The 68,573-nt window shown below is 41.3% G+C and overlaps 10 protein-coding genes and 1 long non-coding RNA gene across 13 annotated transcripts in view; 8 read left to right on the top strand and 3 right to left on the bottom strand.

Annotated features, from left to right (window-relative positions):
- Positions 1-29, bottom strand: part of LOC115673318 (GABA transporter 1-like) — a 2,808-nt gene extending 2,779 nt beyond the window's left edge. The window contains exon 1 of the mRNA XM_030595455.2: positions 1-29. This exon is cut by the window's left edge and continues 344 nt beyond it. The gene's annotated coding sequence lies outside the window, so the exon portion shown is untranslated.
- Positions 30-2,665: 2,636 nt separating this feature from the next.
- Positions 2,666-6,009, top strand: LOC115673286 (uncharacterized). The gene is given in 7 exon segments (XM_056308670.1): positions 2,666-2,906; positions 3,675-4,277; positions 4,569-4,657; positions 4,823-4,922; positions 5,235-5,493; positions 5,719-5,762; positions 5,764-6,009. Coding segments are annotated over 7 exon segments (1,362 nt in total). The 5' UTR covers positions 2,666-2,672; the 3' UTR covers positions 5,797-6,009.
- Positions 6,010-11,344: 5,335 nt separating this feature from the next.
- LOC115663465 (glucomannan 4-beta-mannosyltransferase 9-like) lies at positions 11,345-16,140 on the top strand. Its single transcript, XM_030585466.2, has 9 exons — positions 11,345-12,197; positions 12,466-12,564; positions 13,055-13,307; positions 13,789-13,899; positions 14,016-14,152; positions 14,791-14,904; positions 14,996-15,195; positions 15,408-15,599; positions 15,725-16,140. Exons 1-9 carry the CDS (start codon positions 11,883-11,885, stop codon positions 15,885-15,887), a joined length of 1,584 nt encoding a protein of 527 aa, XP_030441326.1. The 5' UTR covers positions 11,345-11,882; the 3' UTR covers positions 15,888-16,140.
- Positions 16,141-16,744: 604 nt separating this feature from the next.
- Positions 16,745-18,246, top strand: LOC130137335 (uncharacterized). The gene is made up of 4 exons (XM_056308123.1): positions 16,745-16,763; positions 16,929-17,011; positions 17,394-17,465; positions 17,587-18,246. The coding sequence occupies exons 1-4, from the start codon at positions 16,745-16,747 to the stop codon at positions 18,229-18,231; spliced, it is 819 nt and encodes a 272-aa protein (XP_056164098.1). The 3' UTR covers positions 18,232-18,246.
- An 828-nt stretch (positions 18,247-19,074) lies between these two features.
- On the top strand, positions 19,075-19,709 carry LOC130137353 (uncharacterized). Its single transcript, XR_008815803.1, has 2 exons — positions 19,075-19,141; positions 19,260-19,709. It is a non-coding gene; the product is annotated as an uncharacterized LOC130137353 (long non-coding RNA).
- A 22,814-nt stretch (positions 19,710-42,523) lies between these two features.
- Positions 42,524-47,112, top strand: LOC115663448 (glucomannan 4-beta-mannosyltransferase 9-like). Its single transcript, XM_030585449.2, has 9 exons — positions 42,524-43,342; positions 43,611-43,709; positions 44,194-44,446; positions 44,931-45,041; positions 45,158-45,294; positions 45,933-46,046; positions 46,138-46,337; positions 46,550-46,741; positions 46,867-47,112. The coding sequence occupies exons 1-9, from the start codon at positions 43,028-43,030 to the stop codon at positions 47,027-47,029; spliced, it is 1,584 nt and encodes a 527-aa protein (XP_030441309.1). The 5' UTR covers positions 42,524-43,027; the 3' UTR covers positions 47,030-47,112.
- A 972-nt stretch (positions 47,113-48,084) lies between these two features.
- LOC115663466 (uncharacterized) lies at positions 48,085-54,736 on the top strand. 3 transcript variants are annotated; one of them, XM_056308189.1, is made up of 10 exons: positions 48,085-48,253; positions 48,635-48,706; positions 48,828-49,433; positions 50,398-50,598; positions 50,674-50,841; positions 50,985-51,377; positions 52,411-52,490; positions 52,787-53,150; positions 53,579-53,791; positions 54,208-54,736. In XM_056308189.1, the coding sequence occupies exons 2-10, from the start codon at positions 48,662-48,664 to the stop codon at positions 54,535-54,537; spliced, it is 2,400 nt and encodes a 799-aa protein (XP_056164164.1). In that variant the 5' UTR covers positions 48,085-48,253; positions 48,635-48,661; the 3' UTR covers positions 54,538-54,736. The 3 variants fall into 3 exon arrangements, with proteins under 3 accessions (XP_056164164.1, XP_056164166.1, XP_056164167.1); XM_056308191.1 differs by having other exon boundaries at positions 48,625-48,706; XM_056308192.1 differs by lacking the exon at positions 48,085-48,253 and adding an exon at positions 48,267-48,408.
- A 1,874-nt stretch (positions 54,737-56,610) lies between these two features.
- On the top strand, positions 56,611-59,256 carry LOC115663449 (uncharacterized). Its single transcript, XM_056308899.1, has 2 exons — positions 56,611-58,394; positions 58,513-59,256. The coding sequence occupies exon 1, from the start codon at positions 56,626-56,628 to the stop codon at positions 58,030-58,032; it is 1,407 nt and encodes a 468-aa protein (XP_056164874.1). The 5' UTR covers positions 56,611-56,625; the 3' UTR covers positions 58,033-58,394; positions 58,513-59,256.
- A 1,126-nt stretch (positions 59,257-60,382) lies between these two features.
- LOC115672998 (uncharacterized RNA-binding protein C1827.05c) lies at positions 60,383-62,670 on the top strand. The gene is made up of 9 exons (XM_056308407.1): positions 60,383-60,551; positions 60,907-61,008; positions 61,117-61,231; positions 61,329-61,384; positions 61,663-61,710; positions 61,804-61,901; positions 62,084-62,153; positions 62,249-62,359; positions 62,517-62,670. Exons 2-9 carry the CDS (start codon positions 60,910-60,912, stop codon positions 62,565-62,567), a joined length of 648 nt encoding a protein of 215 aa, XP_056164382.1. The 5' UTR covers positions 60,383-60,551; positions 60,907-60,909; the 3' UTR covers positions 62,568-62,670.
- A 1,032-nt stretch (positions 62,671-63,702) lies between these two features.
- On the bottom strand, positions 63,703-64,484 carry LOC130137390 (uncharacterized). Its single transcript, XM_056308409.1, has 2 exons — positions 64,028-64,484; positions 63,703-63,904 (listed from the first exon to the last, which is right to left on the bottom strand). Exons 1-2 carry the CDS (start codon positions 64,421-64,423, stop codon positions 63,836-63,838), a joined length of 465 nt encoding a protein of 154 aa, XP_056164384.1. The 5' UTR covers positions 64,424-64,484; the 3' UTR covers positions 63,703-63,835.
- A 2,885-nt stretch (positions 64,485-67,369) lies between these two features.
- On the bottom strand, positions 67,370-68,136 carry LOC130137391 (uncharacterized). Its single transcript, XM_056308410.1, has 2 exons — positions 67,710-68,136; positions 67,370-67,586 (listed from the first exon to the last, which is right to left on the bottom strand). The coding sequence occupies exons 1-2, from the start codon at positions 68,103-68,105 to the stop codon at positions 67,521-67,523; spliced, it is 462 nt and encodes a 153-aa protein (XP_056164385.1). The 5' UTR covers positions 68,106-68,136; the 3' UTR covers positions 67,370-67,520.
- Between the last annotated feature and the right edge of the window lie 437 nt (positions 68,137-68,573).

Raw genomic sequence — 68,573 nt, 5'->3', positions numbered from 1 at the left:
ATGGTGGCATTATCATATGGGTGGCTCTGGTCAACCGGTCGCCACCGACTGCTCCAGATTCAAATAATTCAACACACTCACGGGTAATCCCAAATGTTAGAAACCATGGAAGAGCGACTCCACGACAAAGTTTCCACGGTGTTAAAAAGTGGATTCCACCGCTTTCCATGGGGGTCGGTCGTCGCCATCAACCGAAAACTTGTCGTCATCTCTTGCGTTGGAGATCATGGACCGGCTCGGTCCCTAGCTAAAAGTGCTGCGTGCGAGCCAGTAGAGGGAGGATAGTGAATTTCGAAATCGAACTTAGACTATTCTCGCTCGGATGCGGCAATCGCTCCGTCCCGTAAGAGTCGAAGGACCCTGATTTCGAGAGTGGCCACGAAAATGTGAAAGTACAATAATCTCATACTCGAGCCCCGAGCTCGACCAAGCCGCAAGTTAATTTGGGTCGGGTTTGCTTCAACTTAAAAAAAAAAAAAAGAAAAAAAAAATACCAGTTTTGCTGGTCGTACGAGAAAATCACGTGAATTCATATGCGACAAATATTTATATTTCGTGAAAGGTTCTTTTATTTTTACATTTATCCGGTGAAGGTTTTATGTGTTAAATAATCAAATACAAAAGGTGAAAGTCAAATGTCGTTGCCGTGGGACGTCTTCCACTTCCAGGCAGCAACGGATAGTGACTTCTATCAGATCGTGCTGAATTCAGCCTCGTGCTCTTCTAGAAAAAAAGATGAGATAGGTAATGATGGGGCGCTTGGTGCATCAAGCTTGTAACTCGGGGAGGCTGCTTTTGTTTCTCTTTTTTATTTCGAATTCGATGCCAATTTAGATCCTCCAAAGTGGGAGATGATTTTTTTATGTATTGGTCACGTTAGCAACATCAGTTGCCATGTTAGTCCATTTCGCCTTAAATATGATCGGTGGTCATAATTGTCCCTTAAGTAAGAGTTTGCTCTTTCTTCGAGACATTTGAAAAGTGAGGCTAATCTTGTTCCGGAGGCATTAATATGTGATTTTTATTGGGATCGGGCCACCGAGAATATAACATCATCAGATGATCCGATACTTGTGAATTCAGTTCACATCAACCATTTGATGAGATGTGCCCTAATTTGACGGTGCCCGGCACAAGCAGTGAAAAGCGGCGAGTGGCGAAGTGCGAACTCGTGATCCCCGAAAGAAAGGTGACGTTTCAAATCATTTGGCCAACTCCTTAGGTCGATATGTATTCACCGGTCCGACCCGAGCGGCAAGTGAGCCTCTGAAAGAAGATCGATCAGAATGTTTGGATTTTGGTCGAACCGTTCAACTACCCACCTGTCGTCCTGTATGCACGGTCAATGATGCTCCATAGATTTTCCCTTTCGTTTTCCATACATCCCACGTGATTTTGACCGGAAATGCATTGTTTATCCACGTCTGGTGCATACCAAACGCTTCGTTTATGCGACCGGTGGCTTGTGCTTTCTCATCCGCTTCGTATATTCCAATGTATTTTCTCAACGAGGATTCCTTTGACTATCTTCTTCTTTCTTTTCTGATGTCATTTGGGATTTTGACTTGAATTCTTCTTTGGTTTTGTCGATCTCGATACGAAATCATCCCTCTGTGCCGGCAGGTGAGTCTCGGATTTTATTTGTGGTTTTTTATGCATCTAGTTTGATTCTAGACAACGACGCCAAATTTGCTTCCTCCATCGATGCTTTCTTTGCATTGGTGAAAATTGCATCTTTGGGTTTGGCCGATTCCTCTATTAAATCTCCAAGACCAATGATACAGATCTGACTAGCCCGAGTGAGATATATTAGTTTTGGACGGATCCAGACGATTCTATTCTACCATATATAATGCCAGCATCGCATACCGCGTCGTCGATTAATACGCCGCGTGACTACCGATCACGATTTGCCATCTTCTGCTCGACTACCCGCTAGCTCCGTTCGGTTTTTTTATTTTTAGTTTTGAGTGTTGACTCCACTATTTGTTAAAACAAAAATTTGATCAGTATATTGCATCGGTAGACCATATAGTGAGGTTTAGAGGTGTGTAGAGCATGAACTTATGATAATTTAAACTTCGAATTACATAAAAAACTTTTTCAATTCTATCTCCTTATAAACTTAAGAGTCCACTTTTAATTTCCGAGCTCATGCATCTGTTTAATTTTTTATAAATAAATAACATAGCTTTTCTTAATAATAGACCTGTCAAACGGGTGGATTGGGTCGAAACTGGTCTAATCAAAATTGACTTATTTACACACAAGCTTCCCACATAGAAAATCTTGTCGGATTCGACAGGCCATTAAACTCCCGTTAATCGGATTTGGCATGGGAGGGGCTCGATTTTAGAGAAGTTATGCCGGTTTAAGGAATTTAGTTAGACAGATTAAAAGTGCGGGGACTTGATTGGAAAAAATCGCATAAGTTCATGGACCCAAAGTGGGAATTTTACCCACATTACAACTTGGACCGAATGGGCCTCCTCCGCCGTTCCATCCGTAGGCCCAATTAACCGAAAACAAAAATTCAACACAAAGCCCAGCCCAACTTCAATCGAGGGCTCGGGTAGCGAATTGACGGTATTGCCCTCGAGATCACGTGAAAATTCCCCAAACCGCCCAGCCTCCGCCCTCCTCGTTACGAAGGAGGCACCACCTATAAAAAAATGCCGCCGACTTCGCACGCAGCGGTCGCCAGCCCTTCTCCCTCTCGCTCGTCGCGAACTTGGAGGTCTGCGTTGCAAATGGCGAAAGGCGACGACGCGGTCAAGAGGAAGAAGAACAGGTCGAACAGGAAGAAGCTCCAGAAGAAGCAGGACTCCTCGACCGTCTCCGCCCGCGTCGCCGCCATCATCGCCGCCAAGAAGCGGCGCAAGTCCGGCAAGCGCCGCATCTGCCAGGTAAAGCTCGGTTTCCGGCGATCCCGCCGATGCTCGTCCCCGTGTTTATCTGCTCGGCGGAATGCTTCGGAAAACCGGGAGGACGCCCCCGGGGGGGAGCCTGGCTTTCCGAGCGCGTGAACTTGTTTCCTGGACATGTCGTTTCTCATTTTTTTTTTTATGGGAGCGAGCTTTGTTGCTTAAGGATTCGATGCGAGTGATGATATTGCGGCGAATGGATGACCGCGCTCGAGTTGGTTTCGCTGTGGAAATTGTGAATTTAGTAGTGTCCAGGAGAGAGCTAGTGAATGATTCTAAAGGGTGTTGATGAGTTCGATTCGATTCGGTTTTTCCGCGGGAAATTTGGAGAGTTACTCAAATGTCTAGATTTCTGAGGTGTCTGGGCTCTTCTAGCTGCAGTCGAGAAGGCAGTACGCGACATGTTGGGCGCTTTTACAAATTTTCAGTTTTGTTTCTACTGTCATGTGCTCAATTTGCTTTGAGGCTCGAGAAAAAATATCATCTTCCGATTGATGATTTGATCTCAGTTATCGAGCTCTTTCCCACCAATGCGTATTGACTTCGGAGTCATGTATCCTTTGTTTTAATAAAACTCAGTAAGCCACGAGGAATATGAAAAAAAATGTTAGCGCTTTTCGTTTAAATTCACACGACTGAGCGATTTTTTCTTTCATAATGTTGCAGTCGTATGTGCCTTTTGTTGTGCTGGTAATGTTAATTGATTCCTGAACTGGGAATTCGTTTTGCTGTGCCATCACGGTGAGACAGGGTATGTGTTTCAGTCTTCCTACTCCAGATGATCCATACAATGAGCGACATGGCAAGGACGCTTTGACTAAAAATATCAAAAATGGGAAGAGCGCTAAATCAAGGAAAGGAGCTTTGGAAAGGAATGATAATGGGTCTGATCCTGTACCGAATATAGGAAATAACGCAGAACGTCCCGAGAACGAGCAGGAGAAAGACCTAACTTCTAACGGTAAGCCTATGAAAAGATGTAACACAGCCAGTAAGGAGATTAAGAAGAGCGATTGTCAAGGTCAACAAGGTCATGCTTGGGAGAACTCATGTTCCTCTAAGTTTCTTACGTTGTGCCTGAAGACATTGGAGGATGCGTTGTGGCATGAAAATGCTCAGAATGGTGACATGACCAACCCTTTGTTTGTTAATGCCTGGGGAATCGAATTCTGGAAACTTTATGCCTCTGGCAAAGATATTCTAGAGGCAAGTGGTGTTTGTTCTTCAGCTGAACAAATTGCCTGGATTGTGTCCATTGCCGCTGATTCTTTTGCAAGGAAGGAGAAAGAAGGTCTATCCTTAACCAGCCCTTTCCTTTTATATCTTGTGCCAACAGCTGAGAAAGCTGCTGAGGTTAGTGTTTTTTCTTTCATTTACTTCTGCTCAAGTTTTATTTACTTTCTTTTCCTTGCTTGAAACGACAACAGACAAGCTAATGTTTTTAACTGTCTCTTCGCAATCTTTCATGAAATTAGGCTGGAATTGCAGCTATGTTTTTCTCGAATGGTCATATGAAATTAGGCTCGAATGGTGTAATCTTCTTATGTTCTGTGATTATACTTCACTGATTAATTGTCAGAAAATTAGAAGCTGCAGGTTACACCAATTCTCATTTCCTGATGTTGAATATTCCTTCATGGTTAGGTGCGTGCTATTTGCAAGCCCTTGAAGGCTCTTGGTATACATACCGTGAGTATACATTCCGGTGCCTCTATAGATCATCAAATTCACGGGTACTTTTTTCCCTTAACATAGTCTCGAAATTTCTAGGCCTATTTGAAAGTTATGCTGTATCACAAAATCCAATGTGATGTATGAAATTGAAGGTCAATATACATGTGTTGTGAAGAAGAGTTCTGTTCTTCCATTGCACTATTTAAAATTACTTTTTTTAACAGGTTGACAAGCTGTGAGCCTGAGTTTCTTGCGTCGACACCTGAGAGACTTTTGGAGCTTATTACCTTGAAGGCCATTGACGTATCTCAAACGTCCATGCTGGTACAAAGTCCACTTCTATCATTCCCTACCCCCAAACCAACCCCCAAATAAAAGAGGAACGAAATCTTGCTCTTGGTGGTTCCTCTCATAAAAGCTTTTCTGTTGCATGTTGTGAGGAACTTTCTGATCTTCTCGGTTATTATGCATACTTCACACAAGTTTTCGCTGCTTGATCTCTGGTATATGTGTATTTGTTGTTGCTTCCTCTTCACGGAAGTTGAATATATGCTTGTTGTCATTTAACCACAAGTTGCCTTAATTTTCTTGTTACTTTTTTTTTTTTTTTAAATTACTCTCTTCCCTCTTGAGCAGGTTGTTGACGGAGTCAGAACTCGTTCTGAAGGCGCTTATCTTGATATGATCAAATCTGTGAGACAATTTATTTCTGGAAATCCTCGTACAGTGGTTTTCAATGATTGCCTTAGTTGTCCGTGCACTGCAACTTTGCAAAATCTTCTGAATGGACCTATTGAAAGATTGTCTCTTAATGATTCCATCACCAGTCTTAGTTCATGCGCCGTCCAGTGTGCAAACGTCTGCACCTCGGAAGAAGAAAAGCTATTAAAGGTTTGTGCAGCTTAATGTTCTAACATCTTTTGCATGAGATGCTGCTTTTCTCTAGGACTGGTGAAGTGATTGTTTTAGGAAGTCATACTGATGTGTTGTGTACATTTGATATATGCCAATGATAATGGTGCATTTTACGGTATACCTTTTCAACTGCAGTTACTATTGTAGAAGAGTGCTACGCCTAAAGGTGGAGTGTTGAAAATAATGATAGCCTGTTTATGGGTAGTTCTCAAAGTTGGAGTTGATCACTTTACTAGGAAAAGGAAGACGGGAAGAAGAGAGGAATTTCAAGATCAAAGTTTGAGATCCTTTGAAACATTTTTGTACTGATTTATTTGCTCGAGTTTCCATATGATGGCAAAATATTGGCTACTAAATGCCATCCGTGTTGTCTTTCCTTTTTCAGTTTGTTCGGATGAATACAAGCCTTTGGCTATCTATAGAAGGAAATGCAAAGCTTTTGCTTTCGCGGTCTTCATCTAGAAACGGGCTAGGTTATCTGAGTTTTCTTCACTAATCCATTATGTCAGCACCTTTACCTTGAGTTTCAGCAACCACATCTCCTCTCCCTCCCTTGCCCCCTCCCTCACTCCTTAGCTAGAGGAAAAGAAATTGTAGAGGCAATGTTAAGGTATTCGATGACTATGAAGCTGGGTTTGTGGAGAAATGCCTGCACTCAAGTCCTGACTAATGACAAATATGATTTCAGTTTCCAGGATGACGTGTCGTTTTGTTGTTTGAAAGATGCTAGAATGGAAATATGATATTTAGATTCGGGTCTATTGTCTAGTGAAAATTGCATTCTCCATGGTACTAAACCTGAGTGGCAAGCACTATGTGTAGAGATTCCAATTGTCGGATCATGCTTGTGGCAGTAAACCTAGAAATCAGCTTAGAAAAGTATTGTACGCTGTTGGGAATGATAACGAGCTTGAAAAATTAGTTGGAGCACTTGAAGTGAAAGGTTATTTGATCTTGAGCCATCTAATCTGTGTACCATCAGATTCTGAAGAAAGGTAAGTTCACACGCCCTTGGGCTAATTGCCCTTGAGTGCATGCTTTCTATGGCATGGGGGCTTTCCATCGTGCAGATGGAGACTAATGATTTCCGTGCTAACAACTGACTATTGTGTAAACAAATGAAGCCTGGTCTTTAACTAAACTCAAATTTTCGTTTAAGTAATCTTTCCTGTCTATTTATGTATGGATTCTTTTTAGAGTTTTATGGATCTTTTCTTAGTTTGGCTCTATGTGAATTCTGGCAGCAAGAGGAAGCCCGAAAGTTCTGTTGTCTCAATCGAGCAACTCGACTTCCTCATGGAAGAAAATCCTGACTCGCGGAACCATTGATCAAAATGCTCAAGCGGTGCCATCAAGTGGTACCTGAAACCTTGAGAGACTTGGCTCTTTTGTCTTCGAGAATGGATGAGTAGAATCAGTTCCAGCCTTCATTCAAACCTTCATATACTGTCATATCTTGATTTTCATTTGCAGCTTGATGCATCGAGAAGCACATCATATTACTTTTGGGGAGGGGTCGGGTTCATGCAAGGGACATCATTAAAACTGTAAATTTTACGGCCAATTCTGTAAGACTTTCACGTTTTGTTATTTGCCGAAGCGCGTTTTTTTAATTATAATATGATAGCAAGTTGGCGAAATGTGTTCTTGCAGGAATTACTTATCCTTGAATGCTGGTATGTATCGTTTGAATCGGTTCGGCTTTTCTGTTAGCACGCGCATCGGACGAGTGAAAAGAGAAAAAAAGAGTGAAACAAGCGTAACAATAACACTGAGTTGTGCCAGTAATTGAGAAGTGAATCTCACGAATGAATACGATTTAATAAAAGGAGCCAGATAGTTTCGTGAAGTGCCCAAAAAGTCAACATGAACGATAAATCTTAGCCCTTAATACCCTTGAAGCGAACCTTAAAAAGACTATATTGGTCGCGTACATGGTGTGACCGGATATAATCAAAATCCCCTCATTCTTTCTCCGTTGTGGATGGATGGGGAAGACGCATCTCGCCCGTTCCAAACAGCCTACTGTTAAACATGTAAATTTCAACTTTGAGTAAGCATTTTAGTCCGCGGTGTGGCGTCGTAGTTGGATGTGCACACATCTTTTCAATCCAGCTTGGCTTGGAATGTTTTAATTATTGGTAATCAATTATAGGTCGGACCGTCAACAACCTCCAATACGAGGTCGGCAGTCGTGAGGAGGAGGAAAGAGGTAGGGATCTTAGGCTGTGTTCGTTTACGGAAAAATATTTTTCCGGAAAATATTTTCCGCATTTTCCGGTGTTCGGGGGCGGAAAATATTTTCCGTGGGAAAACATTTTCCTTCCCCACCTCCAAATCCTTCGTTGTTTTGAGGAAAATGATTTCCTCTTTTCACAAAGAGGAAATCATTTTCCCCCAAATTGAAGGCAAAATTGCCCATGGGAGGGAAAATATTTTCCCTGGGAGAGGAAGTTGATCGCCGGTCACCGCCGTTGGCCGCCGGTCGCCGGCCCTGCCTCGCCCGTCGCCCGCCGCCGCCTGCGCCGCCGCCCCCGCCGCCGTCGCCGGGCGCCGCGCGCTGCCGCCGCCGCCGCCGCCGCCGCCGCCTATCGCCGATGAAAAATATTTTCCGAAACTTTTTCATATTGGTCACCGAACACCGGAAAATTATGTTCCGGGAAAACATTTTTCAGGAAAATGACTTCCGGGAGAATATTTTCCAAAAGGAGAATATTTTCCGCCAAACGAACGGAGCCTAAGAGTTAGGGTTTTATTATGGAAGACGGGAATGATGAGGACAATTTGGGATGGAAAATGACAATTTCATAATTAGTGGACAAGGATCATAGGTGGAGTATGCCCGTTGAAATCTAGTAAGAAGACACAAAATTTGGAATGTAGATTTTCAAAAGAGAGAAGGAAATTGATATAAGATATAAAAGTGAGGATGATCATTGATATTTTTCTTTTTAATAAATTTATAACCCAAGACTCCAATTGTATTTAGCTGGCTATTTGGAGGAGAACTAGCACAGTAACCCACCACTACAATCCCCACTTAAATACAGAGCTCAAGGATAGAGATCGCAACCATTGAGCCCTAAGCCTAAATCATGGAAATTCCCTTGCCACTGGGATAATCCCATCTGTGGTGGGTAACTTTACATTCATTCTCAACATAAGCAAAGTATCCATGTACCTCATAATTACAAGATTTGAATCTGTTCACCATGTAAATAACATTTCCCCAAGTGACTCATTCCCATATGAAATGCAACATGCAGAAAGCTACTATGTTTCCACCTACCTTATTATTCAGGGGTTAGTCGGACGGGATACATGTAGTTCTTATTCCTTTTTTAGACACTGAATATAGATTCTGACCACAGCAAATGCCTCTTGACTCCCAAGATTGAACTATCATCAACTCTTCTTTTGCCCAACACTTCAATGGATCAAAGTTCAAGGCAAATGATTTGGGCTAGTTAATTAAGTGCTTCCATATCAGCCCTCAACTCAAGTGAGTTCATGACCCTAGGATCGAGTTCATGTATATGATGACTGTTGTGCTAACTAGCTAGCTTGCCGCTTAGTTCCCAATGCCAGCAATTAGGGAGTTAATTATGCTCTCTAAGGGTCTGTTTAGTAACGTTTCTGTTCCTAAAAACAATTTCCGTTCAGAAATAGTTTTTTCTATTTCTTTTCTCTATACGAGTTTCTGAGCAAAAAAATGTGTTTTGTAACTGTACAAAATTTCTATTCCCAGAGTAAAAAAAGAACAGAAATGTGTTTGGTAGGACACTAAAAATTTCTACTCCCAATTTTTTCATTTAATTATAAAATTGTTAGTGGAGACTTAACAATTCATGTTTGAATAAAATTAGACTATAAATATAATAAGAATATATTATGATACATAATTAAATGACCTTAATACAATCATAAAGAAAATTACTCCTTATAGACAAGGAAAATACCGAGTGGTGGTCAAGGAAATTGCAACTTATGGGACTTAACAATTCATGTTTGGATAAACTTGGATTAGAAATAGAATAATAATATATTATGATATAGAATTGGATGACCTTAATACAATCATAAAGAAAATTACTTCTTATAGAAAAATCAAATATCGAGTGGTGGTCAAGGAAATTGTAGTTTAGGATGTAGGATTTTAGGATTTGGGGTTAGGGGTTAGGGTTTTAGGATTTCGATTTTGAGGTTTAGGGTTTGGGGTTTTAGATTTTGGATTTTATAATTTAGGGTTTGGGGTTTAGGTTTTAGAGTTTTGGGTTTGGGGTTTTAGGTTTAGCGTTTCGGGATTGGGTTTAGGGTTTGGGTTTAGGGTTTTAGGGATTCGGGTTTTGTGTATTGGGATTTAGGGTATAGGGTTTAGGATTCGGGGTTTTGTGGTTTAACGTTTTAGGATTTACGGTTTGGAATTATGATTTTAGGGTTTAGGTTTTAGGGTTTCGGGTTTGGTGTTTTGGGGTTTAGGATTTGGTGTTTCGGGTTTTGAGTTTGGGATTTTAGGGTTTGGGTTTAGGATTTGGGGTTTAGAAGGTTTAGGGTTTTAGGATTGGGTTTTGGGGTTTGGGTTTTTAGAGTTTAGGGCTTTGGGTTTTTCATTTTAGTGTTATGATTTGAGGGTTTGGGTATTGAGATTTAAGGTTTTGGGGTTTAGGATTTGAGGGTTAAAGTTTAGGATTGTAGGGTTTAGGGCTTTAGGGTTTAGGATTTGGGGTTTTAGGGTTTAGTATGAGAATATATTGTGAAAGAGGGAGAGTTGATCTTGTTTCTTTATTATTTCTTTTTTTGTTTCAGAAACAGAAAAGTAAATTTTTTTTACTTATTTCTGTTCCAAATCTATTCCCTAGTTACTTTTCTGCTCTAGGGAACAAAAAAAACTAACTGACGTTACTAAACGGATTTCTGTTCTTTTTCTATTTCGGGAAACAAAAGAACAGAAATACAGATAAATAGAAACGTTACTAAACAGACCCTAAATTGCCCTATACACAAAAACTCAAGAGTAGACTTTGATCATAGATTTGATGAATCCTGAAGTTTGTCCGACCTAAAGTGTAATCGGGCGGGTTCGGATCCATGTCCCCTTACCTTTTGGCGTGGTCGAAAAATTTCTAAGTCGCGATTGGACTTAGGTAACAAGTTAGGCCTTACCCTTTTCAGCCTTTGTCCATTTGATCAGATTTATTGGAAAGGACGCAACACCCCTTGCGCAACGCGTTGACGATATCATTAGCTATGCTACAAACTACACTCCTCAAAGCCTTCATGCAGCAAGATATGAGCTCGTTTGAGATGCATGAATGAACTCTTTTTCAGCATAAAGAGAGTTGAAAGAAATATCAGCAATGTGCGCTCATTTTGCTCGAATATCAACAACAATAATGCAGAACCAATGACCATACAAGGGCTATTCGCCTACAGTTCCAACCTTCGATCGGCTAGTGATGATGATAATTCGAGTGCCTCACAAGACCGAAAGAGACGGGCAAACTAGCTTGAGTGTTAGTTCTGCACTTCAATAAAGTATTGACCAAATGGAGTCACACCACAAGGGGCTATTCATTAAGGGAAAACAAGGCGTTAACGTCTCCGAACTCTCGCTTTATTTTTTCAAGGAAGCAGATTCCTTGGTGAGAAAGGAAAAAGAAGAAAATTGCTGGCTTTGTCTGACAGCAATCTCCTCTCTTTCGGATCCACAGTCTCTGTCTACATTAACTCCATTCTTCTCTCAGCTCTGAGGAGTTCTTATTTATGTATGCTCCCTCCATTTCTCTCCATAGCTTCAGGTAACATATATATATATATATATATATATATATATATATATATATATATAGAGAGAGAGAGAGAGAGAGAGAGAGAGAGAGAGAGAGAGAGGAAGAAACACTCTCTAATTTGGGTGATGCCAAAAGCCCATTGACATCATCCAATACCTCTCCTCTCTCTGGATCTTAAGTTGGGTTTTTGCTCTAGTGAGTGTTGTTGCGATCAGAGCTCGCGTGGGTCTCAACCTTTTATTTTTTTGGCAATCTTGTGTTATCATGCAAAATTCACGTACACTTTTTCTATAAGGGCTTGCATTTGCTTTCTTTGCCTTTTGTTCTCGCTTATTCCACTCACTCTACTAGTCCAGCTTTTGCCCATTTGTCCAAACGTAACTCAGAAGCAAAAATCACTCCAACTTCACCACCACAAAGCCAAAAAAAGGAGGACAAAATCGAAAAACAGCAACGTTTTGGGGTATAGAATCCAGCACTTTATTATATAAGTGCTGACATACTTCACCATTCTCTTTGTCCATCAAATTGTATCCCGCTTCTTCGTGCTCTGTCCCCCGAGCAGCTTATATATATTGCGATGGACCGCCTCTCATCGACGCCGATATTTTCGGTCCCGGACAACATCTTGGGCCGAATCAGGCTGGTCTGGCAACAGACTAGAGAACCTCTGATAGTTCCATTGCTGAAGGTCTTGGTGGCGGTGTGCTTGGTGATGTCCACAATGCTGTTTGTGGAGAGGGTTTACATGGGGATCGTTATCTTCTTCATCAAGCTGCTTCGGCGGCGACCCGAGAAGCAGTACAAGTGGGAGGCGATGGGGGACGACATCGAGGCTGGGAGCTCAGCTTATCCCATGGTGCTAGTGCAAATCCCCATGTACAACGAGAAAGAGGTATACGACAAATTCCTTTTCTTTGGATCTCTTTATTTACTTCTTGTAAAGATTCAACCTTTCCTCATTAGTCTTCTGATGTGTGTTAATAAAGAGACGTTCTTTTTCATGCAAATTTAAGGCGTTGAAGCCTTTTCGCTACTTTCCAATCTCTCCATGCATACACGGTTAATGCTTTTCTGCAAAAATTAATTAAGGGCATGTAGAGGTTATTAGTGTCTAATTTAAATGGTTTTCTTTAATGATTAATAGTTGGTTTTCTTGGCAGGTTTACCAGCTATCCATTGGAGCTGCATGCGGGCTTTCGTGGCCGGGTGATCGGATCATAATACAAGTTCTTGACGATTCGACGGACCCGGCTATTAAGGTTCTGCTAGGCTAATAGGCAACTCATTCTTGTGTCAACTTCTGTTCTTGTTTTCTTTGGGTCTATTCGAGCATGATGTTGACCAGTTATACTACATGAACGTTCACAAGAAGGCTTAAGAGACTCGACAAAACACGTGTCATTCATATGGCCCTGGTCCTTCCTTCTGATGGATTCCACATTTACCTCAAAATTGCTCTTTCTAGCTCTAATTAGCAGTCAAGTCCCTATCCCCAAGCATTGGCCTGGTAAAAAAAGAGTCATATTGTTACAAGTGAATATGCTTAATTTTCCACGGTTCAAAGAGATGAAAGATCATTGAGTTTCTTTCCCCTGTTGATCCTGCATGGTCCCCATAAAGTTGTTCTGAATTAGATCATGAAAAAACTATTGTTGATCTACTTCGCCAAAAGCAAAATTACCCATTTCCCGTTTCATTGACATGTAAATTTTGTTTTTCGCCTTTTTGGTTGAACTGAATATTGTGCAGGAGCTAAAGAAACTAGAGTGCCAAAGATGGGCGAGCAAAGGCATCAACATAAAGTATGAGATTCGAGACAACAGGAAAGGTTACAAAGCCGGGGCACTCAGAGAAGGCATGAAGCACGGCTATGTCAAGCAATGCGACTATGTAGCCATCTTCGATGCCGATTTCCAACCCGAGCCTGATTTTCTGTGCCGGACCATACCTTTCTTAGTCCACAACCCCGAAATCGGGCTCGTCCAAGCTCGGTGGAAGTTTGGTAAGTTACACATATTCTCCTCTTTCTTGATGCCTCTTGCCCATGGATGCCTATGTATGTATATGAATGTAGTTGGTGACTTACGTAGCCATCATCACTCATTAGTAATCGAAGAAGAGATAGTTTATGTAAAAGTGACCTTTGAAGCAAATATGGTCAATAACAAGAAAAAGTAGATATTTAACACAGCATGACTGAGAAGTTGTTCATCTAGATAAAGCTTTGCAGCAGGGATAGACCAATAGTAGAGGAATTGAGAAGAATAGCCTTGAGTTAACAGATCTCTCGCCATTATGCTGCAATAAAATCGATTTTCGCCACTTCTCATTTCACTGCTTTACAGCTGACAGTGCTCTCTCTTCCTCTAAAAGAACTTTACGCTCCATAGCGACAATGGCTATTACATTACATGAATACATTTATCCAACTCTGGAACATTTGATAGTCTCGTAGGACAACATTTTTCTTGATGGTGTTGCAGTGAATTCTGATGAATGCTTAATGACGAGGATGCAAGAAATGTCACTAGACTACCATTTCACTGTGGAACAGGAAGTGGGCTCTGCAACCTACGCCTTCTTCGGCTTCAACGGTTAGTTCATCATTTTTTTGTTAGCATTATGTTACCTCTATTAGACATGTATGGCGATATTGTCGTTTCGTATCGTTGCCTAAGTTTCAAGATGTTTGACCGCGCGATTAATCCAGGGACAGCGGGTGTGTGGAGGATCTCTGCTCTGAATGAGGCCGGAGGATGGAAAGACCGAACGACCGTTGAGGACATGGATTTGGCTGTGCGGGCTAGTCTCAAAGGATGGAAATTCGTCTATGTCAGTGACCTCAAGGTGCCATTTCGCCTGTAATTAAGCATCCATTGGGGAGATCATCTAGAAAAGTTTTAGCGGACAAGTAAAAAGGGACAGTCAGTACAATTAGTATAACTGAACGTAACAAAAGTTCTCAGTATAGATTTACCAAAATGGAGCTAGAAGAGTAAGGTTTCTCATTTGGGGAAGTGAAAAGTAGTGGAGGAGTGACTAGCCATGAATGGGATTTATCAATGCAACCCAATTTGCCAAGAAAGCCACATTGAAATTGGAGAAGTTCCTGTATATTGGCACAAGAAAAGCAGGGGAGAGCAATGATTTCAAATTGTCCATCTGGTGGTTGTCACTGCACTCTATGCTGGGCCACAATGAGTGACCTGGTCACTCACTGCTCGAACAAGCAAACCATATGCATCTGGGGAGTGTTTTCCAAGCATATTTTATTACTGTCACAACATAAACCGTGTGCATCTATTACACTCTCTTTTGCTGTCCTTTTTTGGACCACACTGTTCTATCTACATCTATCATTCAATTATTCCCATATAAGGAACTTCAACCAGGTTCATTTACAGTTGATTTGGTCGCAAGTCATCCGCTAATTTTGTCTTAAGTTCACCACAAGATTGTTATCATAGTTTATTATTTGACTGCAGGTGAAGAGTGAATTGCCAAGTACGTTCAGGGCATACCGCTACCAGCAGCATCGGTGGTCTAGTGGCCCCGCCAATCTCTTCCGGAAAATGGCGGTGGAAATCCTCAGGAACAAGGTTAAATTTTACACACCCGTAATCTTTTGATCCAAGGGTATGAGTTGACTTAATAAGACTTACTGTTTTTTTTTCTTTTATGCTTTCGCAGAAAGTCTCCATGTGGAAGAAGTTCTACGCGATATACAGCTTTTTCTTCGTCCGGAAGATCGTGGCCCACATCGTCACGTTCGGGTTCTATTGCATCGTCATGCCGGCGACTGTGCTGGTTCCAGAAGTAGAAGTCCCCAAATGGGGCGCTGTCTATATCCCCTGCACTGTCACTCTCCTCAATTCAGTTGGTACTCCAAGGTCACTTCTACCCGCACAGCCCTTCATTGATTTCGCGCATCATTACTAGATCCAAGCTCAATGAAACCATCTGACAACTATGATGCTAAAGGCTGTGAAAAACATCCTGCGGTCTACTTCTCGGCCCTTTACATCAGCACATGATCGATAATTCCATCAATCAGAGAATTCGAGTTCGAGAACATGATGGGGTGTGCACAATATGTTGGCAGGTCACTCCATCTGCTGGTGTTCTGGGTCCTGTTCGAGAATGTGATGGCGCTGCACCGGACCAAGGCGACCTTCATTGGGCTGCTGGAGGCGGGTCGAGTGAACGAGTGGGTCGTCACCCAGAAACTAGGCGACGCCCTCAAGACGAAGCCGGGCAACGCTCACAGAAGGCTTCGCATTTGGATCGGACAAAGGTGACAGCTTCCACTAGCCAATATCACACCCCAAGAGCCAAAACCCGTTCATATACATCAGTACATGTTTGATTAACATCTGATTCATTATATCCATTTCATACCTTGTTCTTGGTCCTGAACAGAGTCCATGTGGTGGAGCTCTGCGTTGGAGCCTATCTCTTCATCTGTGGATGCTACGACTTGGCTCACGGCAAGAACCGCTACTTCGCCTACCTCTTCCTTCAGTCCTTCGCCTTCTTTGTTGCTGGGATTGGCTATGTGGGCACGTTCGTTCCCATCTCTTAGCCTTAGCACACAGATTAAAAATAAAATATATAAAAAAAGATACCATCATCATCATCATCATCATAATAATTATTATTATTCATTTGGAGGGGCTTTTGCTCTCAGAATTGTTGTATTCTGATGTGATTAATACGAGGAACACTTCGATTCCATTCTCTGTGTAGAGCACAAGGATGCTGCTATTGTGCTCTGTTATTGTACCGTTACTTCTGCAGAAATCATGTACGAGTCTAGTCAAACGCTTTTGGCTCAAGTCATCTGTTGCCGTCGATTCATTCAAACCACTTGAGTTCATGTTTTCGTCACATTTGATCGGTTTCTGTCGAATTGCCTGTGCCGCAAGTATTGGTGTGCAATTCTAATGTGATTAGCCGATCTCGTATTAACAACACAAAAGTACGTATTTATAGAAAAGCAAGCTAATTCAAAAGCATAGAATTAATGAGCAAAACAAAAAATGTAGAGGATTTATATGGTGTCACCGAAATTAATTTTCCTAATCATGATCAATTGATTAATCTCAGAAACTAAGATGCATTTTTCAACGTGGAAAAAGTTACTATATTATTGGGGATTACATAAATCCAGAGTTTTCTGAATAGATTCACTTTTTAATGTCATAATCTTGACTTAATTGATTGCCCGAGAGTTATGGTACGGGAAATTTAAATCAAGCGAGTTGCCATCTCTTCGAGCAACGCTTAGTCGAATTGACCTCGTGAATTAGGCTTAATAGATTGTCAAGTCAGAATGCGAATAGGTCGCGTTGCATATTAAAATCGCCGATCAACTCAAGTCGGTCCAACTTGAAAATCAAATCTTACTTGATGCGACACTAAGCCAAGCTAATACGTAGCATGCCTCATTTAAATTCCGGTTAATCATCAAATTAAATATTTTTTTAGACCAAAAAAAAATTTAAATATTTTAACTCCTAATTTTTTATAATCAAAAGTCACAAAAATCAATCCCAATTTCTCAAACCGACTAGCGAACATTCCGAGCATCGAAACGCAGATTTGGCTCTTGCGTTTTTGGCAGAGAGAACGCGCGGCTCTCCGGCGCTTACTTCTCCGGTTTCGCCGCCGCTTCCGCTTCGACGTGCAGTTTCGCGGAGGGTCCAGGTATTCGATTCGATCACTCTGGCTTCCGCTTCCTCTTCCTCGTCCCCCTGTTCTGATTTTCTGGCGAGATTGAGCTCGGGGACAGTTTCGCATTGAATGCGATTGGGGCTTGAATTGATGGAAGCTCGATAAGGGGCGACGCGTGGTGCTCTAGGGTTCGTGTGGTTTTGATTGCGTTTCCTCAATCTTTTGCCCTTTTTGCTGCTGATCCTTGTGAATTTGGAAATTTCAAATGGAGCGATGTGCTTTTCGTGTGTGTCCGTTTCGATTGTTTTTCAGTATTTGGAATGCTTGATCTTCAGTGCAGCGGATGAACGGAAAAAAGAACGGTGTATGATGTCTGACAAGCGCGATTTTTTCATGATTTTTTAGACGAATTTAGTGCCGCGGGAGGAGTGAAGTGGGAACGATTCTTTCCGGAGTCAAATTCATTCCTCGTGACCAGATTGATGAGGTCTTGCCTCTCTATCCTTTCGTTTTTCTTATTCTTAAATTTTGAGTTTCGGTGTTTTGTGTCGAGAAGGAGACTGATTGCTTGCCGTTGTCCTCTGTTTTTATCGGCATTTTCGTACCAGAGACAGGGTGAAAGCTCGGATTCTGCAGCAGAGGGCCGGAGGAGATCCGGCGGTAGGAAGGAAAAATACAGTAGAAAGAAGAAAGGTTCTAGATACGAGAGTTCAGATGATGAGGAGCTCCAGCAAATAAGGAAGGCGCCTAGGAGGAAGAAGTGGTACTCCTCTGAGGAGTATTCGTCTTCTGGTTCAAGTGGAAGCGGCGATGACGACTCCCCGCGAGACGAAAGAAGGCGTCGTCATGACCGTAAAAAGAAGAAGAAGAAGATTGATGCTAAAGAATCGGATGGTGGGTCTAAGAGCAGGAAGAGGAAAAGCAAAAGTGGTAGGAAGACTTATGAGGATTTTTCTTCTTCTTCAGGTTCTGAAAAATCCGATAGCTTTGACGGTGATGCTAGGAAAGAGAAACATCGGAAAGGTAGTAAGAAAGATGGACAGAAAAAGGGGAAGGAAGGAGCTGAGCAGAACGCAGTCGAGGGTGATTTTGATGACCAGAAAATTGTGAGGAGAGAAATGGGGTTAGAATGGATGCTGAGGCCTGAACAGAAGACTGAGAGAAGCCCACCAATAACTGTTGATATAGAGCCGTTGGAAACTGCGAATGAAGAGGTACCTAAAACACATTATATCCTCTTCTACATCTTTTAAGAAAAGATCATTCTAAACTTTCTATTGAGATGCCGAATAGATCCACTTGGCTGTCTAAATTAAGAGATAGGGTGGGGTTGCCTCATGTGTAGAATTTAGCTAACTGCATTTTTTACCATAACATTGCAGCGTTTGAAGTCACTGTTTTCTTCAAAGTGACCATAATCCATATTTGGCATCTCTTAAACACTGCCCTTAACATGTAATGCTCGGTTTACATGTGAAACATTGGATGTGATGGGCACCACATCCAACAGATAACTGGAGTCTAGAGCACAATACCTCGAAAATTGATAGAATAACAATTTGACGGGGTAAAAAGAATTGAATTCTTGCTTGTGCTCTGTTACCATGAACCTGTGCTTCGATACCTTTTGATTTTTACCGTTTTCCAAATTTATGCTAGGAAATGGGCCACAGTGTCTATCCAGCCTAACTATTTACAATTTCTGCCCTTTGTAATTCTATGGCTTTTGGTTTGTCTTGATGAGGGTGGAAAATGACTTGATCATGAGAAGTTCTTTGTAAGTGAGAATCATCAATTGGCTGGGTATAAGAATTTCAGTTTAATTTTGGAATGAGCTTCGGTTCATTCTACGAGCAAAATATGTATACTTGAAACTATATTGAACATTCACTAGTGGGGGATGGTCCAGCATGTTGCGTTGCCTTCCTATTATTTTGCTGTCCTCTATCATTTTGGAAGATGGTTTTTTGTTCTGATATTTGGGTGTTTTATAGATTGCAATTATGCAATCGCTCTATTTATTTTTGAGTTGGTCGTTCATTTAGATTCAATTCATTTTGGTATGAGTTTGTTGGTGTGCCCAGAATGCTTCTCTGGGCTGCTGTGGTTTCAAGATGGAGACTAATTATCACCTATGGTTGTTGTCTTTGGACTACTGATGTCGTAAGACTCACTTGCTTTTGGAAATCTGTCTGTTGCTTGTTTTTTGCCCAGAAAGTTCTTCTCTCCCTGACGTGATGAACATCGATATAAATTACAGACTTCATTTGCTGATCTACAGGTTGTTGAACAAAAACCTTTGAGAAGGAATTGTTTCCATCACTGCAGATAACCAGAAGTGGGAGTTGTCATTCGCTTTAGAATGTTGATTACGTAGAATGTGTAGCGCCATTTGGTTGTGGGGAGATGAGTGGCTAGTGTCAAGCACACTTATAGGGAGGTCAGCAAATGCAAATTAACAGATGGTATTCCCTACTGGGTAATGTTGAGCGCCCATTTGGAAAAACGAAAGCACTGTCCAGGGTTAGAACTTCACTCGGCAATCTACGTGAGAAAGAATTCTTGGATATTGAACAAGATGCAGGTAAGACGCAAATTGATTTACTTTGATGGTTTCCTTCCAGAAGTGATGCAGAATTTGTGTCTGCTTGGTCGTATTAATCCAAAAAGTCACTGGAGTTATGGAAGTTAAATGGGGCAGTTGCTGTTCAATTGAAAATGGAGCTTCAAATGTTGGGAGAACACCTTTCTTGTTACAGTATATACTTGGGACATTTGGAAGGAAAAGATGCAGTGGAGCTTTTGAGGATGTTGAAGGCCCCTCTTAATGTCTTTAAATTATGGGGGGATTGTCCAGCGGTGTCGAAGCTTCATCTCCGATGTACAGCCTTCCTACCATGTTGGAGAAATCGTTGTTGGAACATCATACTCCTATGTCGCATGCAGTCATGTTGAAGAATATGTTGCTGTTTAGGTACGGAAAAAGAAAATGTTTTGGTGGCTTGAACATCCGGGCCATTATTTGTGGATTTCTAGTCATAACGATCCGAATAGATACCTATATATATATATATATTAAGAAGAAATGTCCGAGTAGAAAGTAGTCTTTTGCAATGAATTTATTAAGAAGATCCGAGTCTTCCTCTAGTTCTTTATCACAAATGTCCTCAGATCAAGGACCAGTAAATAGAGAAGAAATTAGTATAGAAGATTTTAATAAATCCATTGAGAACTGGATAATTCCAAAGATCAAACTTAATCAAATTTATGAGCATTCGAAGTTTAAAATTTTTGGACTCAATGATTATATCATTGTTACCGAAGAAAGAGATGTACAACTTTCTAATTCTTTTGATTCAATACAACTTTTGAATAAAGATTCTATAAAGAAACATTTCCAAAAATGGAATTATATGCATATAGGATTAGTACAAGTTGGTGCTAAACCACTTACTAAAGAAGGTTTAGATACTTCTTTACTCCTTGTTTTGAGAGATGCGAGACTTTTAAAATATGATGAATCCATTCTTGGAGCTGTTGAAACAAGTCTTTGCAGCGGACCAATTCACTTTGATAGTCATCCTGGTCTTACCGTTTCTTTTAAAGACAAAAATATTTTAAAATCTCTGACTCTTTAAATAAAAACTCATAATTACTCTATTGCTAAAGGTTCTATCCCCATAGCCCTTATTTACAGAGTTTATTACAAAGTAATGAATTCTGCTTTTGGTAGTAAAGCTTTTAAACTAAATTCCAATAGAGAAACTCTTCTTTTACAAACAGATATTTCTAAAACAAATATTACCATTCCCATGACCATTCCTTGGAATCAAATAACCCTTCCTGATCAGTGGGAATTAGAAAACCGAATTCCCCAACAAATCATTCAAAATTCTGATCCTACTAATATTATTCAACATCCTGAAGGAAAAGTAACTATACAATTTTTCAGAAGATCTGTTGATATTCCTAGAAGGTCTTGTGACATCAAATCAATTCCTTCTTGGCATTCCATTTCTTCTCGAAGATCTATAGACACTGTTCCTAACATTCCTTTGAATAATCCTGAGGAAGCATCTGCAAGTGCTCCTTCTCTTCCAAATATCAGTGGTATAGATAACAGGTTCGGAATCTCCAGGCCAGTTTATCAACATACCCCTGACTTCCCTGATCCAACTTCTTCTGAAATGGAAGATCCTGAAATCAATGTTTTAGAATTAGTTTTTGAACAAGAAAAAATAATTTTAAATCAAAAATTTAATTCTTCTGAAAACAAACAGATCAGAGAATGGCTCTTTGAGAATTTTCAAACACAAGCACTCGAAATCAAAAAAGAGTATTATGATTACATGTACCAACATGAAATCCAAATATTCTTCTTTGATTGGTTTGAAAACAAATTTTTAGAAGAAAAACAGATTTTTGTTCTAGACCAATTTTATAAATGGAAATTAGACAATGATCAAGTCATTGAGTCTAATCATCCTCCTCTTAGAAAAATAAAATTTGAACACCGAGAAACTAAAATAATAGCTTCTCCTTTTAAAACAGCTTCTAAAATAGATGGCATAGGAATCAAGAAAATTGTTGAACAAAACAACTTTTCAAACCAACATCTTCATACTAGATCGATTAGAAAATTTTACCCAAAATAGCTTTTCATCATCTTCTATATTAACCCCTAAAAGGGATTTAAAACCACCATTCTTTAAAAATTTTGAACTTCCAAAAAATCCCAGCCTTGAATTTGCTAAAGCTTTAGAAGACAGAAGAAAACTCCTCAAAGGAAAAGCAGTTTTAATTCCTAAAAATCCTTTGATTTTAGATACTCCTTTAATTCAAAACCTGAGTGTCAAAGATACTCCTGATCGTATTGAACCTTCCAATCAAATTAATCTTTTAGATAAATCTGATACCGAATCAATTCCTGAAATCAATCGTATTACTTGGAAAGATCCTCAAAAATTATATTATTCTCATGCTACTCCTCCTGATATTCTCACAGAAGAAACTTTTTCTAAAACCCAAAATAAATATTCTTCTGGTGCAATTTATGAATGGAATATAGATGGTGTTTCTGAACAAAACCTCATAAATGTTCTGACTCAAATGATTATGCTTGCTAATACTTATAAAACCATTCCAGACACTTCTGATCATTCTGTTGCCTATCTTTTAATAGCCGGATTTACTGGCCAGCTCAAAGGATGGTGGGATAACTACCTGAATGATGAGCAAAGATCCCAAATTTTAAATGCTTATAAACTTGACCCTTTTGGCCAAAATATAATAGATGAAAATGACCAGCCCATTCAAAATGCTGTTAATACTTTAATATTCTTTATATCTCAACATTTTCTAGGAGATTCTTCTCATATTCTTGATAAAAACCAAGATCTTTTATCCAATATGAAATGTAGATCTTTAGGAGAATTTAGGGAATATAAAGAAATATTTTTACAAAGAGTTTTCCAAAGAACATATTGTAATCAACCATTTTGGAAAGAAAAATTTCTTGCTGGTTTACCAAAACTCATAGGAGAACAAGTTCGTAATAAGATAAGAGAAGAATATGGAAACCAAATTCCATATGACCATCTTTCTTACGGTGAATTAACCTCTTATGTTTATAAAATAGGAACACAAATGTGTACCAATATACGTCTTCAAAAACAGATCAAAAAGGAACAAAAACTTTCTAAAAAAGGATTAAGAGATTTTTGTGCCCAATATGATTCATCTTTTGAATCTTTTGCAAAATTCAAATGTTCAGGGAAATGTTCTCCCAATCAAAAAGACCACAAAAGATCCTATAAGAAACCTTATAAAAAGAAATTTGATAGAAAGTTTTCCAAGAAAAAGGAAAATGATAGTTTTGATAAAACCAAAAAACCCAAAAAGAGTTTTAAAAACATTACTTGCTATAATTGTGGCAAGAAAGGCCATACTTCTAAATTTTGTAAACTTAGCAAAAAGGTAAACGAGTTAGGTTTGGACGAAGAAACTATTAATCAACTCAACCAAATAATGGCTGAGACTGACAGTAGTTCTTCTGATGAATCTAGTTTTGAAAAGGGTCTTCAAATTTGTGATTTAGAAACCTCTTCATCATCGACTTCAGAAAGTGAAGATGAAGAAGCCACCAATTTTGAAATAAATGTCTTAACAAAAAAAGAAGAAATTCTTTTGCAAACGATTGATCAAATCACTGATCCAGAAACAAAAATAAAATATTTAAATAATTTCCAAAGTTCTAAGCCAGTTTTCCATTCTGATAATCCTTATAATATTTCTACCATACTGTTGACACCTAATTTTGCCCAACTCGTTAAACTAATGCTTAAATGGTAAATGGGCCAAATTAGTGCAAAAGAGAGATAAAACTAAAAATATATGTATAATAAAATATATATCGGACCAATTTAGCGAGGCCCATCAACCTTAGCCCCTTTCCTCTAGTTTTCGCTTGGGCATAACCGTTTTGTTCATTTCTGGGCTTTTCCTCCCTTTCTTTTCCCTTTTATTCAGCCCACGCCCACCTACGGATCACCCCTTCCTTTTTATTTTCGGCCCACCTTCCCTTCCTCTTTATTTTTGGCCCGGTCCTCTTCATTGCTGTTTGTCTTCCTCACGCTTGTGAAAAAAGACGAAAAGGGGGGGACGGGGGGGGGGGGGGGGACCACAGGGAAGCGCAGGTACAAGAGCAGAGGAGCGATGCTCTGGCAGGGGGAACGGAACGTCGACGCGCAGTGCAGAAGCCGCGCGACGCCGGGGGAGTAGAGGTCAGAGGTGTAGCCGTGGTCCTCGGGCTATCCTCTCCTTTCTCGGCATTAAAAGGGGGGCAACAGAAATCATGAAAAAGAGAAGAAGAAACAGAGCGGGAGAGGTGAAGCCAAGAGAGAACGAAGAGAGAAAATGGAGGATTGAGGGGTTGGAGGAGAGTGTTCCGGCCCCCTTGATCGGCAAGGAGGTGGCCGGGCGAATCTCTTCCCCCTCTCCACCGTGCGCTTAAGCCCGGAGATACCGACTGAGGGAGCTTGAACAAGAAATACAAAGCTTTGGGGGGACTGGAAAAGGGGGAACAAAGGGCAGATACGAAAGGAGAAAACTTGGTTCGTGCCACGGTCGTCCACCCTAGTCGTTGACGGTCCCTTTGAGCCTCCGGTCACCGCTCTTCAGCTCGGTTATTCACGAAACAGGTAACTCGCCGTTGCATATTTTGCTCTGTTTTAGCGCCCCCCCTCCCCTGCCTCTCGGGTGCCGGGCACACTGAGTCCATTCGGTGGTCGCCCGGCCCCGTGAGGGATGCTTGTGTTCGTTTGACACTCAAGGAAGTTTTTTTAAACATTTCACACCGAGGGTAGGCCCCGAGCTTTGCTAAACTCAAGCTCGTTTCTGCATTTTTCAAACGCTCCTCACATATTCAATGAAATGTCCCAACGAAACAGCATAAACTTGGAGCCTCGAATCCGACCATGTCGACTTTTGACACCTTTTTTCGCAAACTGAAACACGTCTGTAGCAGGATACGCCTTCTAGACCTTCAAACATCACCCGTAAACCGAACACCGCCTTGAAACCTCGACCTAAATCCCGTATCCAGACCCTCGCGCACCCCCTGTTTGACAAAAGGCCCGAGTGAGAGTCGAGATTATCACCATCAAAACTTGTTCCTGTTATCTTCGTTTCACCATTTGGTTGTGCTCAGATCTGTATCTCATGACTAACTTGATATTTTCTTTCGTTTTTATGCCATGTTTCGCACGTCATTTGGGTTGACCGCGAGTACACGTGTCCCGCCGGAGAATCCTTTCCCCATCCGAGAGGCCCGCGGCTTCAGGCCGCCCCTGTTAGTTCACTATCTCGGTTTCTTATCTTGTGCGTTTGTTTGTTGAGATTTAGCGCGTCATCTTTGGGGGCTGAAAGTTGGATTACCGGAAAGTGAACTCGTCGCCGATGGCGGATTGCGGCTGTTTCTTTAAGCGGCTGATGTGGTTGTCGGAGAGTTGGCCGTCGGCGACGGCGTAAGGCCAGCGGCCGTCGTCGGCGTTGGCAGCCCAAGCCGACGGTCGGCAGCGGGCGTTCCCGGCGAAACCCCGGCCTGGCTTCGGTGAGGAAGGCGTGAAGAAGGAAGTCCCAGAGAAGCATTCTGGGCAGAGGGGCACGAAGGGGATGAAGAAGAGAAAAAAATAGAAAAAGAAATATAAACAAAAAAAAAAGAGAAAAGAAAAGGAAAAGAGAGAAAAAAGAAAAAAAAATAGAATAGAAAATCAAAATTTGAAAACTCGGGCGGGTCGGTAACCCGAGTCAAGCAGTCGGGCGGATTGGGTCAGGGGACCCGGTCCGGAATCTTTATTTTATTAATAAAAATTTTCAGAAATTCAAAAATTCGAAAAAATATTTAAAAAATTAAAAAATTAAAAATTCCAAAAAAATTCGAAAATGTTTAAAAATCCCAAAAAAATTAATTAAATAAAAAATATTAAAAAATTCAGAAAATTCAAAAAAAATTAAAAAAATCAGAAAAATTAGGAAAATTTCCAAAAAATCAGAAAATTAGGAAATGTTCAGAAATCAGTTTTTGGCTTAATTTCACTAGATTTTAGGTTAAAAAACTCAAAAAAAAAAAATGAGAAAAACCCTTTAAAAAATTTCCCAAAATCGGATAAGCCATTAGGGCAGCTTTTGATTGCCTTTTCCTATTTAGAGACGATACTAGGTCGCTGGTTATTTATTTTCTTTATGATTATCTGGTTGCGCATTTTTGATATATTGATTGTTGTTTTCTATTTTTAGAACGGTTAGGCGGAATCTTAGCTTTTTCGATAGGCTGCCCGGTACGTTAGTTTGCGAAAATTCAAGTTTAGGTACCGAAATGGCACTAGTTAGATCGCTAGTGTAATCAAGTCCCCGAATTTTGGAATCTCTGATTTTTGCACGTATCGAGATTATACTCCCGCGTCTCGATCAGGGTTTCTAGCTAACCCTTGATCATGGCTAGTGGCGACTCCAATCAAATGCTTAAATTAGACAATTCTCGTCGCGCGAGATATGAGGCTTGGGAGTGCCTCGGTCATTGAATTAATGAACCATTTGGTTCACCCTTCAAACGAACCAATCGTTGTTCATATCCATCAACAAATACTTCATGGCCTAAACCCGATCTTTGGCGGGGTAGGTCGCGACACATACTTAGTAAGGAAAAGAAAGCAAGTTTTAAACCTATTTCTATAAGTGATCTTAATCATGAAATCAATAAACAAAGCAAGAAATCCAAAATCTCAAAGTTGCTAAGATAATCATGCAACGAGATATTTTATATATCAAAATGAAAACTCTAAGAGGAAAACAAAAGGAAGAAGATTTTGAGGAAAATGAAAATTCTGAACTCCCTTCTCATTCTAATACAAACTTCCTTTTAATGCTTTCTGAAATAACAACCAGAAAATGGATTATCAATATTACTATAAAAGTCCATAATGAATTTATTTTGAAAACAACAGCCCTTTTTGACACTGGTGCAGATCTCAATTGTATAAGAGAAGGTCTTATACCAACCAAATATTTTGAAAAAACTTCCAGTCCCTCAAATCAACATCCAGGAATAAGCTAAACATAAGCTTTAAAATTCCTGAAGCAAAAGTTGTAAAAGACCAAATTTTTTATAAGACTCCTTTTCTTCTTGTTAAAAACATCAAACAGAATGTTATTCTAGGATCACCTTTTATTATTTTAATTCAACCTTTTAAAGTTTCTGAAAAAGGAATTGAAATAGAAACATTAGGGAAAAAGATATGTTTTAATTTCATTTCAAAACCCCAAACCAGAAATTTAAATACTCTTCAAAAACATTCTATTTCTGAAATTAATTGTATCATTCAAGACAAAAGAAACTCATCTTCAATTTCTTAAAGAAGATCTTGAATACAAAAAGATTGACAAAAATCTTTCTGAAACAAGTCTTCATAAAAAAATTTCCAGTCTTGAAAAACAAATCAAAGATTCCATATATTCAAATATTCCAAATGCTTTTTGGTCTAGAAAATCTCATATAGTTGATTTACCTTATGAATCAGGATTTTCAGAAAACGATATTCCTATTAAAGCTAGACCTTCTCAAATGAATCACGAAGTTCTAAATTTCTGTCAAAAAGAAATACAAGAACTTCTTGAGAAGAAGCTTATTAGGAAAAGCCAATCTCCTTGGAGTTGCTTAGCTTTCTATGTCAACAAAAATGCTGAACTAGAAAGAGGAGTTCCAAGATTGGTAATAAATTACAAACCTTTAAATATAGCTTTAAAATGGATAAGATACCTAATACCTAATAAGAAAGATTTGTTGAATAGACTTCATGATGCAAAAATATTTTTCGAAATTTGATATGAAATCAGGCTTCTGGCAAATCCAAATTAGTGAAAAGGATAGGTATAAAACAGCTTTTACTATTCCTTTTGGCCAATATGAATGGAATGTCATGCCTTTTGGATTAAAAAATACCCCTTCTGAATTCCAAAGAATAATGAATGACATTTTTAACTCTTGTTCTGATTACATTATAGTTTACATAGATGATGTTTTGATATTTTCTACATCCATAGAAAAACATTTTAAACATATCAATCATTTTATCAATATTGTAAAAAAGAATGGTTTAGTACTAAAATATCCCTTTTCAAAATAAAGATACGTTTCCTAGGACATTACATTCATCTAAGAACCATCATACCCATCGAAAGGTCGATAATATTTTCTGAAAAATTTCCTAATGAAATTAGAGACAAAATCCAATTACAAAAATTTCTTGGAAGTTTGAATTACATTATTGAATTTTTCCCTCGAATCAACATAATTTGCAAACCACTCCACCAGAGGCTTAAAAAAGATCCTCCACCTTGGACTCAGGTTCACACTGATATTGTAAAACAAATCAAGCGCACTATCAAGGAAATTCCTTGTTTACATCTTGCTGATCCTTTTGCTTACAAAATTGTTGAAACTGATGCTTCTGACATTGGTTATGGAGGAATTCTTAAACAATCCAAAGAAAATAAAGAACAGATTGTTCAATTTGTCTCCAAACATTGGAATGATTGCCAAAAGAATTACTCCACCATTAAAAAAGAAATTCTTGCTATTGTAATTTCTATTTCTAAGTTTCAAGGAGATCTTTTAAATCAAAAGTTTTTACTAAGAATTGATTGCAAATCTGCAAAAGATGTTTTGCAAAAAGATGTCCAAAACATTGCTTCTAAATAAATCTTTGCTAGGTGGCAAGCGATTCTATCTGTTTTTTATTTTGATATAGAATTTGTAAATGATTCTTCAAATTCTCTTTCAGATTTTCTCACAAGAGAATTTTTACAGGGAAAATGCCTCCCAAATCCAACAAACCCACCAGAAGAGACAAAGGCAAAGAAATCGTAGAACCTTTTTTGGAGAAAAAATCCTCCGGGTTAACCAACATCAAGACCTGGCTCCAGGCTACCCAGCCATCATTAAATATTACTACAATTTCTAATCTAGTCAAGAAAGAACCCATTCCTCTTACAGAAAATCCTTCAGATTTCAATAAGCTCTCACAATATAACATAACCAAGTTATCTCAAGAAGAAGCTTTGCAACTTCTTCAACAGGCTTTCAAAAACCAGCCTCAACCTTCAATAACTATGGTAAGTCCTGACCCTTCTCCCATAGCTACTCAAAGCATAATGGGAAAAAGAATTTCTAGTGAAGTGGTCATTCAGCCAACTCAGGCAACCTCTCCAAAATCAAAATTTTTCCATAAAACAATATTCCAGAACATTTGTAATGTTGAAAATGGATTTTATAATGAGGACCCTTACGTCTTTGCAAAAAACATGTTTTCTGAAAAATTCAATTATACTCCACATGATATATTTATAAAACCATGGAGTTTTATGAAAAGATTTTGACAGAAACAAAATCTATGACCTTCCGTCACTTTTCTGATAAAGGCCACACCAATTATTCCACAGCCAGAATTCATAAGGTCATTCACCCTTCTTAGTGGAAACCCAATCCCTTGGCCTTGAAAAAATTTGATATCAAGATGTCTGAATCCTTGCCTTATAGAACGTCTTTTTCATATTTTGACTACCAACAAGCTTGGTGGAACACTTTTTGGAGAAGAAATGCCAAAAACTCTCATACTTGGCTATTTTTCTTCGAAGGATTTGATATCAAGCTAGTTCCATATTGGTTCATTAGATGGTGGGAACATTTGGGACCCATTGATGAAATTATCCACCCAAAAATCCAACATAGTTATGAACTTTTCCTTGAAAAATTTACTCCACTTCCATATGAGAAAAACTTTCCCAAACTGATGCTCTTTTTCTATTATTTTGGAGTATCTTGGGTTCTTGGATGGCATTTTGATTATCGAAAAGCCATTGAAACCGGCATCCCCATTCTCATAAGACGATTCAAAGTTAAATGGTGAGATGGCTTTAAATTCTTTGATAGAGTCACCAAACAAGCCGTCTCAGAATGACTAATTTCTAGAGGCTCTATCCCAATCAGTTTTGATGATATCGCCCCCTTCCTCCATGATAAAGGGTTCGTACTTTCTAAATTAGCATTTGCTAAATCCCATCAACAATTAGCAGGAATGCTAAAACAAGCCATTTCTCAACTTGAAGAAACTGGTTCTTCTTAATCACATCATAGCGGAAATTCCAATGAGGATGACTGTTATGGCATCCCAGGCATACTAGCCATTCCATGGGGGGATGTAAAGGATGAAGAAGAAGAAGAAGAAGAGCCACCGGAAGATCTCTCCAGGTTTTGAAAGACAAAAGGCGCCGAAAGATTCCTGCCGAGTCCAAATTTTCATAATTTGGTTCAGGACCGAAAGAAGCCTGTCTGTCTTTTTATTCTCTTTTCATAAACTTTCATAATTACTTCTGTTCACTGTAACACTGTGCACTTACTACTATTTGCTACAGTACCACTCGTGAACCCTCTTCATAACAGTAGTCAGACATTCTATAAAAGGGGACCTCATCCTTCAGTGAAGGACACACAATTCTTCACTCAGAATTCCATATCTCTCGAAATCCCTCTCAAGTTTCTCCAGATTTCCTCAGCCCTCCTTTGAAGAATAAGAGATCATAAATCTCAAAAAAACCTTTCAACCTTTCCATATCCCTTGAATAGCCAGTAAGTTCAATAGCATCCCTGAACTACCTTATGTTCCAGATCTTGCTCATGATCTGAGAATACAAAGGCTTTTATTTACTTCCGCACTTGTACCTTTAATATTTGCAGTTCAGTTGTAATCTTTCAATACTGTTTATATGTCACGCCCCGAACCCCATCGAGCTCGCAACATCCCTTCTCTGGTCGAATATTGCGACATCCCAGAAAATCGCCGATCTCATTTCATTTTATCAGAGAGTTAAATCAACCAGCGAAAGCCACAAATACCCGGACAATAATTAACTAGGGTACAAGGGAGAATAAACATCCAATACTTATCCAACTTTATACAATATCCACCGTATACAACCCATACCATAATTTACATGCACACCGAGTATCCTGCACCAACGACGTTCAAAAAGATCAACAGCCTGGCTATACCCTATCTTCAAAAATGGAACATTCCAAAAGAGTTACTATGTCCCTAAAACTATCCCTGACGCCCGTTAGACGGCGTCCACTCTGATTCCGTCTCCCCGGAATCTAAGTCTGAATCCCTCTGAACCTCTTGCCCGTCTATTGGGTACTCTACCACGTTATGGTCGGTGTACATCGATATCCCAAAATGCTGCGGCGGAGGAGGAAGATTCATTGCTCGGGCCGGGGTTCTGAAATTATTGGTTGAAACAACCATGAGATCACACCTCAATAAGCACACACTCTAAACCCCACCTAGGCTATCACGTACCTCCAGACAATCACAAATACAATCACACACTCAGTCATCGCATAGCAGGCACACAATTATGCTTACCTGGGCCTTTCCAGCGTGCAACCTGCACGTTAGTCACAACAACACCATTTCCAATCACATGCACGTTCTAATTAATTTCATGCATTCGTTCCGGCCTCATCACACTCTTTCCACACAACTCGCCAGTGACCCGCGTAATGGTACCGCCTCAGGTTCACTGCGACCAACTCATACTCAACTTACCAGTGACCCGCGTAATGGTACCGCCTCAGGTTCACTGCGACCAACTCATACTCAACTCGCCAGTGACCCGCGTAATGGTACCGCCTCAGGTTCACTGCGACCAACTCATACTCAACTCGCCAGTGACCCGCATAGTGGTACCGCCTCAGGTTCACTGCGACTAACTCATAACGACACTTCAAGACTCGCGTAATGGTACCGTCTTAGGCCATGTATCTTGGCCGCGTAGTGGTACCGCCTCAGGCTCAACACCTACCACTTACGACACAACCCGCGTAATGGTACCGCCTCAGGTTGGCCGTCCTCCGGTAATACCGGGCATTGTCCCGCGTAGTCGTACCGCCTTAGGACGGATCAATTCCCCGCGTAATGATACCGTCTCAGGGATTTCCATTATCACACGTATCGCACCACACGCACTCTCACTCTTTCACATGCTCAACAACCACATGCCAACATATTGGCCATTCACACTTGGCCCGTGCACGCATCAAACCACGCATTTCTCATGCTCAATCGACACTCAAGCACGACCAATTGACAATCAATTCAATTCGGCCCATGCGTGCACATAACGACCAGCATTTCAAGCAATCAAGTCACAATTCAACAAACATACAAGGCCGCTAACGGGCCCACAATCACAGCCAAGACTATAGCATAATTTCGACATTCCCAAGCTCATTTCCAACCATATTAAACACCACAATCCAGCCACACTACCACACACTAAACCGACACCATTTGTCCTTAAATCAAGCCCTAAGCTCGTCAATTCCATCCCACAACGTCCGGCACTCTATTCAGTCTCACTCCAGCCCCGAAACATCCTCAAATCAACTCATATAACACACATTCAAGCATCAATTTCAGTCACGAGGGCAGCAACTATTCAACCTCGACACCCCCACCATTCCGCTCATAAAAATGAACATCCATAGAATCAGGGTAAATCTGGGCAGTTTACACAGTGACCGAAATCCCATCAAAATAAATAGTAAACGAACTCCAAAAATTCTAAATTTTGGATATATCATAAAAAATATCTTGATAAACATTTCTTATGCAGAACACGAAATCCGGTTCAATCTGTAACCATGCCTTTTTGTCCCTCGAAATCAGACCAAAATCAATTCGCTCTAATAGACTGTTTTGTCCTCAAAATACATTTCTTCCAACACCCAAATCACCTTGAAAAGATTTGAAATTTTTATATGTCATAGAAAAGAAAGTCGCCAACAAATTTTGTGAAGGAAGTTTATTGAAAATAGATCTGAAAAATTTTATAAAAATTCGGCAAGACAAGAAGGTCGGGATGAACAGTGTTCCGGGCAGTTTTAAGACGATCTGAAAATGGGTTTTCGTGCGACCCAAATGGCCTCCAAAAATTCCAAATTTAAAATATGATATACTTCAAGATGTTGGGAGCAACTTTCATGAAGAAAACTTCCTCAAATTCGATCCACAAAATTCTCCACAAAAATAGAAAATCGGATGGGTACAGTAGTCACGAATCCGAGTTTTGAACTAAACAATCAAGATTCAAGTTCTAGCTCACACCCATGGATCTCCAACCCACAAAACTCATTCTCAGATGTCTAATCCAGCATGCAACAGCCACTAACAGCCATGATCAGCCACCAACAACCACGATCAGCACCCTAATCAACCCCTAAACTACCCTAAACCGCATCTAAACGAGTCCGTTAATACCCGATATCCTAAATAGGGTTTAGGGGGCGACTTACCCGAACTCTAGGCTAACTCGGCTAGAGTGGAAAGGGAGATCGGCTGATCGGCGGCGAGCGGCGGTACACGGCGGCGGCGAGCGGCGTCCTTGGCCGCGACTCACTCACGGCCACGGGAGGGGGAGAGAGAGACGGCGGCGTGAGGGTGGGGTCACGGTCCGGCGACGGGATGGCAGTGGCTCGGCGGGCGATGGCCGGCAAGCGGCGGCGCGGCAAGGGGAAGGGCAGTCGGTCGGTGAGGGAGGAGAGGGAGCCGAGAGAGGTGAGAGAAAGAGAATGAGGAGAGAGAGAATGTTGGACTAAATAGTCCAAGGCAATAATTGAGGGGCCAAATGACCATCATGCCCCTCTCTCACAAATCCAATCAACGGTCGAGATTCATTCTTATCCTAAGATCGACGGCTCGGATCGAATCTTTTCCAAAATATCCAAGGGTAATTCGGGAATTTCTCAAAAAGTCCAAGGGCAAAATTGTCCAAAAATCTCTAATTCTAAGGCTAGGCGAAATTACCAAAATGCCCTTCCCAAATTACATTGGCCTTAACAAATCTCTAGGGGTAAATTGGTCATTTTCCATTTCTCGCCAAAATTCAGTTTTTCTAAAGGATTCGGACAAATCCGAAGCTACCCGGGCAAATGACAACATCGTCCAAGTGATCTGTCATGACTTTCTAAATTTCCAATGCCCAACTCGGTCTATAATTAATGCATACGTTCTGAATAACGTAACTTGCGCATATCTCGTACTAATGGGTGGCTTTTGGGGAAATTCGCGTATTTGACCCGTGGCCGATACTGAATCATGCCACGTACAAGTTTACTCAGGTCGTGACGACCTCAATTGTCACTTAATCGCGAGGGTCGATCGCTAGATCCGACCGGTACGATCGTTTGGTATAGGTTTAGGTCATTCGTCGATTCGTTTCGTGGTCCAGCGGAATCACCCGCGATCCACTATTATGACAGTGGCGAACTGATCCCTGACTATCCTTGGATCGGCCTACAGTGGCTCAAAATGTCACCTCGACGATGTTCATGGTCGAAAGTAGGTTCACAATCGAGTTCTTTGGTCGCGCAAATTTAAATCCCTAATTAGTCTTTCCCTAACGGTTAGTATTCCCGAAGTGATCAATTCCGGGCGAGATCTAATTACAAGCACGTCCATAAACTACTCATTTCATAAATCCCAAGTGGGTCAGATTTCAGAATGTCACAACTCTTCTTCCCTTATAAAAATTTGGTCATCGAAATTTACAAATCACACTAACTACTCAAACAAGTGGGGGTATTGACGCTGCATTTGCTCTTCACTTTCCCACGTCGCGCCTTCTGTCCCGTGGTGTTCCCAAATAACCTTGACCATCGGGATCGTCTTGTTCCTTAGAACTCGTTCTTTCCGATCTTCAATCCTTACTGGTCTCTCGACATATGACACCCTGTCATCAACTTCTATCTCCTCATAATTCAACACATGAGTTGGGTCAGGTTCATATTTTCTCAACATCGATACGTGGAACACATTATGCATTTGCGATAAATTCGGCGGAAGTGCAAGGCGATAAGCCAAATCTCCAATCCTTTCTAAAACCTCAAAAGGTTCCACGTACCTCGGACTCAACTTTCCTTTCTTACCAAATCTGGACAGTCCTCTCATGGGCGATACCTTAAGAAATACGTGATCCCCTACTTAAAACTCCAAAGGTCTTCGTCTTCTGTCTGCATAACTCTTTTGACGGCTTTGAGCTGTTTTCAGCCTTTCGCGAATTATATTAACAGCCTCAATTGACTGTTGAACTAATTCTGGCCCAGTTATACTCATTTCTCCTACTTCGTCCCAACATATGGGCGTTCTACACGCTCTGCCAGATAGTGCTTCAAATGGCGCCATTCCGATACTCTGCTGAAAACTATTATTATAGGCGAATTCTGCTAAGGGCAACTGCTCTTGCCACTTACCTTGAAAATCTAGCACACATGCCCGAAGCATATCCTCTAAAGTCTGAATCGTCCTCTCAGACTGGCCATCCGTTTGCGGATGATAAGCTGTACTAAACTGCAGCTTCGATCCTAATGCCCTCTGCAGACTTTTCCAAAAATTGGCGATAAATCTAGGATCACGATCTAAGGTAATCGACACTGGTACCCCATGCAAACGAATTATCTGCTGCACATATAACTCAGCATATCGGTTTAATGCGAAGTCCTTTCGCACAGCCAAAAAGTGTGCCGACTTTGTCAATCTGTTAACAATCACCCAAATAGTATCATGGCCTCTTTGGCTCCTTGGTAATCCCGCCACGAAATCCATAGTTATATGTTCCCATTTTCATTCTGGGATTTCCAAGGGTCGCAATAATCCTCCGGGCTTACAATGCTGTGCCTTCACTTGTTGGCACGTCAGACACTTGGCCACATGTCTGGCTATGTCTACCTTCATACCGTTCCGCTAATAGTACTGTCTCAAATTCTGATACATCTTGGTACTACCTGGGTGGATGCTATAACTACTACGATGCGCTTCTGACAAAATCTCTTCCTTAATTTCCGCATCGTCAGGCACACATAATCGCCCACGGAACTTCAGTATCCCGTCTTCGGATATCTGGAAGTCCGGTTTTCTCTTGGTCCTATCCATCTCCAGAATCCTTTGGATTTCTTGATCCGCAGACTGCAAGGTCTTAATCTTAGCCTGAATCTCCGGTTCAATCCTAAGCGTGGCCAACAAACTCGAGACTTGACTTACTTCGAATCTAAACTCCGAGTCTCGTACTTTTTCTAATAATGCCCATTCCTTGACCATCAAATGTGCGATGCTTGACTTCCGACTCAATGCATCGGCTACCCGGTTGGCCTTACCGGGGTGATATAAAATATCGCAATCATAATCCTTCAATAACTCCATCCTCCGACGCTGTCTCATATTTAATTTCTTTTGAGAAAACAAATATTTGAGGCTCTGATATTCTGTATATATCTGAAATTTCTCTCCGCATAGATAATGTCGCCAAATCTTAAGGGTGAATATTATAGCGGCTAATTCCAAATCGTGCATCGGTTAATTCAGCTCATGCGGTCTTAACTGCCTTGATGCGTAGGCCACTACTTGTCCATTTTGCATGAGTACACACCCCAATCCTTTCAACGACGCATCACTATAAATTTTGTATCCTCCGGGTCCTGATGGAATAGTCAACACCGATGCCGTTGTCAATCTATGCTTCAATTCCTGAAAACTCCTTTCACATTTATCGGTCCATTCAAATCTCGTTTCCTTTTTCAACAAATGTGTCAACAGTATCGTTATTGCCGAAAACCCTTCTACGAAACGACGATAATATCCTGCCAAACCCAGAAAGCTTCGAACCTCTGTTACCGTCGTCGGTCTTGGCCACTTCATTACCGCCTCAATCTTCGTTGGATCCACTGAGATTCCTTCCTCAGAAATCACATGTCCGAGAAATGCTACCCGATTGAGCCAAAACTCGCACTTGCTAAACTTAGCATACAGTGCGTTCTCTCTTAAAGTCTGCAAAACTTTACTCAAATGAAACTCATGCTCCTCTGGGCTTTTCGAGTACACCAGTATGTCATCTATGAAAACGATCACAAATTGATCGAGGAACTCCTTAAACACTCGATTCATTAAGTCCATAAAGGCAGCAGGGGCGTTCGTCAATCCGAACGGCATTACCGTAAATTCATAATGTCCATATCTCATCCTAAATGCCGTCTTCGGTATATCCTCCTTCATAATCCTCAATTGATGATATCCCGTTCTTAAATCAATTTTAGAAAACACCGAAGCCCCTTGTAACTGATCAAACAAATCATCAATCTTCGGCAGGGAATATTTATTTTTTATCGTCACCTGATTTAGCTGCCTATAGTCAATACATAACCTCAACGATCCATCTTTCTTCCTCACAAACAAAACTGGCGCTCCCCACGGGGACGCACTCGGACGAATAAATCCCTTGTCTAACAACTCTTGCATTTGCACCTTTAGCTCCTTTAACTCCGATAACGACATTCTATAAAGTGCTTTCGAGATTGGTTCAGTTCCATGTGCCAACTCGATTACAAACTCTACCTCTCTTTCTGGTGGCAATCCCGACAATTCCTAAGGAAAAACGTCAGGATACTCTCACACCACGGCTATGTCCTCTAGCCTCGGCTCCTCAGCCGTTGAATCAACTACTGCCGCTAGAAATCCTTGACACCCTTCATTCAACAACTTAGTCATTTCCAGTGACGAAATCCATGGGATCGAGGGTCCTCCTCGATTTCCTACAAACTTGAATTCCGGATGTCCAACATGATTAAATTGGATCACCCTACTACTACAATCCATAACAACTCTCTGCTTAACTAACCAATCCATGCCAATAATCACATCAAAATCATACATGACTAAGACCGCCAAGTCTATCATTTCTTCTCTATCACCAATCATTTGCATTTCCCTACAATTGATATACTGCTAATGTTGCCTTCTCCTCATCTGTACATCCCAACACCTCAAAAGCCTTTTTCTAATTCCTCCACCCACAACGATGCACCCTCAAGATCGCCTCTACCATCAAACTTAGGAGGCTTTAATTTCAGAAACTGCTCCACTAATTGGTACATCAGCCTATTCGCATTCATCTGCCCCTGCCCATGATTCTCATTATTATTATTGGCAGCAGCGGCCACAGCGGCCTCGGCAGCTTGGGCAATCATGGCAGCTCGTTCCTGAGTCTGCTAACCTATCAAATTACCGATTTATTCTAGGGTCCTCATGACCGCTTCCATTCTAGGATCTTCTACAGGTCGGGATCGGGCTCGCGAGCTGGACGGACCCCAGTTCCTCTACCTCGCGTACTCTTCCTCACGATTTCTACCACTCAACTACCTGCTACAATTCCACTCAGGAATTAGAAACCTAGGCCAACTATGCCAGTCTAGTCCTAGGCAGTGAATTAACGCAATAATTCACTCAGCAGGCAATCAATCACCACAGCATAATGCCACACTCAATAGGGTCTGTGCACTTACCTCAGGTCCAGACACACCTGCATCTCAATCGTTATAACATTCACTTCACCCAACAATCACAACAAATGATCTGGAGGCATGTGTAGCTTATTCCACCCTATGACTTGCTAAGGTCTCCCTAGATTACTACCCCAGGGTCTCTGCTCCTTATAACTCCAGACTTCGACCAACTTAGATCGAGCTGTCTTCGCTCTGATACCAAATCAACATGTGATGTCACTCCCCGAACCCCATCGAGCTCGCAACATTCCTTCTCTGGTCGAATATTGCGACGTCCCAGAAAATCGCCGACCTCATTTCATTTTATCAGAGAGTTAAATTAACCAGCGAAAGCCACAAATACCCGGATAATAATTAACTAGGGTACAAGGGAGAATAAACATCCAATACTTATCCAACTTTATACAATATCCACCGTATACAACCCATACCATAATTTACATGGACACCGAGTATCCTGCACCACCGACGTTCAAAAAGATCAGCAGCCTGGGTATACCCTATCTTCAAAAATGGAACATTCCAAAAGAGTTACTATGTCCCTAAAACTATCCCTGACGCCCGCTAGACGGCGTCCACTCCGATTCCGTCTCCCCGGAATCTAAGTCTGAATCCCTCTGAACCTCTTGCTCGTCTGTTGGGTACTCTACCACGTTATGGTCTGTGTACATTGGTATCCCAAAATGCTGCGGCGGCGGAGGAAGATTCATTGCTCGGGCCGGGGTTCTGAAATTATTGGTTGAAACAACCATGAGATCACATCTCAATAAGCACACACTCTAAACCTCACCTAGGCTATCACGTATCTCCAGACAATCACAAATACAATCACACACTCAGCCACCGCATAGCAGGCACACAATTATGCTTACCTGGGCCTTTCCAGCGTGCAACCTGCACGTTAGTTACAACAACACCATTTCCAATCACATGCACGTTCTAATTAATTTCATGCATTCGTTCCGGCCTCATCACACTCTTTCCACACAACTCGCCAGTGACCCGCGTAATGGTACCGCCTCAGGTTCACTGCGACCAACTCATACTCAACTCGCCAGTGACCCGCATAGTGGTACCGCCTCAGGTTCACTGCGACTAACTCATAACGACACTTCAAGACTCGCGTAATGGTACCGTCTTAGGCCATGTATCTTGGCCGCGTAGTGATACCGCCTCAGGCTCAACACCTACCACCTACGACACAACCCGCGTAATGGTACCGCCTCAGGTTGGCCATCGTCTGGTAATACCGGGCATCGTCCCGCGTAGTCGTACCGCCTCAGGACGGATCAATTCCCCGCGTAATGATACCGCCTCAGGGATTTCCATTATCACACGTATCGCACCACACGCACTTTCTCACTCTTTCACATGCTCAACAACCACATGCCAACATATTGGCCATTCACACTTGGCCTGTGCACGCATCAAACCACGCATTTCTCATGCTCAATCGACACTCAAACACGACCAATTGACAATCAATTCAATTCGGCCCATGCATGCACATAACGACCAGCATTTCAAGCAATCAAGTCACAATTCAACAAACATACAAGGCCGCTAACGGGCCCACAATCACAGCCAAGACCATAGCATAATTTCGACATTCCCAAGCTCATTTCTAATCATATTAAACACCACAATCCAGCCACACTACCACACACCAAACCGACACCATTTGTCCTTAAATCAAGCCCTAAGCTCGTCAATTCCATACCACAACGTCCGGCACTCTATTCAGTCTCACTCAAGCCCCGAAACATCCTTATTTCATCCTCAAATCAACTCATATAACACACATTCAAGCATCAATTTCAGTCACGAGGGCAGCAACTATTCAACCTCGACACCCCCACCATTCCGCTCATAAAAATGAACATCCATAGAATCAGGGTAAATCTGGGCAGTTTACACAGTGACCGAAATCCCATCAAAATAAATAGTAAACGAACTCCAAAAATTCTAAATTTTGGATATATCATAAAAAACATCTTGATAAACATTTCTTATGAAGAACACGAAATCCGGTTCAATCTGTAACCATGCCTTTTTGTCCCTCGAAATCAGACCAAAATCAATTCGCTCTAATAGACTGTTTTGTCCTCAAAATACATTTCTTCCAACACCCAAATCACCTTGAAAAGATTTGAAATTTTTATATGTCATAGAAAAGAAAGTCGCCAACAAATTTTGTGAAGGAAGTTTATTGAAAATAGATCTGGAAAATTTTATAAAAATTCGGTAAGACAAGAAGGTCGGGATGAACAGTGTTCCGGGCAGTTTTAAGACGGTCTGAAAATGGATTTTCGTGCTACCCAAATGGCCTCCAAAAATTCCAAATTTAAAATATGATATACTTCAAGATGTTGGGAGCAACTTTCATGAAGAAAACTTCCTCAAATTCGGTCCACAAAATTCTCCACAAAAATAGTAAATCGGATGGGTACAGTAGTCACGAATCCAAGTTTTGAACTAAACAACCAAGATTCAAGTTCTAGCTCACACCCATGGATCTCCAACCCACAAAACTCATTCTCAGATGTCTAATCCAGCATGCAACAGCCACTAACAGCCATGATCAGCCACCAACAACTACGATCAGCACCCTAATCAACCCCTAAACTACCCTAAACCGCATCTAAACGAGTCCGTTAATACCCGATATCCTAAATAGGGTTTAGGGGGCGACTTCCCCGAACTCTAGGCTAACTCGGCTAGAGTGGAAAGGGGGATCAGCTGATCGGCGGCACACAGCGGTGGCGAGCGATGTCCTTGGCCGCGGCTCACTCACGGCCACGGGAGGGGGAGAGAGAGACGGCGGCGTGAGGATGGGGTCACAGTCCGGCGACGGGACGGCGGTGGCTCGGTGGGCGGTTGCCGGAGAGTGGCGGCGCGGCAAGGGGAAGGGCGGTCGGTCGGTGAGGGAGGAGAGGGAGCTGAGAGAGGTGAGAGAGAGAATGATGGACTAAATAGTCTGAGGCAATAATTGAGGGGCCAAATGACCATCATGCCCCTCTCTCACAAATCCAATCAACGGCCGAGATTCATTCTTATCATGAGATCGACGGCCCGGATCGAATCTTTTCCAAAATATCCAAGGGTAATTTGGGAATTTCTCCAAAAGTCTAAGGGCAAAATTGTCCAAAAATCTCTAATTCTAAGGCTAGGCGAAATTACCAAAATGCCCTTCCCAAATTACATTGGCCTTAACAAATCTCTAGGGGTAAATTGGTCATTTTCCATTTCTCGCCAAAATTCAGTTTTTCTAAACGATTCGGACAAATCCGAAGCTACCCGGGCAAATGACAACATCGTCCAAGTGATCTGTCGTGACTTTCTAAATTTTCAATGCCCAACTCGGTCTCTAATTAATGCATACGTTCTGAATAACGTAACTTGCGCATATCTCGTACTAACGGGTGGCTTTTGGGGAAATTCGCGCATTTGACCCGTGGCCAATACTGAATCATGCCACGTACAAGTTTACTCGGGTCGTGACGACCTCGATTGTCACTTAATCGCGAGGGTCAATCGCTAGATCCGACCGGCACGATCATTTGGTATAGGTTTAGGGTCATTCGTCGATTCGTTTCGTGGTCCAGCGGAATCACCCGCGATCCACTACTATGATAGTGGCGAACTGATCCTTGACTATTCTTGGATCGGCCTACAGTGGCTCAAAATTTCACCTCGACGATGTTCATGGTCGAAAGTTGGTTCACGATCGAGTTCTTTGGTCGCGCGAATTTAAATCCCTAATTAGTCTTTCCCTAACGGTTAGTATTCCCGAAGTGATTAATTCCGGGCGAGATCTAATTACAAGCACGTCCATAAACTACTCATTTCATAAATCCCAAGTGGGTCAGATTTCAGAATGTCACATTATATATCAGTAATCTTTACTTAATTGCAATTTATTTTAGAGCAATTTAATTTACATACCCCACAATTGGCTGATCGAATCGCCTGTGGTTGGTCTGTCTTTTACTTTAAGGCAATTTACTGCATTTGTTATATATCTTTACTTCTTCTTACTGTTTTGCCTTTTTCATTTCTGCTTATCTTAACCTCCTACATGGTTGGTTTAATAATCTTGCTTCTAATTCTTTATGTTGCTTATGGCCTCTATATAAGTTATAATGCTCTCTTTTTTATTTAATTTTATTTATATCATAATCTTTTGTGTAGAATTAATCACTTTTAATTTAGAATTTATTTTTTCTATAACTAGATCTAGAAATCCATTTGATATATCTATAAGACTTTCTCAATATATAGATTACTTTCTCTATTTAGAATCTTCTTTAAAATATATATATATTCCTTATTTTCTTCTACTTATTACTAATCCCCAGATCCTAGGCTACTTATGGTATCAGAGCCAAGGGGTAAATAAAGATGCTCTTTATAAGGTCATTTGCAGTGAAGGCGATTTCCTTCGTGGAGATCTTTTCAATAAGACTTTCTCAATATATAGATTACTTTCTCTATTTAGAATCTTCTTAAAAAAGTATATATATTCCTTATTTTCTTCTACTTATTACTAATCCCCAGATCCTCTATTTAGAGAGAGAGAGAGAGAGAGAGAGAGAGAGAGAGAGAGAGAGAGAGAGAGAGAGAGAGAGAGACTCTCTAATTTGGGTGATGCCAAAAGCCCATTGACATCATCCAATACCTCTCCTCTCTCTGGATCTTAAGTTGGGTTTTTGCTCTAGTGGTTGTTGTTGCGATCAGAGCTCGCGTGGGTCTCAACCTTTTATTTTTTTGGCAATCTTGTGTTATCATGCAAAATTCACGTACACTTCTTCTATAAGGGCTTGCATTTGCTTTCTTTGCCTTTTGTTCTCGCTTATTCCACTCACTCTACTAGTCCAGCTCTTGCCCATTTGTCCAAACGTAACTCAGAAGCAAAAATCACTCCAACTTCACCACCACAAAGCCAAAAAAAGGAGGACAAAATCGAAAAACAGCAACATTTTGGGGTATAGAATCCAGCACTTTATTATATAAGTGCTGACATACTTCACCATTCTCTTTGTCCATCAAATTGTATCCCGCTTCTTCGTGCTCTGTCGCCCGAGCAGCTTATATATATCGCAATGGACCGCCTCTCATTGATGCCGATATTTTCGGTCCCGGACGACATCTTGGGCCGAATCAGACTGGTCTGGCAACAGACTAGAGAACCTCTGATAGTTCCATTGCTGAAGGTCTTGGTGGCGGTGTGCTTGGTGATGTCCACAATGCTGTTTGTGGAGAGGGTTTACATGGGGATCGTTATCTTCTTCATCAAGCTGCTTCGGCGGCGATCCAAGAAGCAGTACAAGTGGGAGGCAATGGGGGACGACATCGAGGCTGGGAGCTCAGCTTATCCCATGGTGCTAGTGCAAATCCCCATGTACAACGAGAAAGAGGTATACGACAAATTCCCTTTCTTTGGATCTCTTTGTTTACTTCTTGTAAAGATTCAACCTTTCCTCATTAGTCTTCTGATGTGTGTTAATAAAGAGACGTTCTTTTTCATGCAAATTTAAGGCGTTGAAGCCTTTTCGCTACTTTCCAATCTCTCCATGCATACACGGTTAATGCTTTTCTGCAAAAATTAATTAAGGGCATGTAGAGGTTATTAGTGTCTAATTTAAATGGTTTTCTTTAATGATTAATAGTTGGTTTTCTTGGCAGGTTTACCAGCTATCCATTGGAGCTGCATGTGGGCTTTCATGGCCGGCTGATCGGATCATAATACAAGTTCTTGACGATTCGACGGATCCGGCTATTAAGGTTCTGCTAGGCTAATAAGCAACTCATTCTTATGTCAACTTCTGTTTTTATTGTCTTTTGGGTCTATTCGAGCATGATGTTGACCAGTTATACTACAAGAATGTTCACAAGAAGGCTTAAGAGACTCCACAAAACATGTGTCATTCATATGGCCCTGGTCCTTCCTTTTGATGTATTGCACATTTACCTCAAAATTGCACTTTCTAGCTCTAATTAGCAGTCAAGTCCCTATCCCAAAGCATTGGTAAAAAAAGAGTCATATTGTTACAAGTAACTATGCTTAATTTCCCACGGTTCAAAGAGATGAAAGATCATTGAGTTTCTTTCCCCTGTTGATCCTGCATGGTCCCCATAAAGTTGTTTTGAATTAGATCCTGAAAACTATTGTTGATCTACTTCGCCAAAAGCAAAATTACCCCTTTCCCGTTTCATTGACATCTGAATTCTGTTTTCCGCCTTTTTGGTTGAACTGAATATTGTGCAGGAGCTAAAGAAACTAGAGTGCCAAAGATGGGCGAGCAAAGGCATCAACATAAAGTATGAGATTCGAGACAACAGGAAAGGTTACAAAGCCGGGGCACTCAGAGCAGGCATGAAGCACGGCTATGTCAAGCAATGCGACTATGTAGCCATCTTCGATGCCGATTTCCAACCCGAGCCTGATTTTCTGTGCCGGACCATACCCTTCTTAGTCCACAACCCCAAAATCGGGCTCGTCCAAACTCGGTGGAAGTTCGGTAAGTTACACATATTCTCCTCTTTCTTGATGCCTCTTGCCCATGGATGCCTACGTATGTATATGAATGTAGTTGGTGACTTACGTAGCCATCATCACTTATTAGTAATCGAAAAAGAGAAAGTTTATGTAAAAGTGACCTTTGAAGCAAATATGGTCAATAACAAGAAAAAGTAGATATTTAACACAGCATGACTGAGAAGTTGTTCTTCTAGATAAAGCTTTGCAGTACGGATAGACCAATAGTAGAGGAATTGAGAAGAATAGCCTTGAGTTAACAGATCTCTCGCCATTATGCTGCAATAAAATCGATTTTCGCCACTTCTCATTTCACTGCTTTGCAGCTGACAGTGCTCTCTCTTCTTCGTCTCAAAGAACTTTTCGCTCCATAGCGACAATGGCTATTACATTACATCGATACATTTATCCAACTCTGGAACATTTGATAGTCTCGTAGGACAACATTTTTCTTGATGGTGATGCAGTGAATTCTGATGAATGCTTAATGACGAGGATGCAAGAAATGTCACTAGACTACCATTTCACTGTGGAACAGGAAGTGGGCTCTGCAACCTATGCCTTCTTCGGCTTCAACGGTTAGTTCATCATTTTTTTGTTAGCATTATGTTACCTCTATTAGACATGTATGGCGTTATTGTTGTTTCGTATCGTTGCCTAAGTTTCAAGATGTTTGACCACGCGATTAATCCAGGGACGGCGGGCGTGTGGAGGATCTCCGCTCTGAATGAGGCCGGAGGATGGAAAGACCGAACGACCGTCGAGGACATGGATTTGGCTGTGCGGGCTAGTCTCAAAGGATGGAAATTCGTCTATGTCAGTGACCTCAAGGTGCCATTTCGCCTGTAATTAAGCATCCATTGGGGAGATCATCTAGAAAAGTTTTAGCGGATAAGTAAAAAGGGACAGTTAGTACAATTAGTATAACTGAACGTAACAAAAGTTCTCAGTATAGATTTACCAAAATGGAGCTAGAAGAGTAAGGTTTCTCATTTGGGGAAGTGAAAAGTAGTGGAGGAGTGACTAGCCATGAATGGGATTTATCAATGCAACCCAATTTGCCAAGAAAGCCACATTGAAATTGGAGAAGTTCCTGTATATTGGCACAAGAAAAGCAGGAGAGAGCAATGATTTCAAATTGTCCATCTGGTGGTTGTCACTGCACTCTATGCTGGGCCACAATGAGTGACCTGGTCACTCACTGCTCGAACAAGCAAACCATATGCATCTGGGGAGTGTTTTCCAAGCATATTTTATTACTGTCACAACATAAACCGTGTGCATCTATTACACTCTCTTTTGCTGTCCTTTTTTGGACCACACTGTTCTTTCTACATCTATCATTCAATTATCCCCATATAAGGAACTTCAACCAGGTTCATTTACAGTTGATTTGGTCACAAGTCATCCGCTAATTTTGTCTTAAGTTCACCACAAGATTGTTATCATAGTTTTTTATTCGACTGCAGGTGAAGAGTGAATTGCCAAGTACGTTCAGGGCATACCGCTACCAGCAGCATCGGTGGTCTTGTGGCCCTGCCAATCTCTTCCGGAAAATGGCGGTGGAAATCCTCAGGAACAAGGTTAAATTTTACACACCTGTAATCTTTTGATCCAAGGGTATGAGTTGACTTAATAAGACTTACTATTTTTTTTTCTTTTATGCTTTCGCAGAAAGTCTCCTTGTGGAAGAAGTTCTACGTGATATACAGCTTTTTCTTCGTCCGGAAGATCGTGGCCCACATCGTCACATTCGGGTTCTATTGCATCGTCATGCCGGCGACCGTGCTGGTTCCAGAAGTAGAAGTCCCCAAATGGGGCGCTGTCTATATCCCCTGCACTGTCACTCTCCTCAATTCAGTTGGTACTCCAAGGTCACTTCTACCCGCACAGCCCTTCATTGATTTCGCGCATTATTACTAGATCCAAGCTCAATGAAACCATCTGACAACTATGATGCTAAAGGCTGTGAAAAACATCCCGCGGTCGACTTCTCGGCCCTTTACATCAGCACATGATCGATAATTCCATCAATCAGAGAATCCGAGTTCGAGAATGTGATGGGGTGTGCACAATATGTTGGCAGGTCACTCCATCTGCTGATGTTCTGGGTCCTGTTCGAGAATGTGATGGCGCTGCACCGGACCAAGGCGACCTTCATCGGGCTGCTGGAGGCGAGTCGAGTGAACGAGTGGGTCGTCACCCGGAAACTAGGCGACGCCCTCAAGACGAAGCCGGGCAACGCTCACAGAAGGCTTCGCATTTGGATCGGACAAAGGTGACAGCTTACACTAGCCAATATCACACCCCAAGAGCCAAAACCCGTTCATATACATCAGTACATGTTTGAGTAACATCTGATTCATTATATCCATTTCATACCTTGTTCTTGGTGATGAACAGAGTCCATGTGGCGGAGCTCTGCGTTGGAGCCTATCTCCTCATCTGTGGATGCTGCGACTTGGCTCACGGCAAGAACCGCTACTTCGTCTACCTCTTCCTTCAGTCCTTCGCCTTCTTTGTTGCTGGGATTGGCTATGTGGGCACGTTCGTTCCCATCTCTTAGCCTTAGCACACAGATTAAAAATAAAATATATAAAAAAAGATACCATCATCATCATCATTATTATAATAATAATAATAATTATTCATTTGGAGGGGCTTTTGCTCTCAGAATTGTTGTATCCTGAGGTGATTAATACGAGGAACACTTCGATTCCATTCTCTGTGTAGAGCACAAGGATGCTGCTATTGTGCTCTGTTATTGTACCGTTACTTCTGCAGAAATCATGTACGAGTCTAGTCAAACGCTTTTGGCTCAAGTCATCTGTTGCCGTCGATTCATTCAAACCACTTGAGTTCATGTTTTCGTCACATTTGATCGGTTTCTGTCGAATTGCCTGTGCCGCAAGTATTGGTGTGCAATTCTAATGTGATTAGCCGATCTCGTATTAACAACACAAAAGTACGTATTTATAGAAAAGCAAGCTAATTCAAAAGCATAGAATTAATAAGCAAAAAAAAAAAACTGTGGAGGATTTATATGGTGTCACCGAAATTAATTTGCCTAATCATGATCAATAGATTAATCTCAGAGACTATTTTCCGAGGGGGTACTATAAAAATAAAAAAACTAAAGGTTTCCAATTTATATATATTTTACATCATCCAAGATGCATTTTTCAACGTGGAAAGAGTTATTATACTATTGGGGATTACATAAATCCGGAGATTTCTGAATAGGTCTACTTTTTAATGTCATATTCTTGACTTAATTGATTGCTCGAGAGTAATGGTACGGGAAATTTAAAGCAAGCGAGCTGCCATCTCTTCAAGCAAGGCTCAGTCGAATTGACCTCGTGAATTAGGCTTAATAGCTTGTCAAGTCAGAATGCGAATAGGTCGCATTGCATATTAAAATCGCCGATCAACTCAAGTCGGTCCGACTTGAAAATCAAATCTTATTTGATGCGACACTAAGCCAAGCTAATACGTAGCATGCCTCATTTAAATTCCGGTTAATCATCAAATTAAATATTTTTTTCGGCCAAAAAAAAAATTAAAATATTTTAACTCCTAAATTTTTATAATCAAAAGTCACAAAATCAATCCCAATTTCTCAAACCGACTAGCGAACATTCCGAGCATCGAAACGCAGATTTGGCTCTTGCGTTTTTGGCAGAGAGAACGCCCGGCTCTCCGCCGCCTACTTCTCCGGTTTCGCCGCCGCCTTCTCTTCAATCTTCCGCCTCCGCTTCCGCTTCGACGTGCAGTTTCGCGGAGGCTCCAGGTATTCGATTCGATCACTCTGGCTTCCGCTTCCGCTTCCTCGTCCCCCTGTTCTGATTTTCTGGCGAGATTGAGCTCGGGGACAGTTTCGCATTGAATGCGATTGGGGCTTGAATTGATGGAAGCTCGATAAGGGGCGACGCGTGGTGCTCTAGGGTTCGTGTGGTTTTGATTGCGTTTCCTCAATCTTTTGCCCTTTTTGCTGCTGATCCTTGTGAATTTGGAAATTTCAAATGGAGCGATGTGCTTTTCGTGTGTGTCCGTTTCGATTGTTTTTCAGTATTTGGAATGCTTGATCTTCAGTGCAGCAGATGAACGGAAAAAAGAACGGTGTATGATGCCTGACAAGCGCGATTTTTTCCTTATTTTTAGACGAATTTAGTGCTGCGGGAGGAGTGAAGTGGGAACGATGCTGTCCGGAGTCAAATTCATTCCTCGTGACCAGATTGATGAGGTCTTGCCTCTCTATCCTTTCGTTTTTCTTATTCTTACATTTTGAGTTTCGGTGTTTTGTGTCGAGAAGGAGACTGATTGCTTGCCGTTGTCCTATGTTTTTATCGGCATTTTCGTACCAGAGACAGGGTGAAAGCTCGGATTCTGCAGCAGAGGGCCGGAGGAGATCCGGCGGTAGGAAGGAAAAATACAGTAGAAAGAAGAAAGGTTCTCGATACGAGAGTTCAGATGATGAGGAGCTCCAGCAAATAAGGAAGGCGTCTAGGAGGAAGAAGTGGTACTCCTCTGAGGAGTATTCGTCTTCTGGTTCAAGTGGAAGCGGCAATGACAACTCCCCGCAAGACGAAAGAAGGCGTCGTCATGACCGTAAAAAGAAGAAGAAGAAGATTGATGCTAAAGAATCGGATGGTGGGTCTAAGAGCAGGAAGAGGAAAAGCAAAAGTGGTAGGAAGACTTATGAGGATTTTTCTTCTTCTTCAGGTTCTGAAAAATCCGATAGCTTCGACGGTGATGCTAGGAAAGAGAAACATCGGAAAGGTAGTAAGAAAGATGGACAGAAAAAGGGGAAGGAAGGAGCTGAGCAGAACGCAGTCGAGGGTGATTTTGATGACCAGAAAATTGTGAGGAGAGAAATGGGGTTAGAATGGATGCTGAGGCCTGAACAGAAGACTGAGAGAAGCCCACCAATAACTGTTGATATAGAGCCGTTGGAAACTGCGAATGAAGAGGTACCTAAAACACATTATATCCTCTTCTACATCTTTTAAGAAAAGATCATTCTAAACTTTCTATTGAGATGCCGAATAGATCCACTTGGCTGTCTAAATTAAGAGATAGGGTGGGGTTGCCTCATGTGTAGAATTTAGCTAACTGCATTTTTTACCATAACATTGTAGCGTTTGAAGTCACTGTTTTCTTCAAAGTGACCATAATCCATATTTGGCATCTCTTAAACACTGCCCTTAACATATAATGCTCGGTTTACATGTGAAACATTGGATGTGATGGGCACCACATCCAACAGATAACTGGAGTCTAGAGCACAATACCTCGAAAATTGATAGAATAACAATTTGACGGGGTAAAAAGAATTGAATTCTTGCTTGTGCTCTGTTACCATGAACCTGTGCTTCGATACCTTTTGATTTTTACCGTTTTCCAAATTTATGCTAGGAAATGGGCCACAGTGTCTATCCAGCCTAACTATTTACAATTTCTGCCCTTTGTAATTCTATGGCTTTTGGTTTGTCTTGATGAGGGTGGAAAATGACTTGATCATGAGAAGTTCTTTGTAAGTGAGAATCATCAATTGGCTGGGTATAAGAATTTCAGTTTAATTTTGGAATGAGCTTCGGTTCATTCTACGAGCAAAATATGTATACTTGAAACTATATTGAACATTCACTAGTGGGGGATGGTCCAGCTTGTTGCGTTGCCTTCCTATTATTTTGCGGTCCTCTATCATTTTGGAAGATGGTTTTTTGTTCTGATATTTGGGTGTTTTATAGATTGCAATTATGCAATCACTCTATTTATTTTTGAGTTGGTCGTTCATTTAGATTCAATTCATTTTGGAATGATTAACCTGCTTATGCCTATGTCTATCTATCTGATGCATGTTGTTCACTTGTTACTTGTGTTTGCTGGTTAAAGTTTTTATTTTTTAATGTATATGATCTGCTGCTCCACCAGGCAATGAAGGCAAATCCGAGGGAGTTAAATCCTTATCTAAAGAATAATGGGAGTGGTTATCCAGAAGAAGATGAACCAAAATCTGGTGGAGACCGGCTTATGCCTTCATCAGTTATCGGGGATGGAGGCGCGAGTTGGAGGCTGAAAGCTTTAAAACGAGCGAAAGAGCAGGCAGCTAGGGACGGACGAAATATTGAGGAGGTATCCACCTGTTGCAAGCATAGGCCTTAACTTTAGAAACAAGTTCTGAACTTCTCGTCCAATTTCACTGTGCAGGTTGTGGCTGAACGTTGGGGGTCCCTGGGTCATCTGGCGGTTTCTGCTGCTTCTCATAGAGCTGCTCCTTCTCGTGCTCATTTGGATTCTATAAGAAACAGAAGGAGAGGGGTAATGGAAGAGCAACAAACAGCTGGCCAGAATGAAGAAGATGGCAACACTAAGAAGGTATCTGCCATAAATGAAGAGCGGAATTGCTTTTCCTGTTCTTCTTTTTACTAGTATCCTTTTGAATTTTTAAATTTGAATTATGAGAGCCCTTTCAAGCACGTTAAGAACAGTCTCATAATCTGTTTTCTGGGGATTATCAGAATACACGAAACTATTTGAAGGATGTCTCTCTTCGCAATCCTGACATGCGGGTACCAAAAGTTGATGACTCATTATCATGGAGAAAGCGAAGAGGTCAAAATCTATCTGCCAGGGATGCTGATGCCGAGCTCATTTCTTCCGCCATGTCCAATTTAAACAAGTACTCTAATGATGGAAGCTTCATGCAAACAACTCTTGGTCAACAGAGAAACGTATCTGGTGATTCTTCATCTTCACAACCTGCACATCGCAGGAAAGTGGATATGTTAGAAGAAAATAAGCCTCGCGAAGCAATTACACAAGTGAATGAGGGGTTAAGTGCAAACCAGTTGGCTGCTAAGGCTTTGCAGCTTCGTATGAAAGGAAAGCACGACGAAGCTGAAAAACTATTGGTTAGTTGATATTTCCAAATTCTGATTGTATATTTTAACTCTTAGCTCTTTTAACTGAAGGTTGCATGCAGTCTCTTCTCTTTCCCTGTTTGCTTTTTCATAAGTATGCTCATGCAATTTTTCATGTGTGGAGACAATTGCGCTGTAAGGGATTTAATGACGAGGGAGTCCACAGATGCTTGCTTGATATTTGTCATGTGAGCAGGGATGGGGAGAAACGTGAATGAGTTGTATGTCTCTTGCCATGATTGTTTTACATGTAACACTTTATGCTTGCTTCCTCTTTGAAACTAAATGTTGGAAACAACATGTCAACATCCAGGACTTATTTTGGATGAAAGAAGGCCTAGAGGCTCCTGCTTGTTTATTTTCCCAATTCTGTAGCAGGGATTGTTTCAGAACAAGCATATAAGATGGACAGCTTTCATCCGTTATTTTTCTTTTCTTCTTTTGCCCTGAAACTTGAATTGTAAGATGGACAAGTATAAAGTTGTAGAGGACTTAATCAATGGGTTGACCAGGGGATTAATGAACTTTGCATGGAGATCATCTATGATTTTTGTGTATGTACTATGTAGTTAAAAGATTGTTAGATTTTTGTGAATTTCCTCTTTTGCAAAGTCAATAACCCGCAAGCCATTGCTTATTTCTCAGAAAGTCTGCTACGTTTTTTCAAAGATAACCACATGTCAGTTTTTTCTGATGATGAATGTGGTAACTTGCAAAATGGATTAGGAATTGCGTTGTTGTTTTTCAGTTATTCGGGGGGAGCCTAATGTTTAATTTTTTTCTGCATATATCATTTGAGTTCCTGCAGTCAACCAAATTATTGTTGCCATCTTGATTTATATTAGAGCAATCATTAAGGTGGTTTATTAGAGTGCAGTGTGGTGAGTTGTAAATTATGAGTGGATCTACTGATCTGTACAATAAACATGCCTTAAGAGGGTACTCAAAAGATTGCATTTCTTCTTTTTTCCAAGTCAACCAGTGACACTAACATGCAATTGTTTCGATTTTCCCTCTATGCCAGCAAGAAGTGGAGAACTTGAGAAATAAGCAGCTTATTAGTGATTCTTCACTAAAATCACAGAATGAGGGAGGCACAAACAGGTGAGAGTTTATCATGCTTTTGTCTGCTCTTGTTTTGCTCTCTACATCAAATTTGAGGTCCATCCTGCTGTCTTTCATCTATGATTGACTACAAAAGGAAAAGCAAAAACAAAAAGTGGCTGATGAAATTAGTGGGAGTGGGATTTTATTAGCTGAAGTGGAGAAAGATTTTTTTATCTCGCTGCCACACCTTTCTTCCTCTTTTTCTGTATGGATATTGGTAAATCATATGTTGGATCAATTAATATTGTCATTCATGTATATGATATGTCTTTCCCACTTTGATTTGTGTCCAGGAATGTTTTATATGATGTATCTCGTCAGCAGAAGGAGGAGGAGGAGGATGCCGACAGGCATCTAGCTAAAACAATAATGCAAAATAGGCGTTTTAGCACTTCAGGCCAAGCAGATGATGAATATGATTTTGATGGTCCCCCAAGGAAAAGGTCTCAGAAGAAAGGGGCTAGCAATGAACAGAAGGCCACCCAGACTAGCTTTTTGGCAAAGCGCATCTTGACTCAGCAGGAACGCTGCTTTTACTGCTTTGAGAATCCAAATAGACCAAGACATCTAGTTGTTTCAATTGCGAATTTCACATACTTGATGTTGCCAATGCAGAAGCCTGTTGTGCCCGGCCATTGCTGCATAGTCACAATGCAGGTGTGCTTTCCTTGCACTTTGATCACAATTTCTACATTTTGTTAAGATTTGGTGGTGCTTTCTATTATTATAAGAGCCTGTATATGTAATACCTGGAAATACTGTTGCTCCTTGTGGACAACCATTCATTTGTCAACAAGGAGGCCTAGATAGGACTCTTTACTTATTTAGGAGAGTCCTGAATGGAATTGAAATATTGTTGCCAGTCATCAATACAACTTAGGTGCAGTCACCTCTAGGCCTGGCTTTATCAGCATTTGGGCATGGTCAGAGTAATTCATGTCATACGCCTGGTGCATTTATTGCTAATGGATGTACCTCAAATTGCCTAAATCACTTCTTCTCGTGTATAACTTGCTTGTCAAGCTCTTTTGTTTGCAACGATCTTTTCATTCTGAGACCTTACTGATGAATCATTATTATTTCAGCATGAATCATCCACAAGAACTGTCGATGATAATGTGTGGGAAGAGATCCGGAACTTTAAGAAGTGCCTAATTATGATGTTTGGAAAGCAAGAGAAGGATCTTGTGTTTCTTGAGACGGTGATGGGTTTGGCACAGCAACGACGCCATTGTTTGATCGAGTGCCTTCCGTTACCGAGAGAAGTCGCAACGGACGCTCCTCTTTACTTCAAAAAGGTAATTGACAATTGGCACGCTGCTTCTAAATATATCTGTATTGCTGTCTTGATGCTCTCTTTGCTTCTTTGCCCCCGGGTCCCTTTTGTATTTGACCAAGCTAGAAATCACAGGATGCCGACCTGGCTTAGAAATTCTCATGTTTGTAAAAGAGCTACCGCATTGATGAACGAAAGCATCGGTCACATATCATCATGCGATTATGTTTGAGATTGACTTGCATGTGAACCATACATATGCTCGGACCCTTTCTGTCCATCTTCATTCAATCGTGCTTCGGGCGGGTCTCATGTTCGTTATGATCCCACTTAAAAGCTCGCGCTTAATACGGATGAACTTCTGTTTCTTTGTTGCTGAGACATGGACTATAATCATCTGAGTGCTCTTTCTCGTCCCTAACCACGGCCTTGTTTCAGGCAATCGACGAAGCTGAAGATGAGTGGAGCCAGCACAACGCCAAGAAACTCATCGACACTAGCGCGAAGGGGCTGCGGGCTTCCATCCCAAAGGACTTCCCGTACTTCCACGTGGAGTTCGGCTTGAACAGGGGCTTCGTTCACGTGATCGATGACGAGAAGGATTTCAAGAGCAGCCTCGGCCTCAACGTGATCAGGGGGATGATGCGTCTGCCCGAGGAAGACATGCATCGGCGCCGTAGGTCCGAATCTGCGGACACACAGAAGCAAGCGGTCGCGAGTTTCATGCAAGATTGGGAACCATTTGACTGGACAAAACAGCTAGATTAATAAAAAAAAAATTTGTCAAAAGATTTGTAAATGTTTGCCTAGAGTTTTGGGTATCATTCGGATCAAGCTGAAGGGTTATATAGCTATGTAGCGTACTTGTTTAAATTTGTAAAGAAGTTATATGGGGGAAATTAAAATATTGTTCATGCCAACAGTTATAAAGATTGTTTAACGAAAATTGTTCTTTTTAATTACTTAACTCCGTCTACTTCACGGAAAATGAATGACTGAATTGATACAAAAATAAAGTTATTTTCATTGTAGACAAGAATTTTGCTAAAACACTCTCCAATATAGTATTGTGACCATTTTACCTATCATGGGTTCTACATTTCAGCAGCCTATCGGTTCCCTTGGTGTCCTTTTTTTTGGTGTCTTCTTTTGTGGGTCCCACTTTCTGTAATCTGCATCCTTCTCTTCTCTTTGTTGGAGGCAATTTTCTTCTTTTCACGCGCTCGGTGAAACATGGTATCCTCCGATAGAGTTGGGGAGAGAGTCAGGGGTTGAGACGACCTCTGAGTGGCGATTTCTTGCCACGGTAGTTATCGCCACACCTGAGATTCGAGTCCAAGACGGAGAGGATCCGTCCGTCAAAGACAAGCCATCGAACTCCATCAATCATGACTCAATATTTTTCTTCGAATCATCATTTCAAACCCAACAGAGTTTGCAATTTATACGTTTGTTAAAAGCTTCGGTGCAGTTTAAATTGGGAATCACAATGAAAACAATAGAGAAGCATTACTTATGAAGAAGCGTAAAAACAAAATACAAAAGAAGATGCACATCCTATCAGAATGAATATATTGACTTGTTTGTAGCTTGAGTGATCTTGCAATTTCATTGTGACACATTATACAAGCTCCAAAACTTAAGTAAGCATGGAATATCCAAACAGGCATAAGAAGAACTGGTGTGCAGAAGAACTGGTGACCATCCTGGCAGGTATCCTCACCTGAATCTATAGTACCCCACTTCAATCAAGAACACGTAAAAGAACTCGGTACGCAAGATCAAATCCAGGTACCACACGAGCACCGGAGACAAGACAAGACGTGGACTAGGACAGCAGCGAGCCGGAAGTCACTTAACACGTGCGCCACCTCGTCAAGCACGTGATAACCGCCTTCCAAGCACAGCCTCGAATACGATTTGCCGCAGTAAGACCTGCCTCCACTGCCACCGCTGTCGAGCGCAAACCACTTGGCTGCCATGTGCCTCTCTTCTATTCGCTGCTCGATCAAAGCTCACCATTCAATTGGAGAGGTCAAAGCAGACGCCGCCGAGGAAGGTCTCTGACAACGAGTCCCAGAGATCTCCAGCGTGGAGCTCGCCGACTTAGCTTGTTGTGGCCAAGCGTACAGAACTGATGCCACCCCGACGAGCCAGTCGGCTTGCCGAGGCAGTGAATCGCTGGCTTTGAATGGACACAGTGAGTCAACGTGTGGATCTTCACGTAGGGGTTGTCATTGTGGGCGAGACCTCGCGGCTTGACAACCTTTATGAATAGGTACCGCATTGGCTCCACCAGATCGTACAGATGGATCCTCTCCGTCTCATATGCGAACCTCAAGTGCGACGATACATACCTCAGCGAAAAATCGCAGCTCGAAGGCCACCTTATAACCGTAACTCCTTCTCCAACTCTCGCGCTCTGTATCCTCAATTCGCCAGAAGATACCATGTTTTACCAAAAAGCGTGGAAGGATTAACTGCAACAAAAAAAAAAACAGAGAATGATGAAGATCAAAAAACGCGGACCGCAAGCGAAGAAACCAAAAAAAGACATCAAGGGAACTTTTTAGCCAAATTAGGAATAGAAAAAACGCGATCCGAATTTTTATTGACTAAATATTTGAAGTAATTTATGCGATTTTTTTAAGAAAAATATTTTTTAAATCATTTATTTTTCGCGAAATAAACGGAGCCTAAATTGATAAAATCTAATTAAGCTGATTGGAATTATTATATAAAACCTGATATTTTTTTATCTTTTATGTAAAATTCCAAATACACTATGTTTTCAATAAATAAAGAGAAATCTGGTTTTGCCAACGGCGCTAACCACTTTGGTTCTGAACACCACCAATGGCTCTGGACAGGTCCACCTTCGAAACCCTCGTCCCTTCGCGCTTCGTCGCCTTCACATTCCCCGATCCTTCTTCTCCCTCCGCCGCCACCGGCCACCGCCTCCTCCGGGTCGCCGTCCTGGACTCCCCCATCCGGCCGCCCGCCTCGCCCCGGGTCGCCGCCATGCTCGTCCCCTCCCATCGCGAGCGCGACTGGATCTTCTCCACCGAGTCCGGCCACCTCCAGCTCCTCCTCGGCTCGCCCGGCCTCTCTCGCCTCATCCTCATCGGCGAGCAACCAGTCGATGGGGGCGGTTCCGGTCTCGGTTTCCGCCGCCAGATGGAACGCGATCGGTCGCGTAGGGAGGGTCTCGAAGAGAGCTTGAAGCCTCTGGTTCTGGCTCTGTCTCCGAGGATTTGCTTCGAAAGCGGAATGCCGGAGGTAACTTTCTTAAGCTATGAAGATGATTTGGTCGCTAGTGTGATACTTGAAGCGTGCATTGGTGAGTTTGTTGGCGAAATGTTAGTTGAAGATGTGGAGATAGAGAGGGGCAGTGGATGCGGAGAGAGGGAGTTTAGAAGGAGATTGAGGTTCAAAAGAATGCCGAATTTGGTTCAGACTCAAGTTCGTGTCGTACCACGAGAGGATCGTGGTGAGACAGGGAGATGCTTGGCAATCGGGGAAATGCAATTCAGAATTGATGCTAGAGTGTTGGTGCATCCATATTTGGCTCCCATGGTGGCGAGTCTATCATTGATTGGTTTTCACATCGATGAACAGATTCGGAAGGGGTTGAGGCCGAAAGCATTTTGTGCTGGTGTCGGTGGTGGTGCTTTGCTTGCTTTCTTAAGGGGTCAATTGGGTTTTGAGGTCTTGGGAGTAGATGTTGATGAGGTGGTTTTGAGGGTTGCGAAACAGTATTTTGGGCTTGAAGATGGTGACTTTTTGAGTGTTGTAGTTGGGGATGCAATAGAATTGATAGAAAGACTTGCAAGCTGGAAAACTGAGGGCACTTTGGTTGCCAAGTATGGTCGTGATTTGAGTGTTGCTGATGGTATTGATGGTAAATTTGATGTTATTATGGTGGATTTGGACTCAAGTGATGTCAGAACTGGATTGGTAGCTCCACCTCTAGAATTTGTGAGGAAGTCTGTTCTGCTGGCTGCCAGATCACTCCTTTGCGCGTTTGGAATTCTTGTAATTAATGTGATTCCTCCTAATAGGTTTTTTTATGAAACAATGATTAACGAAGTGAGGGCTGTCTTTCATGATCTGTATGAAATTGATGTGGGGAATGGGGAAAATTTTGTGGTTATTGCCACAGTGACATCTATTAGGGATTGTTCTGGGTATGATGTTTCGTTTATCATGAAGCTGAACTCGATACTTTCCGGTGCTTACATGGACTCCATTAGGAAAATCTGAAGGCCTAGGTAAATGCAAGTTTACTCTAGGAGAAAATAAGAAGTTTTCAAATCATTCCCGTCAAGCATAGTTGAAGAAAAGATGACTGCACCTTTGGCACGCAGTAAGAGCTTAATAGTTTTTCTCAACAAATTTTGCCCTTGGTTATCGTCCTTGAACCCTCATTTCCGAGAGCCGTTGGTTCGTTATTTTAGCAGTGCTGGTTCTAAGGGTCAATGAGTTTGTTGGTGTATGAGTGTGATTTTCGAGATACAGTGAACCGACCTTGCCATGACTCGGAGACATAACTTGAAGAGGCTGCTGTGGTTTCGAGATGGAGACTAATTATCACCTATGGTGGTTGTCTTTGGACTACTGATGTCGTAAGACTCACTCGCTTTTGGAAATCTGTCTGTTGCTTGTTTTTTGCCCAGAAAGTTCTTCTCTCCCTGACGTGATGAACATCGATATAAATTACAGACTTCATTTGCTGATCTGCAGGTTGTTGAACAAAAACCTTTGAGAAGGAATTGTTTCCATCACTGCAGATAACCAGAAGTGGGAGTTGTCATTCGCTTTAGAATGTTGAATACGTAGAATGTATAGCGCCATTTGGTTGTGGGGAGATGAGTGGCTAGTGTCAAGCACACTTATAGGGAGGTCAGCAAATGCAAATTAACAGATGGTATTCCCTACTGGGTAATGTTGAGCGCCCATTTGGAAAAACGAAAGCACTGTCCAGGGTTAGAACTTCACTCGGCAATCTACGCGAGAAAGAATTCGTGGATATTGAACAAGATGCAGGTAAGATGCAAATTGATTTACTTTGATGGTTTCCTTCCAGAAGTGATGCAGAATTCGTGTCTGCTTGGTCGTATTAATCCAAAAAGTCACTGGAGTTATGGAAGTTAAATGGGGCAGTTGCTGTTCAATTGAAAATGGAGCTTCAAATGTTGGGAGAACACCTTTCTTGTTACAGTATATAGTTGGGACATTTGGAAGGAAAAGATGCAGTGGAGCTTTTGAGGATGTTGAAGGCCCGTCTTAATGTCTTTAAAATATGGGGGGATTGTCCAGCGGTGTCGAAGCTTCATCTCCGATGTACAGCCTTCCTACCATGTTGGAGAAATCGTTGTTGGAACATCATACTCCTATGTGACATACAGTCATGTTGAAGAATATGTTGCTGTTTAGGTACGGAAAAAGAAATGTTTTGGTGGCTTGAACATCCGGGCCATTATTTGTAGATTTCTAGTCATAACGATCCGAATAGATATCTATTGCGAGATTATGTCACATTTTTCCTGAGATTATTTTTGGTCCACAACTTACTACAAATTTCAATCAATACATAAAGGTTGCTCTTAACCATAGCTAGCAAGGATATAAAAATGATGCTAGATAAATGTACTGGAAGTTCTAAAATTGATCATAAAAGTGCAATTGAGTTTTAAAATTTTGAAAAAGGGCAATCAAGTGATAAGATTTATCAAGTTAGTTCAATTGGGCATTTTCATTAATTCCGTCCAACTAGGTTAACGGAAAATGCCGACGTGTATCTTATTACTTCTTAAGACAAGTGGTGACAATGTGGCGTCTACCGAGCGCCATGTTAGAAAATATCAAAAATTAAAAAGAAATATAAACTAAATTCTATTATAAAAATGAAAAGGCTCAAAGTTTGACAAAAAACACAAAACTACAAAAAAAAAAACACACACACTTGAATTAAGGCCTTGCAAGTGGCTACCACCGCAGCCTATTGCCAAAAAGGGCCGACAGAGGTCGTCTGGGCTTGCCAATGGCCAGCGCCCCTCCCTCGAATCTAGGCCAGCAGGCGGTCGTCGGGGGCCACAGAGGCCTCGTCCGGTGTTGACAAGAGTCGTCAGGCTTCAGCTTAAGCGCCACTCCTAAGCTCGAGAAATGAGCTTGTGAAAGATGAAAGACTTTCCTTCCTCTTTTCTTAAGAAGACAATTCATCGAATCATTGAGAAAAAGAAAAAGAAGAAGAAAGGAGATCATTTAGTTACACTTACATAAATAACTTTTTTGTTTATCCGTTCATATGAAATAGATTGTTTGGATAGTTACGGATAAAATCAGCTATTTCAAAAATGAAAAGCGGTATAATCTATTATATAGAAAACAAACATAATAACGTATTATTTAAACATTGCACTTTTTTTTTATATCTAAATATCAATATCATCTTTTGGATGGTTAATGATTATTATTCCAAAATTTGAATTAAAAAAATCATTGGAAGTCTGCAAAAACTATAGAAAATAGAGGGCAAATCTATTTTGCGTCAAGTAACTTTTTCTTGGTTGATTTTTCCCCCCGAGATATATAGATACAGACAGTCCAAAAACCCTCCCTCCAACCCAAAAAACCCTAATCATCTCCCCCACCGCCAAACTCTGCTCGCCCCCCGCCAGGCCGCCGCCACCCCTCCTCTCTCTCTCTCTCTCTCTCTCTCTCTCTCTCTCGGCGCCGGAGACTGCGCGCCCGTGCACGGCTGCTTCCTCTGCGTCGCTAAGGTACGGTCTTGTTCTTGCTTCGTTACGTTTCAGTCGAGACTCAGGCGGCGGTTCTTCTTGGCGGAATCGTCCGTTTTCGAATCGTTTGCGTCTCCTTGTCCAGCTTGCCTCTCGAGCTGGGGGTTCCCCCCCTTTTCGGTTTCATAGTTGAACCCCCCCTGTTTTTTTTTTGGGCCTTTTTACCTCGTGAAACTGGTGTTTGCGAATCTCGGGTCGACCGTGTTGTTTAACCTCTGTGCTGGTCTCATCTGAACGCCGTTGGTCCTTTTCTCTGTTGTTTAAACGATGTGACGGCAACCCACTTCTGACACACCATGTGAGAAGAGTGATGCTTTTTTTGGTGTTGTGATTCCAGAGAATGGGGGTGAAGGCCAAGAAGGCGATGAAGAAGTCGTTGAAGAAGGCTTCCACGCGGTCGGCGGTTTCGAACAGTAAGACGGAAGGTGTCGATTTCTTGGTATGCCGAAAATTTGGCTTTAATTGTTTTCTTCTTGTGCTTATGCTTTGTGAGTTGATGTCTCTGGGTTTTTTTTTCCGATGAAAATGATTCCTTTTTGCATTGAAGCCATTGGAAGGTGGTCCGGGGCATAAGCTTCCCGAGGAGAAACCTTCCCAGAGTACTTCGACGGTTCTTTACATTGGTCGTATACCGCACGGTTTCTATGAGAAGGAAATTGAAGGTAGTTCTCACTCTCATCTACTGTTTAAAGGAATGTTGTAGCTGTCGATGATGTCAGGGGATAACACATCTTTGCCCTTATTGCTTGCTTACTACAGGTTACTTCAGTCAGTTTGGTACTATCAAGAGGTTAAGAATTGCCAGGAACAAGAGGGTCAGGCTCTGGAAACTTGTGACTGTTATTCTTTGTGAGCGAGGATAATCTAATATGATCAGGCTTGCTCCTTTGGCATTTCTGTGATAGTGCCAAGAAGGATGCTGCGAGAGCCTTAGGATATCATTTTTTTGCATTTGCTGTTACTAGTTTTGCTTTCTGGAAGCTTTCTATTTCAGCCTTTGATACCGTTAGAAAGCCTTTTCCACAATTATATATCTACATCCGCATGAAGACTACTTTGACATACTCTTGGTGTTTGATTTGTTTTCTTGCAGACTGGAAAGTCGAAGCATTTTGGTTTCATTCAATTTGAGTCTTCAGAGGTTTGGCTTGTCTGGACATTTACATTTATCTTTCGGTGCCTTCATGGACCCATCTATAGGATGATTAGTAAAATTGCTTTTTCCTATTTGCAGGTGGCAAAGATTGTAGCTGAAACTATGCATAATTATCTACTGTTTGAGCACTTGTTGCAGGTTCATCTTATCCCTCCAGAGCATGTTCATCCGAAAATGTAAGTTCTGTGCACTATTTTGTTTCCGGATTCCTCTTTTTCCTGTGTACCATCGGCAAACCCTCGGTAGTGAAGGAAAAGACATGCCCATCTTACTTGAAAGAATGTTAATCATTAGTATTCCTTTTTGTTGGGATTTTTCATGATTGATTTGCTGATCACCTGCTTTCCTGTTCACTCAGATGGAAAGGTTTTAATTACCGATATAAACCACTGGATCGGGTCCAAGTTCAGCGGAAACAGCACAACAAGGTAGCTGGAAGAATAATTAAAAGTTGTGGTTTTTTCATCTTTTACGAATGATAGTACGTCCCATCGGTGAATCCATCTTCGGTTATAACTTGCAGGAAAGAACATTGGAAGAACATAAGAAGTTGGTCGAAGGAATTATGAAACGTGATAAAAAAAGAAGGAAAAAGATAGAGGAGGCTGGTATCGACTATGAATGTCCAGATATTGTAAGAAGCAACTGCTTTTCTTTTACTTGGATATTTTAAGTGTTTCATGCTTTGGTTTCATGGTTTTTTATGATGAGATGTGTGATTTTGCTTGATTGATACTTGCGTTGGTTTCATAGGATCTGCTTATTATTGTTTGTGTTCTCTTGATTTGTAGGTGGGTGACACCCAGGCAGCACCGAAGAAGATCAGGTTTGATGAAGAGTAGCCCTGGTGCGAAACATGCTTTCTTGTTTTCTGTTTTCACTTTTCTTGTAAACAATGGAAGAGCTATAATGGTAATCTCAGCGTAATCCTTTATGTGTTTGCAATTCCTGTCTACCTCATTCTTGTTAATTTCGTCAGCTTTTGGAATACGTGAGCTAGGGCATGTTTTTTATGGGAAAAGCAGAAAGGTTGAAGCAAATTAAGAGTTGCTTTGAGTTATATTTTCCATGCCTTCAACGGTTGAGATGCTTCGGAAGGAATACTCCTGGACCATCTATTAAAAGCCACCGCCGGTCATTAGTTTTGGCTACTTCTAAATTCCCTTGTTACCGTTAAATTAGGTTGTACAAGGTTTTCAAAATGTCAATACTTATTGTTGTTGAAGTATTTGACTATCTAGACATCATCTTTTGTAGCTTAAAAGCTTTTGTGTATTGACATGGTCTCTCGTGGAATCTATACGATGTAAAATTAGCAGATAGTGCTCGAATCTTCAAGTTACGTGTGTTTTGCCTCACAAAAATTTTTCTTCACGTTTCTAAGATTAGGATTTGAACAGCACCTTTCAGCCACTAGCACTTTTAATTAAGCTCGGCAATCATCCATACCTTCGACCATTCGTAGTATTTTGTATCAGCTGCAAGGGCAAGTGAATATATAGTATATGCATGTCATTCCTTGAAGTCCGAACTCCAGAAGAAAGAGCTTTCTTACCGGATTTTCTAGCTAGTGAATGCGTCTTTGTCTCATTCAAATGGAGGATCAACAGTGGATAGTCTTTTTCTGAAGCCAATTGAGGGGACTTTGAGCTTTAGACTATTTGAACAATGAGTCGTTCAGACGTGCACAGACGTTAAGATTTCAAGTTTAAAAGCGACTTTTTATGAAGTGTTTTTGGTATTTCAAGACCAAATTGTTTTCACCATGATCGAAATTAAAGCTTGACAAGCGAACACCTAAACCAGTTAGCTGGTTGTTATGTCACTGGCCATGCGGATACGTGTCATGATTCATGAATTTAGTGTCTGGATGATCATTCGTTAACTTGAAGCATTAGTTATCTAATTCTTAAGCGAATCATCGCTTAATTTATCATCAAATTCTAAAGCAGGAGACCTAAAAACCGAGAGAACAGAAAGGAAACTAGCAATCGATTATCGTTAAATTCTAAAGCAAGAGACCTAAAAACTGAGAGAACAGAAAGGAAACTAGCAATCTGTCATTTAGGGTCGAATATTTCTTAAGCAATGTTCAGAATGCTGATCCTCTTTAATTTTCACTTGATGTTTCTGCTCCTCCTGAAGCAGCAGCTTCATGAGGTACCCCACAGTCGCCAACCTGCACGCAGAGCATAGTATGACTCGGCCTCATTTTGAATTACAGTGCATTATATCTTGGCACAAAAACCAATCTAGTCAAGTTGTAATGGTATACTTGCATGAGAACTAACTCGATTCTTACCGGTTGGATCAGAAAGCTCAAAGTGCCATGCGGACCATCCTCTGCATCATATAGAGACCAGCAATCGATTTCTTGTCCAATGAGGAATCCATTCGCGGCGATGACTTGGTCCCAACCAGGTTTCCGGAACCGAAAACCGGGCATATCTCGATGGTTTCTTAGTACGACGTCATGGTGTATAGCTGGTGTGTAACACCACACCATCAGTCCATCCCCAGCGACGACATCAAGCAGCGGCCTCGGAAGACTTCTTAGGTGGTAGCTGGAGATTACCGTGAGAACCAACCCTTTCGTAACGTCATAGTTTGACAACTTCTTCCTAAAGAGAAATGTCAGTGCCCCATTTTGTGGGTAGTTGAGAATCTTATCAGGCTGAGGGTTTGAAGCACCCGCCATCGTTATCCTCTGAACTCAATTCTCAAGTAGTATTATTTCGGAAAATGAGATGATATGTTACGGGGGCTCGGCTCTTCTATTATAAGGAAGAAAGAGATGCCATCTGTGTGAGCTTGCATAGTGCATGAAGACGCCGGAGTGGAAACACGAAATCAGAATGCACGAGAAGGTAGACTGACTCAGAAGCAAATGCATGAGGCAGCTTGAGCAACTACTGTGTCTTTGGTTTATACACTATATTTTGTTATAGAGCGGGCCTAATCGGGTTGGGTTGGGTCGGATCCGAATTGCAATGACCTTGCCAGGTAGAGTGAGCCTATGTGAGAAGACTCAATTCGAAATGGAAATTACTCACCCAAGAGGGCGCAAATTGTGCTGTGGACCAATAATGAGGTCTATTCTGTTAGCTTGAATTAGAATGATCCTTTTTGTACGAGGACATGGGAAGGAAATAATGATATATTGTTTGCTTTATTCCCCTCTTACGTGCACTAAGATGCTTTAGGACAACCTTTTGCTACACTACGGCTACGCGTGTGCGTCGGTCGGGTCCAACCCGGGAACCAACCGGTTCCTAGTTCCACATAAGTAACCGGACGGACGGATCGGCCCATATTAGTTAATCTATTAATATTCTAAAACAAACCCTAAATTAGTAAATTAAGTTTCAATTTTCACTGAAATAAAGTACTAACTTCCATTTATTCATAAGCAAACCTACGCATTCGTCCATAATTTTGTCTGTCTATACTGCACCGGCCTAATTCCAATGCTCCCAGCACCTCTAGGCTTTCATTTACCCTAGATGATATTCCATATCACAAATGACATGGACAAGTGCAAGAGTTCTATCCTTGGATGAATGTCATATCGTTGAATCCATAAGTCGGTCATTTTGACATACTTTTGGAATTTGTTAGCAGATTTACGAGTAGTCTGTTAGATTGGTGGATGAACCTTCCACCAGCTGACGAATCTTTCATCTATATTTCATAGGCAACCCAGAAGATCTCTTCAAGCAAAAAAGAACAGAGTTATTTGAAAGAAAATACTGTTCTTGTGAAGAAAGTATTTTGATAGGCACTTCAAAAGATATTATGCCCTAGCTGGAGACCCAGCTTTGAAGCCCGTTTTCTTATCCTTCATAACAAAGCTAAATGTTAATATGGTACACAAATTCTTCCAGAGCAAATATAGAAGAACCCTTGAAGCATCGCTTGGAGAAATCAAACAAAGTTTTCATGCTGAGTTATGCCTACGTAAGAATGCATTCAAAAAATTTACAGAAAACACCAAAGCTCTTGACAAAGCCTGCAAGAAGCTGGGCCTGCAAATCAAATGCGGTCGTGAGGATCCCTCTTGTCACCGCTCAAACAAGAAGGAGAAACAGTTCAAGAAGTATTCTTCCAAAAGGAGGAAGAGAAGTACATGAAAGAGAAGAATGAATCTTGTGCAAGTGGTTGAAAAAAGAACATGCATCTCTCTTGAAGTAGACAACCTTGAATCTATTTTCTTCCTTCAAGAAAAGAAAAGGAAAAGTCAGAAAGCAAAAAAGAAAGAAAGAAGGGAGCTTGCTCGGGGAGAAGGGGAGAGAGAGAGAGAGCGAGAGCACCGAGAAGAGTGCGCATATAAGAAGAAAAGGGATAGCGATTTGCGTTCCCGATTCAAAGGTTAAATGTTATCGGAATTGGCTCAAATTTCACTATATTATTCGTGAGACAGAGAGCTACAAGTTGATCAGCTTCGTTTATTGAGAACCTCCTCCAAATTGTCTCTCGTTTTCTCCAATCGCGATTAGGGTTTCTTACTTTAATTGTAGTTTCGTGGTGATAAAATATTTTTGTATTATTGATGTTGAGCTTGTGTGACCAGAGAAAAACTTTTGTGTATCCTACTATTCTTCGTGATTAGTGGAAGTTTTAAGATGGTTTGTGATTGTCCTGCATTGGGTTTTTCATGTAAAATCTTGATGTTGCATTTGTCTCTTTATCATTTCAGCATTATATTTACACACTTTAATGTTGTATTACTGGAATATATTGCTGATTGTTGCTGGGTTTATTGGTCGGTTTTGTTTTGGTATTGGGTTAGTTCTTGATGAATTGTTTCCTGGTTCTCCCCAACAGAAGCAAACTAAGAGATGCTTTGATTTATATTTTACATGCCTAGGACGGTTGAATTCTTACAAAAGCCACGGTTATTAGTTTTGGCTACTGTATAAATATCTTGTTACCGTTGAATTCTTGAACTTCTTAGGTTGTACAAGGTTTTCAAAATGTCAATAGTATTTGATTATCAAGACATCATCTTTTGTAGCTTAAAGCTTTTGTGTATTGACATAGTCTCACATGATATCTGTACGATATCAAAGCAGCAGATCGTGCTCGAATCATTCAAGTTACGCTTGTTCCGCCTCACAAAAATTGTTCTTCATGTTTCTAAGATTAGGATTTGAACAACACCTTTCGACTATTAGTACTTTTAATTAAGCTGCGAGGGCAAGTGAAAATATATACTATATGCGTGTCATTCCTTGAAGTCCGGACTCGAGAAGAACGAGCTTTCTTACCGGATTTTTTCTAGCTTGTAACATCCTCACTCAGAACATGTCTTTGTTTCATTTAAATGGAGGATCAACAGTCAATATGCGACTAATACTTTTCTGAAGCCAATTGAGGAGACTTTGAGCTTTAGACTATTTGAACAATGAGTCGTTCAGACGTGCACAGACGTTAAGATTTCAAGTTTAAATTCTTGGTATTTCAAGAGCAAAGTGTTTTCGCTTTGATCAAAATTAAAACTTGACCAGCGAACACCCTAAACCGCTTGTTATGTCACTAATCATGCACTTTATTTCTATTCGGGCACATGTCATGATTCATGAATTTAGTGTCTGGATGATCATTCGTTAACTTGAAGCAAGTTAAGAAGCAAGAAACTCAGGGATGCGAGTCAGTTATCTAATTCTTAAGAGAATGATCGCTCAATTATCATCACATTCTAAAGACCATAAAAACTGAGAGAACAGAAAGAAAACTAGCTATCTATCACTTAGGGTCGAATATTTCTTAAGCATTGTTCAGAATGCTGATCCTCTTTAACTTTCACTTGATGTTTCTGCTCCTCCAGAAGCAGCTTCATGAGGTACCCCACAGTCGCCAACCTGCATGCAGAGCATATTATGACTCAGCCTCATTTTGAATTACAGTGCATTATATCTCGGCACAAAAACCAACCGAGTCAAGAAGTTATGGTATATTTGCATGAGAACTAACTCGATTCGCACCGGTTGGATCAGAAAGCTCAAATTGCCATGCAGACCATCCTCTGCATCATATAGAGCCCAGCAATCGATTAGTTGTCCAATGAGGAATCCATTCGCGGCAACAATTTGGTCCCAACCAGATTTTTTGAACTGGAAATTGGGCATATCTCGATGGCTTCTTAACACGACACCACGGTGTATAGCTGGTGTGTAACACCAGACCATCAGTCCATCCCCGGTGATGACATCGAGCAGCAGCCCCGGAAGACTTCTTAGGTGGTAGCTCGAAAATGCCGTGAGGACCAACGCTCTCTGAAAGTCATAGCTTATCAACTTCTTCCTAAAGAGAAATATCAGTTCCCCATTTTGTGGATAGTTGAGAATCTTATCAGGCTGAGGGTCCGAAACACCCGCCATTGTTATCCTCTGATCTCAAGTAGTATTATTTCGGAATATGAGACCATATGTTACGGGGCTCGGCTCTTCTATAGGGAAGCAAGAGTTGCCATCCGTGTGCGCTTGCAATGCGCATGAAGAAATTGGAGCGGAAACACGAAGTCATAATGCATGAGAAGGTGGACCTACTCAGAAGCAAATGCATGAGGCAGCAACTACTCTGTCTTTGGTTTATACCCTGATAAAAAAAATGTCTTTGTTTAATATTTTGTCATGGAGCGGCCTGGTCGGGTTGGGTTGGGTCGGGTATCAATGGCGATGATCTAGCCAGGCAGAGTATGCCCATATAAGCACTATTTCCTGAAAAATCAATTGCCATTCATTCCTGATGGGTTTTGTGCTCATTGGGCCGCCCATGTTGGGCCAAACCCAGCCCATTAATCTTGAAAGAGCCTATGAGAGAGAAATAACCTCCGAGGTAGTTATTTG

Source organism: Syzygium oleosum, unplaced genomic scaffold (genome assembly GCF_021117445.2).
Source record: "Syzygium oleosum isolate NSW1041296 unplaced genomic scaffold, Sole_v2.1 Sole_v2.02, whole genome shotgun sequence".
NCBI classification, from domain to species: domain Eukaryota; kingdom Viridiplantae; phylum Streptophyta; class Magnoliopsida; order Myrtales; family Myrtaceae; genus Syzygium; species Syzygium oleosum.
The sequence above is the reverse complement of the archived record's forward strand: the minus strand, read 5'-3'. Positions and strand labels throughout refer to the sequence as shown.

Coding starts and splice junctions, on each gene's coding strand:
- LOC115663449 (XM_056308899.1), top strand. CDS start 56,626: ATGGCTCTGGACAGGTCCACCTTCGAAACCCTCGTCCCTTCGCGCTTC.
- LOC115663466 (XM_056308189.1), top strand. CDS start 48,662: ATGCTGTCCGGAGTCAAATTCATTCCTCGTGACCAGATTGATGAG. Junction 48,707..48,827: donor CTCGTGACCAGATTGATGAG/GTCTTGCCTCTC, acceptor TTTTCGTACCAG/AGACAGGGTGAAAGCTCGGA. Junction 49,434..50,397: donor TGGAAACTGCGAATGAAGAG/GTACCTAAAACA, acceptor CTGCTCCACCAG/GCAATGAAGGCAAATCCGAG.
- LOC130137390 (XM_056308409.1), bottom strand. CDS start 64,423: ATGGCGGGTGCTTCAAACCCTCAGCCTGATAAGATTCTCAACTACCCA. Junction 63,905..64,027: donor TGAGCTTTCTGATCCAACCG/GTAAGAATCGAG, acceptor CTCTGCGTGCAG/GTTGGCGACTGTGGGGTACC.
- LOC115663465 (XM_030585466.2), top strand. CDS start 11,883: ATGGACCGCCTCTCATCGACGCCGATATTTTCGGTCCCGGACAACATC. Junction 15,196..15,407: donor AATTCAGTTGGTACTCCAAG/GTCACTTCTACC, acceptor ATATGTTGGCAG/GTCACTCCATCTGCTGGTGT. Junction 15,600..15,724: donor CGCATTTGGATCGGACAAAG/GTGACAGCTTCC, acceptor GGTCCTGAACAG/AGTCCATGTGGTGGAGCTCT.
- LOC115672998 (XM_056308407.1), top strand. CDS start 60,910: ATGGGGGTGAAGGCCAAGAAGGCGATGAAGAAGTCGTTGAAGAAGGCT. Junction 61,009..61,116: donor CGGAAGGTGTCGATTTCTTG/GTATGCCGAAAA, acceptor TTTGCATTGAAG/CCATTGGAAGGTGGTCCGGG. Junction 61,902..62,083: donor GAGCATGTTCATCCGAAAAT/GTAAGTTCTGTG, acceptor CTGTTCACTCAG/ATGGAAAGGTTTTAATTACC.
- LOC115663448 (XM_030585449.2), top strand. CDS start 43,028: ATGGACCGCCTCTCATTGATGCCGATATTTTCGGTCCCGGACGACATC. Junction 43,710..44,193: donor CGACGGATCCGGCTATTAAG/GTTCTGCTAGGC, acceptor AATATTGTGCAG/GAGCTAAAGAAACTAGAGTG. Junction 44,447..44,930: donor CCAAACTCGGTGGAAGTTCG/GTAAGTTACACA, acceptor ATGGTGATGCAG/TGAATTCTGATGAATGCTTA.
- LOC130137391 (XM_056308410.1), bottom strand. CDS start 68,105: ATGGCGGGTGTTTCGGACCCTCAGCCTGATAAGATTCTCAACTATCCA. Junction 67,587..67,709: donor TGAGCTTTCTGATCCAACCG/GTGCGAATCGAG, acceptor CTCTGCATGCAG/GTTGGCGACTGTGGGGTACC.
- LOC130137335 (XM_056308123.1), top strand. Junction 17,012..17,393: donor CAGTTTCGCGGAGGGTCCAG/GTATTCGATTCG, acceptor AGACGAATTTAG/TGCCGCGGGAGGAGTGAAGT. Junction 17,466..17,586: donor CTCGTGACCAGATTGATGAG/GTCTTGCCTCTC, acceptor TTTTCGTACCAG/AGACAGGGTGAAAGCTCGGA.